Here is a 72089-nt window from a genome sequence, read left to right as displayed (position 1 = left end):
CCAGAAGAATTTTTATTTTGAAGAGAAATTATTCTGGTAACTGTACTCTTGCTTATTCCTATAAATCTCAATATAGTTACAGTGCTTTTAGCAGTTCATCAAGAAATTCTAATGCATGCTAAAAATAAATAAATTTACAGATGTTTTTAGACTTTTTTTTTCAGATGAGGTCTTGCTTAGTTGCCCAGGTTGGAGAACAGTGGTGCAACTCTAGCTCACTGCAGCCTCAAACTCCTGACTTCAATCCATCTTCCCATTTCTGCCTCCTGACTAGTTGAGACTACAGGCATGAGCCATGACACCTGGCTAATTTTATTTGTATTTATTTATAATTTTTGTAGAGATGGGATCTTGTTATGTTGCCCAAGTTTATCTTGAACTCTTGGCCTCAAACAATTCTCCCACCTTGGCCTTCCAAAGTGCTGGGATTACAAGTGTCAGTCACCATGCCCAGCAGCAACACATATTATTATGAGCATCTGTACCTGTAATTTGCATTGTCTTGATGAATTTTCAGTGAAATTTTTATAAACAAGTAGTGTACTCAAGAGGCTATATCCCAAAGGACCCCAAATCTCATAAATATCACCTTCCTATACAGTGACAGCTCTTTGGAATTTGTCATTATTGTTGATGTACATTCATCCACAGGTAATAATTTCCCTTTTCTATTGATACAGGAATGTTTGTTTCTCATTTTTGTATTAGAAGTTAAGGTATAGTTTTTTAAAGGAAATAATCATTTGTTGAACATCCACTTGTTTCTATGATCGATACTTGGTATTATCATGTACATCATCTTATTCAACACAAGAATCATGTGAAGTATTTTTTTAAACAAATAACGTAATGAAGGGTTGAAGAGTTTATGTAAAATTTCCAAGATTCCATAGATTGCTGGTGACAAAGCTGAATCTAATCCCAGGGCCATATGTTTCTGAAGCTCATGGCATTTCTGTCCAACACATCGCTTCCATGCTGTAATGGCACGTATAACTGACTCTGAATTTCTGTTATACACATCTATCTTTTCTAAAATTTTAAACATTCATTCCTTCTTCCTCAAAACTGTGAAGTCACTCCAGGTCAGCTGAGTTGCTTGCCTTTTCCCCCTTCCTCACAATCTTCACAACTTTGGGATTAGTTTTCACTCTTCCTTCTGCTCTTTCAGCAAAGAAAATCCTAGTGAAATCTGACTCCTTATCTATTGGGCACTCAGAACTGTTCAGCTGAAAACAAAAACACAACTCCCTAGGTGCTGGGCACTGAAGGAGACTATCACCTGCCTCACAGAATTGTCATTATCTCTCAGCTGCATCTTTATGTGAATTACTGCACTGCAAAATTACCCTTTCAAGAGTAAATGTATTATTTATATATTAGCATAATTTTAAAACCTTTTTTTTAACATGTAATGAACCAAATATACTTTCTGATAGTCTATAGTCTTCTTTAGAAATTATAGAAAAGATGTATAATATGTGAAATAAAGATAGTAAATGAATTAGAAGAAGTCCAAGGATATGGTTCTTCATTTTAGCTCAGTTTCCAGAAAGGCATTTGATCTGAAGTTAGTTACTTAACTTTTTTAGATCTTAGTTTATAGTTTTATAAAATCGGAGAAATGGAGTGGATTATTTCTAGGACCTTTTTTTTTTGAGACTGAGTCTTGCTCTGTTGCCCAGGCTGGAGTGCAGTGGTGGGATCTCAGCTCACTGCAAGCTCCGCCTCCCGGGTTCAAGCCATTCTCCTGCCTCAGCCTCCCGAGTAGCTGGGACTACAAGCGCCCACCACCTCGCCTGGCTAGTTTTTTGTATTTTTTAGTAGAGACGGGGTTTCACCGTTTTAGCCAGGATGGTCTCCATCTCCTGACCTCGTGATCCGCCCGTCTCGGCCTCCCAAAGTGCTGGGATTACAGGCTTGAGCCACCGCGCCCGGCCTCTAGGACCTTTTTGAAGCTGGGCATCCTGTAAGAAAGCTCTCCTGCTTTTCTTGCTTTTTCATGATTTTTCTCAAGCAAGTTGGTATGGAGGAATGCTTTCCAGAAGCTGACCTACAGATGTACGTTTTATCAGACAGCAACTATTAAGATAGGGCTGGATATTTGTGTGCTGTAGAAGGCCGGAATCTTCTGTTAGCAACCTGGCCCCAGCTTATGCAGAGTCTTGGGCACAAGTTGTGTCTTTGGAGCCTTCTAGGAGTATCCTGATCATGTCTTCTCCAGATTGGCTCACTATCATGAATCAGTTAGCTTGATCCTGAGATAATCAGGAGCCATCTCATCTCCTCTTTCAAACCTCAGTCTTCTTCTATTTACTTGTCTATAATGTGAGTGCATTACTTCACCTTCTGCCTGGGTCCAGACTTCCTGGATATTTGGTGTACTTTCCCTCAATTGTGAGATCTCTGGGTGGGGACCATAGCCCAATGTTGAGTTACTGACCTCTTCTTGGTCCTATGGATTAGCATGCAGCTAATGTGTTTGACCTCTGTTTGGAATTCAGAATTCTTAATGACTACACATCTTTGATACAAGAGATGATACCTCAAACATCCTTTTGAACAGCCACTGTTTTCCATGAGTCTTGGTCTGTTCTGACATTTATGTCTCCCTTCAATCATGTCTTTATCCTAAGAAGATTGAGTTACTGGATTCTTTATGTATTCTAGTGGCCATCTCTGAGATGTGCTCACAGAACACCTAAATTAAACATCCAATACAAGTTGAGTATGTTAAGTTTAAAAAAAAAAAAAAAAAAAAGATTTTTTTCTGAGTATTCCTGACCTTACATCAGTGAACATTTATATTTTTAAGTCTTACATGAGATATTGTGTGTGAAAGCATTTTCTTCCCAAATTTACATGAGTACCTACATTGTTATATATTTTTATTAAATAGATATTGTAAAAATAAATGTGCAATTATAGCATTTAATCCCATTATAATACTCATTTGTTTTTCTTTCAGTGGGCACTATTCCCAATATAGATGGGGGCTGGAAACAACACCACTGTGGTAGAGTTTACTCTTTTGGGGTTATCTGAGGATACCGCACTATGTGCTATTTTATTTCTTGTGTTTCTAGGAATTTATGTTGTCACCTTAATGGGTAATATCAGCATAATCATGTTGATCAGAAGAAGTCATCATCTTCATACATCCATGTACCTTTTCCTCTGCCATTTGGCCTTTGTAGACATTGGGTACTCCTCATCAGTCACACCTGTCATGCTCATAAGCTTCCTAAGGAAAGAAACCTCACTCCCTGTTGCTGGTTGTGTGGTCCAGCTCTGCTCTGTACTGACGTTTGGTACAGCTGAATGCTTCCTGCTGGCTGTCATGGTCTATGATCGCTATGTGGCCATCTGCTCGCCCCTGCTCTACTCTACCTGCATGTCCCCCAGAGGCTGCATCACCTTAGTGGGCATGTCCTACCTGGGTGGATGTATGAATGCTTGGACATTCATTGGCTGCTTATTAAGACAGTCCTTCTGTGGGCCAAATAAAGTCAATCACTTTTTCTGTGACTATTTACCACTTTTGAAGCTTGCTTGTTCCCATGATTTTACTGTTGAAATAATTCCAGCTATCTCTTCTGGATCTATCATTGTGGCCACTGTGTGTGTCATAGCCATCTCCTACATCTATATCCTCATCACCATCCTGAAGATGCGCTCCACCGAGGGCCGCCACAAGGCCTTCTCCACCTGTACCTCCCACCTCACTGCAGTCACTCTGTTCTATGGGACCATTACATTCATTTATGTGATGACCAAGTCCAGCTACTCAACTGACCAGAACAAGGTGGTGTCTGTGTTCTACACGGTGGTGATTCCCATATTGAACCCCCTGATCTATAGCCTCAGGAACAAGGAGATTAAGGGGGCTCTGAAGAGGGAGCTTAGAATAAAAATATTTTCTTGATGAAACTAGTTTGGAGAATTTGATATATTAATATTCTATATATAATAATAATAAGACACTGAGTGTTTGTGGTCAAAATATATCTGTCCATAGACCATCACCCAGTGTGGAGCTTTTTAGTCAATCATGAGGGTAGATTTTCAGATAGAATAGGAAATTAGAAGTCTATCTTGCTTTACCTTTAATAAAATTGAATTAAATTTATAATTGAGAATGCAAATAATTTCACATGAAAAAATGCTTTATCTGTTGAAAATCCTTTAAAAATTTTATTCTGATTTTTTCAAAAGTTGTTTTCTGCGATAAGTTAAGGCATACCTTTAAATCTTCAGACCCCGGTGTGTGATGTTCCCCTTAATGGGTGCAGCTCACCAACATGGCACATGTTTACATATGTAACAAACCTGCACGTTGTGCACATGTACCCTAGAACATAAAGTATAACAAAAAATAAAAAAAGAAAGAAAACGTTGGGAAAAAAAAACCTTCAGACTGTGGCCATTTTCAACATCACTTTATCCTGAGATACAGGCCTGATAGCTGTAGTTGTTACTGAATACATTGTGAGAGAAAATGACAAAAGAACCATAGTAAAATTGCTGGAGATGTTCTTCTTCCAGAAAGGTTGCCTGCTGAGAGTGAGCTTGGTAGAACCACAACAATCTGGTCTGTGTTTCTATTCTCTGTCTCCAGCATGGTTATAGGGGTCCCAGAGAAGAACCTGTTAGATGCCCCTGACTAGCCTATGAATTTATCTGTCAGATCAAAACAAGTGACTTGTGTGTGAATGAGAAGGGTTTCTGAACTCCTTAGAGACTGAGTGGAAAAAAAATCAGGCAATAACTTCCAAGAGGAGAATCTAGCTTATAGTGTGACATTGTGGCTGTGAGGAACAACCTTTCAGAGTGACTCATTCATGGTCAGATCCTCATCTTACTCAGGAAACTCAAGGGGACTAGACTGCCTCTCCCCTGAAATTATGTCTGCCCCTGGAGAGGCTTAATCAACCTCTGTATGCTGACCACTGCCAGATTTATTTCTCTTTCCTGTCCCCTCTTTAGTGTTTCAGACAACAATCCCAACATTCTGTCAATAGAACTATAGTGTATCAATCATTTCATTCATATATTTTTTATTTTGTACATTCAAAAACTATATTTGAGGCCAAACACAGTGGCTCATGCCTGTAGTCCCAGAACTTTGGGAGGCCGAGGCAGCCGGATCACCTGAGGTCGGGAGTTCAAGACAAGCCTGACCAACATCGAGAAACCCTGTCTCTACTAATGATACAAAAAAAAAAAAAAAAAAAAAAAATTAGCCGGGCGTGGCGACGGGTGCCTATAATCCCAGTACTCAGGAGGCTGAGGCACAAGAATTGCTTGAACCTGGGAGGCGGAGGTTGCAGTGAGCCAAGATGGTGCCGTTGCACTCCAGCCTGAGCAACAAGAGCAAAACTGTCTCAAAAATAAATAAATAAATAAATAAAATCATATTTGGTGATCCTTATTTTATTAAAAAAAATTTTTTTTTGAGACGGAGTCTAGCTCTGTTGCCCAGGCTGGAGGGCAGGGACGTGATCTCGGGTCACTGCAAGCTCCGCCTGCTGGTTCATGCCATTTTCCTGCCTCAGCCTCCCAAGTAGCTGGGACTACAGGCATACACTACCACGCCCAGCTAATTTTTTGTATTTTTTGGTAGAGACGGGGTGTCACCATGTTAGCCAGGATGGTCTCGATCTGGTGACCTCATGATCCGCCCGCCTCGGCCTCCCAAAGTGCTGGGATTACAGGTGTGATTCACTGCAGCCGGCCTATTTGGTGACTCTTATAGGCACTGCCCTAGATGAGGATATAAGTGAGTAATAGCCACAGATGTCTGTCCTGATGGAATCTATCTGCTAACATAGGAGTCAGACAATAAAACTAACAAGTAAGTGATACCTAGTATTAGAAGGGGATGAGTGCTACGGAGAAAGAAAAAGTGGAACAGCATGTGGAAGGTTGATGTGCCAGGGGCAGGGAGGAGTCACTGCAAGTCTCACTGGGAACATAATATCTGAACAACGGCTGCAGAAGGTGAGCACAGTTCATGTTGAATATGGTGTTACCTGTGTAACAGCTCTATGAGTCTAATCTTCACTCACATGCATGTAATTTACTTTTGAGGTTTCTGTTCCAACCATGGCAGAACTGGCCATTTTAATCAATGCCATGGTAAGTACAATTAAAACATGATAAAATGTTAAATATATCTTAAATTTCACATTAGAACTTACACGATAATAAGGAATTGTCTTACCAGAAAGTGTGATAACCTAGAGAAGTAGGCTCAATACTCAAAAATGCTTTTGCTGAGAGAGAATTTGACAAGTCAGAAGATTGTTATTAACCTGAGCTGTGGCTTTAGTGTTCTTTTGGGATGAGAGGGCCACAAATCAAAGCCTATGGCATATCCAGGTAAGAAGTCTGATTTATGCACCTCACATGTATCCTCAGGATAAGGGAAAACCTGAAGTAACCAGGGCTGGCACAGGTTAGCAGCCCTGGAGAGCTTGAGAAGCTCAGTGCTTGAATTTGAATATAACATGGTCAAGGACAGGAGGACCGAATCAGGGTGAACTGAATAAGCAAACAACCTCGTGTCCATCAGGACAGACATCTGTCCTGCTGTCTGTCATGTCAATGATTTCTACTGGTAATTATTCAAATCAATCAATGACCTCATGTCAATGATTCCTAGTGGTAATTATTCAAAATCAATGACCAACACACAGTGAAAAATAATGACCAACACAAAAGGAAACAAGGTACCAAGCATGAAAGCCAGTGGAAGCAACAGGCAACAGAAACAAAACTAAGATTTAACATATGGAGATGAATAATTACAGACTGTATTATTGCTTTGTTTCAAAGTAAAAAGACTATTTGAAATGTGTACAATCACAGAAAACCAAAAATAATGACTAAATGTATGCAATTATTTAGAACATCATACTTGAAAAATTCACAATGCCAGTAGAGTTACACCAGGCATTTCTATTTGGTGAGCATAGTCCTCATTGGTCTTCACATAGAAATCCCAAGTGGCAGCACAGGCAGTGGAGCCATCCTACTTAGAAGCCTCATTACACGAGGCATTTCTATTTGGTGAGCATAGTCCTCATTGGTCTTCACATAGAAATCCCAAGTGGCAGCGCAGGCAGTGGAGCCATCCTACTTAGAAGCCTCATGACCTTAACTGGAATCAATATATTTTACATAGTATTTAGTATAGTGTTTAGTTCCAGGGTCCCTGCAAGGTTTTTAAAGTAATAAGAATCACGGAACTCAAGGAAGTATAAAGTATAAAATAGAGGCCGGGCGCAGTGGCTCACACCTGTAATCCCAGCACTCTGGGAGGCCGAAGTGGTGGGACTACGAGGTCAGAAGATTGAGACCATCCTGGCTAGCATGGTGAAACCCCATCTCTACTAAAAAATGCAAAAAATTAGCCGGGTGTGGTGGCAGGCACCTGTAGTCCCAGCTACTCAGGAGAATGAGGCAGGAGAATGGCGTGAACCTGGGAGGCGGAGCTTGCAGTGAGCCAAGATCATGCCACTGCACTCCAGTCTGGGCAACAGAGTGAGACTCCGTCTCAAAAAAAAAAAAAAAAAAAATAGGATAGAATTTACAATTAATCATTTTTGTCATAAGCAGTGTAGTGTTATATGTAACACACCTGACATTTCAGTTTTATCCCAATTTAGGAGAAATAGGAAGTTCACTCATGGTAAAATTTATCCTTAAAGAAGTCAAATGACATGTCATTGGGGGTCTTAAATGCAATACACTATTTACATAGAATTCTGAACAAATACACAATTTAGAATTCCATACTGAATCATAGGCAAAACTTAAGGACCATGAATAATGTTATTTGGGAAATAGGCCCCTTACTGTGTGTGTCAAGTATGGGGCCCTGAGAGAAATTTATTTAGAAGACAACCTAGGCAATACTATTCAGGACATAGGCATGGGCAAAGACTTCATTACTAGAACACCAAAAGCAACAGCAACAAAAGCCAAATTTGACAAATGCGATCTAATTAAACTAAAGAATTTCTGCACAGCAAAAGAAACTATAATCAGAGTAGAGGGGCAACCTGCAGAATGGAAGAAAACTTTTGCAATCTATCCATCTGACAAAGGGCTAATATCCAGAATCTACAAAGAACTTAAACAAATTTATAAGAAACAAACGACCCCGTCAAAAAGTGAGCAAAGGTTATAAACAGACACTTCTCAAAAGAAGACATTTATGTAGCCAACAAACATATGAAAAAAAGCTCATCATCACTGGTCATTAGAGAAATGCAAATTAAAACCACAATGAGATGCCATCTCATGCCAGTTAGACCGGCGATCATTAAAAAGTCAGGAAACAACACATGCTGGAGAGCATGTGGAGGAATAGGAACGCTTTTGCACTGTTGGTAGGAGTATAAATTAGTTCAACCATTATGGAAGACAGTGTGGTGATTCCTCAAGGATCTAGAACTAGAAATACCATTTGACCCAGCTGTTCCATTACTGGGTATATACCCAAAGGATTATAAATCATTCTACTATAAAGACACATGCACACATACGTTTATTGTGGTGCTATTCACAATAGCAAAGACTTGGAATCAACCCAAATGCTCATGAATGATAGACTGGATAAAGAAAATGTGGCACATATACACCATGGAATACTATGTAGCCATAAAAAAGGATGAGTTCATATCCTTTGCAGGGACATGGATGAGGCTGGAAACCATCATTCTGAGCAAGCTAACACAAGAACAGAAAACCAAACACTGCATGTTCTCACTCATAAATGAGTGTTGAATGATGGGATCACATGGACACAGGGAAGGGAACATCACACACCAGGGGCCTGTCAGGGGGTGGGGGACTAGGGAAGGGATAGCATTAGGAGAAATATCTAATGTAGATGACAGGTTGATGGGTGCAGCAAACCACTATGGCACGTGTTTACCTATGTAAAAAACCTGCACGTTCTGTACATGTACCCCAGAACTTAAAGTATAAAAAAGAATAGAATAAAAATATTATTTTTTCTTGAAAAGAAAACATGACAGCCACGGATTCAGAAAAGACTTTGATAATTTTTATCATCAATTTGTGATTAAAAAGCCTTAGCAAAATTGAAATAGAATAAGTACTTCATCTAGGAAAAACTACTCATGTTTGAAAGCTTTTCCTTCGTGTCTGAGAATAAGAAAGCGATGCCGTTGTTAGCATTTCTATTCTTCACGGTATGGATGACACTAGCCAGGGCACTATAATAAGAAAAGGAAACAGAAGGCATAACAATAGAAGAAAAGAAGTAAAGTGTTATACAAGATGACTATTTATGTAGAAAAGAATGAAGTAAAAATAGATGATCAATACTAGAGATTTTTTAACAATATTGATGGAAAAACAAAATAAGAGCAAATGTTTTATTTCCTTTTAAAATTTTTTAATTTTTATGGGTACATAGTAGGTGTATATATTTATGGGGTACAGGAGATGTTTTGATATAGGCATGTAATGTATAATAATTACATGATAGAGAATGAGGTATGCACCCCCTCAAACACTTGTCCTTTGTATTACAAACAACCCAATTATATTCTTTTAGTTATTTTAAAATGTATAATTAAAATATTATTGGTGTAGTCGCCCTGTTGTGCTAGCAAATGCTAGGTTTTATTCATTAATTCTAACTATTTTTTTGTACTGATTAACCATCTTCACTTCCTCTCCAACCCTCTACTGCCTTTCTCAACCTCTAATAACCATCCTTCTACTCTTTATCTCAATTAGTTCAATTGTTTTGATGTTTATATCACACAAATAAGTGAGAACATGTGAGTGACATTGTCTTTCTGTAGGAAAAAAAGCTCATCATCACTGGATTATTTCACTTAACATGATGTTCTGCAGTTCCATTAACATTGTTGCAAATGACAGGGCCTCATTCTTTTTTATGGCCAAATAGTGCTTCATTGTGTCTACGTACCACATTTTCTTTATCCATTCATCTGCTGATGGACAGTTAGGTTGCTTCCAAATCTTGGCTATTGTGAACATTACTGCAACAAACATGGGAGTGCAGATATCTCTTTGATATACTTATTTCCTTTCTTTGGGGTATATACCCAGCAGTGGGACTGCTGGATCATGTGGTAATTCTATTTTTGAGGAACCTCCACACTGTTCTCCACAGTGCTTGTACTAACTTACATTCCCACCAACAGTGTACGAGGGTTCCCTTTTCTCCACATCCTCACCAGCATTTGTTATTGCCTGTCTTTTGGATAAAAGCCATTTGAACTGTGGTGAAATGATATATCATTGTAGTTTTGATTTGCATTTCTCTGATGACAAACGATGTTGAATAACTTTTCATATGTTTGTTTGCCATTTGTATGTCTTCACTTGAGAAATGTCTATTCAAATCTTTTGCCCATTTTAAAAACTGGATTATTAGATATTTTCGTATAGAGTTGTTTGAACTCCTTATGTATTCTGATTATTAATCCCTTGTCAGAGGGGTAGTTTGCAAATATTTTCTCCCATTCTGTGGGTTGTCTCTTCACTTTGTTTATTGTATTATCTGCTGCACAGAAGCTTTTTAACTTGAGGTGATCCCATTTGCCCATTTTTCTTTGGTTGCCTATGCTTGTGGGGTATTGCTCAAGAAATTTTTGTCCAGACCCATGTTCTGGAGACTTCCTCTGATGTTTTCTTGTAGTGATTTAGCAGTTTGAGGTCTTAGATTTAAGTCTTTGATCCATTTTGATTTTATATTTGTATATATAGAGAAACAGGGGTCAGTTTCATTCTTCTGCTTATGGAAATCCAGTTTTCCCAGCATGATTTATTGAAGAGACTGTCTTTTCCCCGGTGTATGTTCTTTGCACCTTTGTCAAAAATGAGTTTACTGTAGGTGTGTGGATTTGTTTATGGGTTCTCTTTTCTGTTCCATTGGTGTATGCATACATTTTTATGCCAGTATCATGCTGTTTTGTTCACTATAACTGTGTAGTATAATTTGAAGTCAGGTAATGTGATTCCTCCAGTTTTGTTCTTTTTGCCTGTGAGAGTTTTGACTACTTGGGCTCTTTTCTGGTTCCATATAAGTTTTAGGATTCTGTTTTCTATTTCTGTGAAGAATGTCATTGGTATTTTGATGGCGATTGCACTGGATCTGTAAACTGCTTTGAGTAGTACGGACCTTTTAACAGTATTGATTCTTCTAATCCACAAGCATGGACTATCTTTCCATTTTTTGTGTCCTTTTCAATTTATTTCATCAGTGTTTAACAGTTTTCTTTGTAGATATCTGTCACTTCTTTGGTTAATTCCTAGTTATTTAATTTTATTTGTGACTGTTGTAAATGGGATTCTGTTTTTTCTTTTTCATATTGTTTACTGTTGATGGCATATAGAAATGCTACTGATTTTTTAAATGTTGATCTTGTATCCTGCAACTTTACTGAAATTGTTTATCAGCTCTAATAGTTGTTTTGGTGGAGTCATTTGATTTTTCCAAATATAAGATTATATAATCTGCAAACAAGGATAATTTGACTTCTTTCTTTCCAATTTGGATGACCTTTATATTTTCCTCTTGTTTGCTCTAGCTAGGACTACCAGTACTATGTTGAATAACAGTGGTGAAAGTGGCCATCTTTGTAATGTTCTAGGTCTTAAAGGAAAGGCTTTGAGTTTTTACCCATTCAGTATGATACTTGTAGGTCTGTCATATATGGATTTTATTATGTTGAGGTATGCTCCTTCTATATATTTTTTAATGTTTTTATGATGAAGGGATGTTGAATTTTATCAAATGCTTTCTCATCATCAGTTGAAGTGATTATATGGTTTTTGTTCTTCATTTTGTTAACATGATGTACCACATTGGATTTATTTGATATGTTGAACCATCCTTGCATCCCTGTGACAAATCCTACTTAGTCATGATGAATGAATTTTTAAAAATATGTTGTTGAATTTGATTTGCTAGCATTATGTTCAGGATTTTTGCATCAATATTCATCAGGCATATTGGGGTATTGAAGTCTTCAGCTATTATTGTATTGGAGTCTATTTCTCTCTTTAGCTCTAATAATATTTGCTTTATATATCTGGGTGCTCCAGTGTTGGATGCACGTATATTTAATATTGTTATAATCCACTTTCCAGATTGACCTCTTTATCACTATATAGTGACACTTTGTCTCTTGCGGTATTTGTTTTGAAATCTATTTTGTCTGATATAAATATAGTGACTCTTGGTGTTTTTTGGGTTTCCATTGGCATGGAATATTTTTCCATCTCTTTGCTTTCAATCTATGTGTGTTTTTATAGGTAAGGTGTGCTTCTTGGCAGAAACAGATCAGTGGGTCTTGTTCTTTCATACATTCAGTCAGCCTACGCCTTTTGATTGGAGAGTTTAGTCCACTACATTCAATGTTATTATTGATAAGTAAGGCCTTGCTCTTGCCATTATGTTATTTGTTTTCTGGTTGTTTTGTGGTCCTCTCTTCCTTCTTTTCTGTCTTCCTGTCTTCCTTTTAATGAAGGTGATTATCTCTGGTGATATAATTTATTCTCTTGCTTTTTTTGTGTATCTATCATATGTTTTTTGGTTTGAAGTTGCCATGAGGCTTGCAATTACCCATTATTTTAAGCTCATAATAATTTAATGCTGTTTTCATAAACACATAAACAAACAGAAAGAAAACTAATAAACAGTTTAGCTTCATCTTCCCTGATATTTAATTTTTTGATGTTTTTATTTATACTTTATTGTATTGTCTATGTCTTGAAAAGTTGTTGCAGTTATTATTTTTCATTGGTTCATCATTTTGTTTTTCTACTAAGGTATGAGTAGTTTACATACCATTGTTACAGTGTTATAATATTCTGTGTTTTTCTGTGTATTTTCCAGTGAGTTTAGTACCTTCAGGTGATTGTTTAGTGCTCATGTATATCTTTTTATTTCTGCTTGAAGTACTCGCTTTAGCATTTCTTGTAGTACAGGTCTGCTGTTGATGAAATCCCTCAGCTATTGTTTGCTGGGAAAGTCTTTATTTCTTCTTCATGTTTGAAGGATGTTTTCACCAGATATTCTACTGTAGGGTAACTTTTTTTTTTTTTACTTCAGCACTTCACATATGTCATGCTGCTCTCTCCTAGCCTTTTCCACTGAAAAGTCTGTTGCCAGATGTATTAGAGCTCCATTGTATGTTTTTTTTTTTTTTTTTTTTTTTTTTTTTTTTTTTTTTTTTTTTTTTTTCCCCCTCTTGATGCTTTTTGCATCCTTTATCCCTGACCTTTGGTTGTTTCATTATTAAATGTCTTGAGGTAGTCTTCTTTGCATTAAATCTGCTTGGTGTTCTATAATCTTCTTGTACTTGAATGATTATATCTTTCTCTAGTTTTGGAAAGTTCTCTGTTATTATCCCTTTGAATAAACTTTCTTCCCGTAGCTGTTTCTCTACCCCCTCTTTAAGGCGAATAACTCTTAGATTTGTCCTTTTGAGGCTATTTTGTATATTCTATAAGGATGCCACAATTACTTTTGCACCAACCTAATATCTCCTCTGACTGCGTATTTTCTTTTTTTATTTTTATTTTTTATTTTTTTATTATACTTTAAGTTCTAGGGTACATGTGCACAACATGCAGGTTTGTTGCATATGTATACGAGTGCCATGTTGGTGTGCTGCACCCATCAACTCGTCATTTACATTAGGTATTTCTCCTAATGCTATCCCTCCCTGCTGCCCCCACCCCACAACAGGCCCCTGTGTCTGATGTTCCCCGCCCTGTTTCCAAGTGTTCTCATTGTTCAATTCCCACCTATGAGTGAGAACAAGCGGTGTTTGGTTTTCTGTCCTTGCGATAGTTTGCTCAGGATGATGGTTTCCAGCCTCATCCATGTCCCTGCAAAGGACATGAACTCATTCTTTTTTATGGCTGCATAGTATTCCATGGTGTATATGTGCCACATTTTCTTAATCCAGTGTATCATTGATGGACATTTGGGTTGGTTGCAAGTCTTTGCTATTGTGAATAGTGTCACAATAAACATACGTGTGCATGTTTCTTTATAGTAGCATGACTTTGGGTATATACCCAGTAGTGGAATAGCTGGGTCAAATGGTATTTCTAGTTCTAGATCCTTGAGGAATCACCACACTGTCTTCCACAATGGTTGAAATAATTTACACTCCCTCCAATAGTGTAAAAGCATTCCTATTTCTCCACATTCTCTCCAGCACCTGTTTGTTCCTGACTTTTTGATGATCGTCATTCTAACTGGTGTGAGATGGTATCTCATTGTGGTTTTGATTTGCATTTCTCTGATGACCAATGATGATGAGCATTTCTTCATGTGTCTGTTGGCTGCATAAATTTCTTCTTTTGAAAAGTGTCTGTTCATATCCTTTGCCAACTTTTTGATGGGGTTGTTTTTTTCTTGTAAATTTGTTTAAGTTCTTTGTAGATTCTGGATATTAGCCCTTTGTCAGATGGGTAGATTGCAAAAATTTTCTCCCATTCTGTAGGTTGCCTGTTCACTCTGATGGTAGTTTCTTTTGCTGTGCAGAAGCTCTTTAGTTTAATTAGATCCCACTTGTCTATTTTGGCTTTTGTTCCCATTGTTTTTGGTGTTTTAGTCATGAAGTCCTTGCCCATGCCTATCTCCTGAATGGTATTGGCTAGATTTTCTTCTAGGGTTTTTATGGTTTTAGGTCTAATATTTAAGTCTTTAATCCATCTCGAATTAATTTTTGTATAAGGTGTAAGGAAGGAATCCAGTTTCAGCTTTCTATATATCGCTAGCCAGTTTTCCCAGCACCATTTATTAAATAGGGAATCCTTTCCCCATTTCTTGTTTTTGTCAGGTTTGTCAAAGATCAGATAGCTGTAGATGTGTGGTGTTATTTCTGAGGCATCTGTTCTGTTCCATTGGTCTAAATCTCTGTTTTTGTACCAGTACTATGCTGTTTTGGTTACTGTAGCCTTGTAGTATAGTTTGAAGTCAGGTAGCGTGATGCCTCCAGCTTTGTTCTTTTTGCTTAGGATTGTCCTGGCAATGCAGGCTCCTTTTTGGTTCTATATAAACTGTAAAATATTTTTTTTCCAATTCTGTGAAGAAAGTCATTGGTAGCTTGATGGGGATGGCATTGCATCTATAAATGACCTTGGGCAGTATGGACATTTTCATGATATTGATTCTTCCTATCCATGAGCATGGAATATTCTTCCATTTGTTTGTGTACTCTTTTATTTCTTTGAGCAGTGGTTTGTAGTTCTCCTTGAAGAGGTCCTTCACATCCTTTGTAAGTTGGATTCCTAGGTATTTTATTCTCTTTGAAGCATTCATGATTTGGCTGTCTCTTTGTCTATTATTGGTGTATAGGAATGCTTGTAATTTTTGCATATTGATTTTGTATGCTGAGACTGCTGAAGTTGCTTATCAGCTTAAGGAGATTTTGGGCTGAGATGATGGGGTTTTCTAAATGTACAATCATGTCATCTGCAAACAGGGACATTTTGACTTCCTCTTTCCCTAATTGAATACCCTTTATGTCTTTCTCTTGCCTGACTGCCTTGGCCAGAACTTCCAGCACTATGTTGAATAGGAGTGGTGAGAGAGGGCATCCCTGTCTTGTGCCAGTTTTCAAAGGGAATGCTTCCAGGTTTTGCTCATTCAGTATGATATTGGCTGTGGGTTTGTCATAAATAGCTCTTATTATTTTGAGATACATTCCATCAATACCTAGTTTATTAGGGTTTTTAGCATGAAGAGACTTTGAATTTTGTCGAAGGTCTTTTCTGCATCTATTGAGATAATCATGTGGTTTTTGTCTTTGATTCTGTTTATGTGATGGATTACGTATATTGACTTGCGTATGTTGAACCAGCCTTGCATCCCAGGGATGAAGCTGACTTGATAGTGGTGGATAAGCTTTTTGATGTGCTCCTGGATTCAGTTTGCCAGTATTTTATTGAGGATTTTCGCATCAATGTTCATCAGGGATATTGGTCTAAAGTTCTCTTTTTTTGTTGTGTCTCTGCCAGGCTTTGGTATCAGAATGATGCTGGCCTCATAAAATGAGTTAGGAAGGATTCCCTCTTTTTCTATTGATTGGAATAGTTTCAGAAGGAATGGTACCAGCTCCTCTTTGTACCTCTGGTAGAATTTGGCTGTGAATCCATCTGGTCCTGGACTTCTTTTGGTTGGTAGGCTATTAATTATTGCCTCAATTTCAGAGCCTGTTATTGGTCTATCAAGGGAGTCAACTTCTTCCTGGTTTAGTCTTGGGAGGGTGTATGTGTCCAGGAATTTATCCATTTCTTCTAGATTTTCTAGTTTATTTGTATAGAGGTGTTTGTAGTATTGTCTGATGGTAGTTTGTATTTCTGTGGGATAAGTGGTGATATCCCCTTTATCATTTTTTATTGCATCTATTTGATTCTTCTCTCTTTTCTTCTTTATTAGTCTTGCTAGTGGTCTATCAATTTTGTTGATCTTTTCAAAAAACCAGCCCCTGGATTTACTGATTTTTTTGAAGGTTTTTTTTTTGTGTGTCTCTGTCTTCTTCAGTTCTGCTCTCATCTTAGTTATTTCTTGCCTTCTGCTAGCTTTTGAATTTGTTTCCTCTTGCTTCTCTAGTTATTTTAATTGTGAAACATCTTTCCTGCTTTCTCTTGTGGGCATTTAGTGCTATAAATTTCCCTCTACACACTGCTTTAAATGTGTCCCAGAGAGTCTGGTACGTTGTGTCTTTGTTCTCATCGATTTCAAAGGACATCTTTACTTCTTCCTTCATTTCGTTATCTACCCAGTAGTCATTCAGGAGCAGGTTGTTCAGTTTCCATGTAGTTGTGCAGTTGTGAGTGAGATTCTTAGTCCTGAGTTCTATTTGATTGCCCTGTGGTCTGAGAGACAATTTGTTGTGATTTCTATTCTTTTACATTTGCTGAGGAGTGTTTTACTTCCAACTATGTGGTCAATTTTGGAATAAGTGTGACGTGGTGCTGAGAATAATGTATATTCTGTGGAGAGTTCTGTAGAAGTCTATTAGGTCCGCTTGGTCTAGAACTGAGTTCAAGTCCTGGATATCCTTGTTAACCTTCTGTCTCGTTGATCTGTCTAATATTGACAGTGGGGTGTTAAAACCTTCCAGTATTATTGTGTGGAAATTTAAGTCTCTTTGTAAGTCTCTAAGGACTTGTTTATGAGTCTTGGTGCCTGTATTGGGTGCATACATATTTAGGATAGTTAACTTTTCTTGTTGAATTGATCCCTTTACCATTATGTAATGGTCTTCTTTGTCTCTTTTGATCTTTGTTGGTTTAAAGTCTGTTTTATCAGAGACTAGGATTGCAACCCCTGCTTTGTTTTTTGTTTTCCGTTTGCTTGGTAGGTCTTCCTCCATCCCTTTATTTTGAGCCTAGTGTGTCTCTGCATGTGAAATGCTTCTCCTGAATACAGTACACTGATAGGTCTTGACTCTTTATCCAATTTGCCAGTCTGTGTCTTTTAACTGGGGCATTTAGCCCTTTTACATTTAAGGTTAATATAGTTATATGTGAACTTGATCCTGTCATTATGATGTTAGCTGGTTATTTTGCCAGTTAGTTGAGGAGTTTCTTCCTAGCATCGATGGTCTTTACAGTTTGGTATTTTTTTTCAGTGACTGGTACCAGTTGTTCCTTTCCATGTTTAGTACTTCTTCAGGAGCTCTTGTAAGGCAGGTCTGGTGGTGACAAAATCTCTCAGCATTTGCTTGTTGGTAAAGGATTTTATTTCTCCTTCACTTGTGAAGCTTAGTTTAACTGGATATGAAATTCTGGGTTGAAAATTATTTTCTTTAAGAATGTTGAATATTGGCCCCCACTCTCTTCTGGCTTCTAGAATTTCTGCTGAGAGATCCACTGTTAGTCTAATACGCTTCCCTTTGTGAGTAACCTGACCTTTCTCTCTGGCTGCCCTTAACATTTTTTCCTTCATTTCAACCTTGGTGAATCTGACAATTGGGGTTGCTCTTCTCGAGGAGTATCTTTGTGGTGTTCTCTGTATTTCCTGAATTTGAATGTTGGCCTGCCTTGCTAGGTTGGGGAAGTTCTCCTGGATAATATCCTGAAGAGTGTTTTCCAACTTGGTTCCATTCTCCTCATCACTTTCAGGTACACCAATTAGATGTAGATTTGGTCTTTTCACATAGTCCCGTATTTCTTGGAGGCTTGGTTCATTTCTTTTTACTCTTTTTTCTCTAAACTTTTCTCTCACTTCATTTCATTAATTTGATCTTCAATCACAGATACCCTTTCTTCCACTTGATTGAATCAGCTACTGAAGCTTGTGCATGTGTCATGTAGTTCTCGTGCCATGGTTTTCAGCTCCATCAGGTCATTTAAGGTCTTCTCTATACTGTTTACTCTAGTTAGCCATTTGTCTAATCTTTTTTAGAGGTTTTTAGCTTCCTTGTGATGGATTTGAGCATCTTTCTTTAGCTCAGAGAAGTTTGTTAATACTGACCTTCTGAATCCTACTTCTGTCAACTCATCAAAGTCATTCTTCATCCAGCTTTGTTCCATTGCTGGTGAGGAGCAGCAATCCTTTGGAGAAGAGGCGCTCTGGCTTTTAGAATTTTCAGCTTTTCTGCTTTGGTTTCTCTCCATCTTTGTGGTTCTATCTACCTTTAGTCTTTGATGATGGTGACCTACAGATGGGGTTTTGGTGTGGATGTCCTTTATGTTGATGTTGATGCTATTCCTTTCTGTTTGTTTGTTTTCCTTCTAACAGTCAGGTCCCTCAGCCGCAGGTCTGTTGGAGTTTGCTGGAGGTCCGCTCCAGACTCTGTTTGCCTGGGTATCACCAGAGGAGGCTGCAGAACAGCAGATATTGCTGCCCGATCCTTCCTCTGGAAGCTTCATCTCAGAGGGGCACCCAGCTGTATGAGGTGTCAGTCGGCCCCTACTGGGAGGTGTCTCCCAGTTAGGCTAAATGGGGGTCAGCAACCCACTTGAGGAGGCAGTCTCTCCGTTCTCAGAGCTCAAACTCCGTGCTGGGAGAACCACTGCTCTCTTCAGGGCTGTCAGACAGGAACATTTAAGTCTGCAGAAGTTTCTGCTGACTTTTGTTCAGCTATGCCCCGTAAGGGCAGTCATTAGATTTTAAATCTTCAAAATATTTTTTTTTGACTCCATGTCTCACATCCAGGGCACACAGGTGCAATGGGTGGGCTTCCAAGGCCTTGGGCAACTCACCCCTGTGGATTTGCAGGATTCATCCCCTTCCATTGCTTTCATGGGCTGGTGTTGAGTGCCTGTGGCATTTCCAGGTACAGGCTACAAGCTGTTGGTGAATCTACCATTCTGGAATCTGGAGGGTGGTGGCCCTCTTCTGACAGCTTCATTAGGTAGTGCCCCAGAGGGGATTCTGTGTGGGGGCTCCAACCCTACATTTTCCTTCTGCATTGTCCTAGTAGAGTTTCTCAATGAGAACTCCAACCCTGCAGCAGACTTCTGCCTTGATACCCAGGTGTTTCCATACATCCTCTGAAATCTAGGCAGAGGCTCTTGAGCCTTAATTCTTTCACTCTGTGCAGCCACAGGCTTAAGACCACGTAGATGCCACCAAGACTTATGTCATGTTTCCTCTGAAGCAGCAGCCTGAGCTGTACCTGAGCTCCTTTGAGCTATGGCTGGAGCTGGAGTGGCTGGGATGGAGGGAGCGGTGTCCTGAGGCAGCACAGTGCAGCAAGTTCCTGGGTCTGGCCCAGGAAATAATTCAGTCCTCCTAAACCTCTATGCCTGTGATGAAGGGGCTGCTGTGAAGGTCTCTGAAATGCCTTTGAGGCCTTTACCCATTGTCTCGGTTATTAGCCATTGGCTGCTTTTTACTTATGTAAATTGCTGCTTGAATTCCTTCCCTGAAAATCGGCTTTTCTTTTCTACCACAGGTCGCAAATTTTCCAAACTTATATGCTCTACTTCCCTTTAAATGTGTAAGTTCCAACTTCAGGTTATTTCTTTGCTCATGCATATGACCATAGCCGGGCTACATCTTGAATGCGTTTCTGCTTGGAAATGTCTTCCTCCAGATACCTTAAATCATCACTCTCAATTTCAAAGTTCCATAGATCCCTTGATCAGGGGAACAATGCAGCCATGTTCTTTGCTAAGATATAACAAAAGTGATTTTGCTCCAGTTCCCAATAAGTTTCTCATCTCTGTCTGAGATCTCAGATGCCCGGCCATCTCTATACAAATCCCTACCAGCATTTTGGTCACAACAATTCAACAAGTCTCCAGGAAGTTTGAATATTTCCCTCATCTTCCTGTCTTCTTCTGAGCCCTCCATACTCTTCCAACCTCTTCCTGTTGCCCAGTTCCAAAGCTGCTTTCATATTGTCAGGTATCTTTATAGCAATGTCCCACTCTTCGGTACCAATTTTCTGTATTAGTTCATTCTCAAATTGCTGTAAAGAAATACCTGAGACTGGGTAATTTATAAAGAAGGGAGATTTAATTGACTCACAGTTCTGCAGGCTATACAGGAAACATTGTGGCTTCTCCTCCTAGGGAGGCCTCAGGAAGCTTCCAATCACGGTGAAAGGTGAAGGGGAAGAAGACATGTCTTACATGGCAGGAGCAGAAGCAAGAGAGAGAGAGAGTGGGGAGTTGCCACACACTTTTGTGTTAAACAACCAGATCTCAAGAGGACTCACTCACTACCACAAGAACACCACCAGGAGATGGTGCTAAACCATTCATGGGAAACTTCCCCCATGATCACATCACCTCCCACCAGTTCCATCTTCAACTCTGGAGATTAAAATTTGACATGAGATTTGGTGGGGACACAGATCCAAGCCCATATCAGGTACATTTCAGGTGTTCTCTTTTAGCTATCTTGAAAAATGCAATGCATAGTTTTAACTATAATCACCCCACTTTGCTTTCTGAACTTATTAGAAGTTATTCCTTATGGGGTGGGCACAGTGGCTCACGCCTGTAATCCCAGCACTTTCGGAGGCCAAGGCAGGTGGACCACTGAAGACCAGGAGTTCGAGACCAGCCTAGCCAACATGATGAAACCCCATCTCTACTAAAAATGCAAAAATTTACTACTCTGGAGGCTGAGGCATGAGAATTGCTTGAACGTGGGAGGTTGCAGTGAGCCAAGATCTCATGACTGCACTTCAGCCTGGGTGACAGAGGGAGACTGTGTCAAAAACAACAACAACAACAACGAAACCCAAAAACTTGTTCCTTCTATCTAACTGTATGCTTGTACCTATTAACCGACCTCTCTTTATCTACCCTCCCTCACCACTATACACCCTCTCCAGGCGGGTACCTATCATTCTACTCTTTACCTCTATGAAATAAACTTTTTTGGCTTGACATATGAGTGAGAACATGCAATATGCTTCCGGTTTTTTTTTTTTTTTTTTGAGACAGAGTCTCACGTTGTCACCCAGGCTGGAGTGCAGTGGTGCGATCTCTGCTCACTGCAAGCTCTGCCTCCTGGGTTCATGCAATTCTCCTGCCTCAGCCTCCTGGTAGCTGGGACTACAGGTGCCCACCACCACACCCGGCTAATTTTTTTTGTATTTTTAGTAGAGATGGGGTTTCACCACATTAGCCAGCATGGTCTCGATCTCCTGACTTTGTGATCCGCCTGCCTCAGCCTCCCAAAGTGCTGGGATTACAGGTGTGAGCCACCGCATCCGGCCTGCAATATGTTTCTTTCTGTGCTTGGCTTATTTTACTTAACCTAATGATCTAGTTGCAAGTTGTTGCAAATGACATAATTTCATTGTTTTTTTAATGTCCAAATGCTAATCCATCATATATATGTACACCATATTTTCCTTTTCCATTCATCCATTGATGGGCACTTAGGTTGATTCCTTATCTTTGTTATTGTGAGTAATTCTGTAACAAACATAAGAGTTTATGTATCCCTTTGTTATATTGATTATTTTTCCCTTGAATAGACACCCAGTAGTGGGATTGCTGAATCACATGGTAGTACTATTTTTAGTTTTTTGAAAAAGTCTCTGTACTGTTTTTCCATAGTGGCTGTATCAGTTTACATTCCCATCAAGTGTATAAGAGTTGTCTTTTCTCTATATCTTCACCAACACCTGTTATTTTTGTTTTTTTAGTAATAGCCATTAGAATGGCTTAAATTTGCATTTCTCTGATGATTAGGAATGTTGGACATGTTTTTCATACACCTGTCAGTCATCTATATGTCTTAGTTTGAGAAATGTCTTTTCATGTTTTTTGTTTATTTTTAATGGGATTATTATTATTAATTATTATTATTTTTACTGTTGAGTTGTTTGAGTTCCTCGTATATTCTGGATATTAGTCCCTTGTTGGATGAATAGTTTGCAAATATTTACTCCCATTCAGGAGGTTGTTCCTTCACTCTGTTGACTGTTTATTTTCCTGTACCAAAGGTTTTTAGTTTAATATTGTCTCATTTGTCTATTTCTGTTTTCATTTCCTGTGGTTTTGAGGTCTTTACTATAAAATGTTTGCCTATACCAGTGTCTGAATAGTTTTCGCCATGTTTTCTTTCAGTAGTTTTAGTGTCAGGTGTTGTTTAAGTCTTTAATCAATCTTGTGTTGATTTTTGTATATAGTAAGAGTGTGGGGTTCAGTTTCATTCTTCCACATTTTAATCACATGGAGCACTATTAATTTAAAAGGTGTCCTTTCCTTCATGTATGTTCTTAAGGACTTCATTGAAGATCAGTTGTCTGTAAATGTGTGCATTTATTTCTGGGTTATCTATTTTGTTACATTGGTTTATGTGTCTGTTTTTATGCTAATACTATGTTGTTTTGGTTATTAAAGCCTTATAATAGATTTACAGATCAGGTAGTATGATGCCTCCAGGTTTGTTCTTTTTGCTCAGAATTGCTTTGGCTATTCTGTCTCTTTTTTTGGTTTCATATGAATTTTAGGATTTTTTTTTTCTATTTCTATGAAAGTGACATTGATAGTTTGACAGCGGTTACATTGAATATGCAGATTCCTTTAGGCAGTAGGATTATTTTAAAAAAATTAATTCTTTCATAACATGAGCATAAAATTTCTTTCCATTTATTTCTGTTCTCTTCAATTTCTTTTACCAGTATTTTATTTTGTAGTATTCCTTGTAGAGATTTTTTATCTCTTTTATTGAAGAAATACTCATTTATTTACATATAACTGTGTTTAGTTTTGAAAACATATCTGAATATTTTATTATTTGTAATTTTATCACCTAAATAAACAATCCTTCATTTTCATATAAATTTCCTTTAAACAAGAAAAAATTGATCATGGCTATGTTTTTAAAAAGCCTGTTTAAATGTTTATGATCTTGGGCTGTGCTTAATTATTAATACATAGTAAGTCACACTCTTTCTTCTGGTTTCTGGTGGAGGGCAAGGCATTAGCCAACATACTGAAATAATTCTGGATGTAACCTTGTAGTACCCAATATGTATTGGCTTTAAATATGTGCATGTATTAAACGTGTATTCTTCTATCTTCAGTGTTTTATTTGCTCAACTAGTTAATGACTTATTTTATTTTTCCAACTTTTGTTTTAGGTTCAGGAGGTACATGTGTGGGTTTTTAATATGGGTAAATTGCACATCATAGAGATTTTGGTATAAAGATAATTTCATCATCCAGGTAATGAGCTTAGTACCCCAATAGTAGTTCCTTAGTTTTCGCCTTCCAACAACCCTGCATCTCAAGTAGGCCACAGTGTCTATTGTTCCCTTCTTTGTGTTCATGTGTACTGAATGTTTAGCTCCTGCTTATAAGTGAGAACATGTACTATTTCATTTCCTGTTCCTGTGGTTAATTTGCTGAGGATAATGGCCTCCAGCTCCATCCATGTTGTTACAAAGGACATGATCTCATATTGTTTTTTAATGGCTGCATGGTATTCCATGGTGTACATGTACCACGTTTTCTTTATTTATCCCACTATTGTTGGGCATTTAGGTTGATTCCATGTCTTTGCTATTGTGAACGGTGCTAAATGAACATGCACATGCATGTGTCTTTGTGGTAGAATTATTTATTTTCTTTGGGTATGTATCAAATTGTATATGGGATTACTGAATTGACTGGTAGTTCTAAGTCCTTTGAGAAATTTACAAACTGCTTTTAATAGTGGATGAACAAATTTACCTTCCTACCAACAGTGTGTTAGTATTCCTTTTCTCCACAGCCTCACCAGCATCTGTTATTTTTTGAATGTTTAACAATAGCCATTCTAACTGATTTGAGATGGTTTCTCATTATGGTTTGATTTGCATTTCTCTAATAATTGGTGATGTTAGCATTTTTTCATTTGCATGTTGGCCATGTGTATGTCTTCTTTTAAAAAGTATTTATTCATGTCCTTTGCCCACCTTTTTATGGGGTTGTTTTCTTCTTGTAAATTTGTTTAAATTCCTTATAGATGCTGGATTTTAGACCTTCATTGGATGTATAGTTTGCAAATATTTTCTCCCATACTGTAGGTTGTCTGTTTACTCTGTTAATAGTTTCATTTGCTGTGCAGAAGCTCTTTAGTTTAATTAGATCCTGCTTATCAATTTTTGTTTTTGCAGTAATTCGTTTTGGTGTCTTCATCATGAAATCTTCACCAGGGTCTATGTCCAGAATGGTATTGCCTAGGTTTTCAACAAGGTTTTTATAGTTTTAGTTTTACATTTAAGTCTTTAATCCATCTTCAGTTGATTTTTGTATGTGGTGAAAAGAAAGGGTCTGGTTTCAGGCTTCTGTGTGTGGTTATTCCAGCACCATTTATTGAATAGTGAGTCCTTTCTCCTTTGCTTGTTTTTGTCAACTTTGTCAAAAATCAGATGGTTATAGGTGTATGGCTTTATTTCCCGGTTCTCTATTCTGTCCCTTTGGTCTATGTGTCTGTTTTTGAATTAGTACCATGCTCTTTTGGTTACTGTAGCCTCAGTATAGTTTGAAGTCAAATAGTGTGATGGCTTTAGCTTTTTTCTTTTTGCTTAGGATTACTTTATATATTTGGGTTCTTTTTTGGTTTCATGTAAATTTTAGAATAGTTTTTTTTTCTAATTCTGTGAAAAATGTCATTGGGAGTTTGATAGGAATAGCATTGAATTGTAAATTGCTTATGGCAGTATGGTCATTTTAACAATACTGATTGTTCCTATCCATGAGGATAAAATGTTTTTCTATTTGATTGTATTATTTCTGATTTATTTCTAGGTATTTTTGGTAGCTATTGTAAATGAACTACCTTCTTGATTTTTTTTTTCCAATTTCATTATCGGTATATAGAAATGGTATTAATTTTTTGTATGTTGATTTTTTGTCCCACAACTTTACTAAATGTATTTCATCAGTTCTAAGAGTTTTTTTGGTGACATCTTTTGGTTTTTTAAAATAGAAAATCATGTGGTTTGCAAAGACAGGCAATTTGACTTTCTCTTTTCCAATTTGGATGGTTATTTCTTTCTCTCACCTGATTGCTTTGGCTAGGATTTCCAGTACTATGTTGAATAGTAGAGCTGAATGTGGGCGTCCTTTTCTGTTCCAGTTCTTAGAGAAATGGTTTTCCATTTTTCCCCATTCAGTATGATGTTAGCTGTGAGTTTGTCATATATGGTCTTATTTTGAGGTATGTTCATTCTATGGGTAGTTTGTTGAGAGTTTTAATCATAAAGGGAAGTTAATTTTTTCACATTTTTCTGCATTATTGAGATGACTATATAATTTTTGTTCTTTACTCCATTTGAGGACTGAAACAAAGGTTCAAAACCCCCCTGACAGACTAATGGACCCTTGATATGGTTTGGCTATATCCCCACCCAAATCTCATCTTGAACCCTAGTTCCCATAATCCCTACATGTTGTAGGAGGGTCCTAGTTGGAGGTAATTGAATCATGAGGGTGGTTACCCCTATGCTGCTGTTCTCATGATAGTGAGTGAGTTCTCACAAGATCTGATGGTTTTATAGGGGGCTTTTCCCCCTTTTGCTTGGCACTTCTTGCTGCCGCCATGTGAAGAAGGACATGTTTGCTTCTCCTTCTGCCATGATTGTAAGTTTCCTGAGGGCTCCTCAGCCAGGCTGAACTGTGAGTCAATTAAACCTCTTTCCTTTATAAATTATGAAGTCTTGAGTATGTCTTTATTAGCATAAAATTAGTGTGAAAATGGACTAATACAACCCACTAGGCTAAAATACCCCCAAACCTTTAAGTTTCTGGCCATGGTGAGACAGATTGGTGATATCCCACTCTTGGCTTCCCCTTACTTATTATTACCAGATTTTCTCAAAAGCCAGCTTGTCAGAACAAAAGACAGTAAAACATCTCCACTTATTTCATTTGACCACCTGACACCACTCCTGTTTTCATGGTTCTGGCATGGCAGTTCTCCTTGTCTACAAAGCATTCCTTTCTGATAAATGACTGCTGGCTGTGGACTGGTTTTGACCAGTTTACTGAGTATGCACAGAGAGGTGGCTCTGTGCCCTATGTTTCACCTTTTTTAGGTGAAATTTGAAAATTTGGTCACTTTATGGGATCTCATATGTCACAAGGGATTTAGTTATTCTTTTTTATTTTTAGTTTTGCTGACTGGGTTATTTCAAAAGACCTGTCTTCACGTTCTGATTTTTTTTTTTTCTTGCTGGATCTAGCCTATTGTTGAAACTTTCAAATGCCTTGTGTATTTCATTCAATTAATTCTTCTATTCCAGGATTTCTGTTTGGTTCTGTTTTATATCTATCTGTGGTAAATTTCTCATTTGTGTTCTGAATTGTCTTTCTGATTTCTCTGTATTGTTTTCCAGAGTTCTCTTGTATGTCACTGAGCTTCTTTAGCATCAAATTTTTGAATTCTTTCTTCTGAGATTTCATGAATTTCTTTTTGATTAGGATCTGTTGCTGGAGAATTATTGTGTTCCTTTGGAAGTGTCACATTTCCTTGCTTTTTCTTCTTCCTATGTCCTTACTTTGATACCTGCACATCTGATGTAACAGTTGCTTTATACATTTTTTTAAAATTTGTTTTTGGAGACAAGGACATTTTCCTGAAGACATATCTATGGTGCTGGTTGGGTATTGCACTTTAGCTTTGATTCTGGGTGCATTTAATAGTGTAGTCTCTGTATTATTTCTTTGGCTGTAAACAGTGTCAGTGATGTCTGTAATTTCCTCAATGACTCAGGGTGTAGTTGTTAGTGAAGGTTTTGATGAAGTTTTGCTGGAAACTGGAACACCAGGTAGGCCAGTCTTCAGACACCAGTGGTGGCAGCAGTGGGCTGAGTGTGCCTGTCTTTGGGCCCTAAAGGACCAGCATTAGTGGGTTGAGGCAGGCCAATTATTGGGCCTCCAGGTGGCTTGCTCTAGTGTTGGGAATATCAGTGGAGGGTTGGCAGGTTGGGTGGGTTCTTGAGTCCCTAAGGAGTGGGTGTTGGTTGGGCAATGGCAATAGCAGTGGTGGAACAGCACTTTGGGACCCAGGTGGTCCCCACTGGTGTTAACAGTGGCTGAAATGGGTTGGGCAGGCTGTTCCCCAGACCCACAGGAGGCATATGTAGGTAGGTGCTAGCTGTGGTGGCAGTGGCAGGTGAGTGGGTCCAACTTTAGACTCTAGGAGAAGTGCTCAGATGCCACCAGTGGTGCACTGGACTGGGAGAGTCCCAGGCTCCGGGGTGATGTGCTCAGGTACTGGGGGTGGGGGCAACCAGGTCTGCCTGTGTCCTCAGGCCTCTTGTTGGTGTTAAACACATTGGCTATGGTGTGCAGTAGTAGGGTAAGCCCAAGGCCTCTGACAGAATGCTCAGGTGGAGGAGGCAGTGGGTGTGCTACTGCAGAGGGTGGAGTTGCTTTTCCTGGGGGTAGCCATGGGCAGGCAGCTGGGGGTGTGGGCTTTTAGTGTACCTCAGCCCATAGCAGTCTACACCTACAGCAGTTGCAGGCAGCAGAACTCGTCCTCAGGGTATATGAGAATGTGCAACCATTCCTCTGCAGGGGTGGGGCAAAATCGCTGCTGGTGGCTGCCATATTGGCCCAGGTTGCAGGGCAAGATGCAGTCTTGTGTGGGCTAGGCTCTCAAAATGGCGTCTTGTTGTTGTGCCCAGGACTTCAGGGCTTGCGGGACCCAGCATGACCTCTCTTTCTGAAGCAATGCCTTTGTGTGGTTTCCAGGGACTCCCTGTGTTATTCTTGGGGCCTACAAGGGTCATGCAGCTCTCCATTGGCTAGGATTATAGGATTTCATGGTGGGAATGTGGACCACTGGGAATCTCTCACTTACATTTTCCCTGCATTAGGAAGTCTCTCCTGGCTCTTCACTGATCGTGGCTAAGCAGATTGCCTTGCTCCCTGCCTTCTCTTGCTTTAGGTGTTTGTTGCCACTTCTCTGTTGAATTCCAGTGTTATCTCTTGGATGATCTATTCAAAGAGTGATTATCTCTTCACTATTTTGGTTCTTTTAATTAAAGGAGGTAAGAGATGCTTCTAATCAGCCATATTGGCCCCTGTTTTGTTGCACTTTTGACTGATAGAATTTCTAAGCACAGGCATCAGATAAAAATTTAACATTAATGACTTGGATGGTCAGATGACAGAACTTGGGACCAAAAAGCAGTTGGAAATTTAATGGGTACCTACATGCAAGGGAACTAACTGCAGAGAGGCTGAACCCTATTCTCCAAACTGATAATAAACTGCCCAAATTATTAAATTATTGACAAATTCACAATCATGGAAGAGTTCCCCTAGGCACTGGGTTAAAAGAACAGCAGCTGGAAGCCAAATGAATTGAACAAATATATCATGTGCTGCAAAACAAATGGAAAAGAGTTTACTATATACTTTATAGTATAAATATAGAGAAGACAGCTATCTACCACAACATAAAACCAACAACCATTAGAAGAATATAACAGATTTCAGAGTCACCATAATTATTATTTATAATGTCCTATTTTTGAACAAAGTCTCTAAAAAATGCAAAGAAGCAGTAAAGTATAAGCCATGTCAATGAAAAATGGTGGTCAATTGAGACTGACTCCAAATAATTATTGGATTTAGGCGACAACGACTTCAAAGAAGGTATTATAATATGTTCAAAGGCTTAAAAATGCATAAACAAACCCACATAAAATCTAATCAGAAAAATAGAAACTATATAAAAAAGGACAAGCTCTATAGCTGAAAAAATACAGTCACTGTAATGGTAAAATAACTAGATGGGTTTAAAAGTAGTTTACAGACGGCAAGCAGGAAAAAATTAATTAAGTATATAATGCCTGTTCAAATGTTTCATCTATTTTTAAAATTGGGCTATTTTACTTCTTATTTATTTATAAGAGTTCTTTGTACATTCTTGTTCAAGAGTTGGCAAGATCTTAAAGGCCAGAGAGAAATATCTTGGGCTCATTGGCCAAACAATCTGTCATAACTACTCATCTCTGTCACTATAATACACAAGCAATCATATATAATATGTAAACAAATGGGCATGGTTGTATTTCAATAAAACTTTATTTAAACAAACAGATGGTCAGCCAACGTTTGTAATTTTCTGATCCCTTTTCTGAACATAAGGCCTAAGTGAGATATATATACTGCAAATATTATATCCTTTTCTGTGTTTGTTTGCTGTCACTTAAAGAACAAATGTTTTAAATTTTGATGAAGTCTAATCAGTCAGCACAGGCTGCCATAACAAAATACTTAGACTGGGGGCTTAAACAATAGACATTTATTTTCTTATAATTCGGCAGAAACAGGATGCCAGCATGGTCAGTTTCTGAGGTCTCTTCTTTAGGGTTCTGATCTCATCAGGCCAGGGCCCCATCCCCATGACCTTCTATATCCACAGTTACCTCCCCAAAGCCTCATCTTCACATACCAACACATTGGAAGTTAAGGCTCCAACACATAAAATTTAGGGGGCACAAAAATTCAATTCATAACCAACATATAATGTTTTTTGCCTCTCTTATGGTTTGTGGTTCTTGTGTAATGCCTAAGAAATCTTATTTCCCAAATGCAAAAATTTTCTCCTATGTTTACATCTAGAAATTTTGTTTTGTTTTTGCATTTATATCTATGGTACATTTTGAGTTAATTTTCTTTACGATGTGAGTTAAGGGTGGCTGTTATATTTTTCATGTGTATATGCAGTTGTTCCGGTAACATTTGTTGCAGACTCTTTCTATCCTTAGAATTTATTTTAACATTTGTCTAACATCAATTGATCATTTATACTTGTGTCTATTTTTACACCATTTTTTTCTGCTCCTTTGAATTATGTGTCTAACCTTTCACCAATATAACAGTGTTGACTACTGTCGGCTTATGAAAAGTCTTGAAATCATGTCTTGCAAATATTAAAACTTTTTCCTTCCATTCCAAATGGTTTTATTTATTCCAGCTAGTAGTCATATCTATGTAAATCTTAAATGTAGTTTATCAATCCCTACAAAAGTTTCATGGACTATATAGGTCATTTTTTTGAGAATTAATATTTTATTTTTTGTCAATTTATTTGTTTATTCATGTGTGTGTGTATATATATATATATATACATATATATATATATATATATATATTTTTTTTTTTGAGACAGAAATCTTGCTCTGTTTCTCAGGCTGGAGTGCAGTGGCATGATCTTGGCTCACTGCAACTTCCGTTTTTCAGGTTCAAGAGATTCTCATACCTCAGCCTCTGGAGTAGCTGGAGCTACAAGTGTGTGAGCCACCAAGCCCAGTCAATTTTTGTATATTTAGTAGAGATGGGGTTTCATCATGTTGGCCAGGCTAATCTGGAACTCCTGCCCTCAAGTGATCCACCTGCCTCGGTCTCCCAAAGTGCTGGGATTACAGGAGTGAGTCACCATGACTGGCCCATTTATATATTTTTAAAACTTTTATTTTAGCTTCAGCTACATGTGCATGTTTGTTATATAGGTAAACTCATGTCTCGGGGGTTTTTTGTACACATTGTTTTGTCACCCCAGTACTAAGCCTCGTACCCAATAGTTTTTTTTTCTGCTTCTCTTCCTCCTTCCACCTTAACATAGCCCCCAGTGTCTATTGTCCTCCTTTTTTGCATCCATGTGTTCTCATCATTTAGCTTCTGCTTATAAGTGAGAACATGCAACATTTGGTTTTCTGTTCTTGTGTTAGTTTGCTAAGGATAATGGCCTCCAGCTCCATCCATGTTTCTGCAAAGGACATGATCTTGTTCTTTTTTAGAACTGCATAGTATTTCATGGTGTATATGTACCACATTTGCTTTATCCAGTCTACCATTGATGGGCATTTAGGTTGATTCCATGTGTATTAGTCTGTTCTCATGTTCTCATACTGCTAAGAAAGACATACCTGAGACTGGGTAATTTATAAAGGAAAGAGGTTTTTTTTTTTTTTTTTTTTTTTTTTTGAGATGGAGTCTCGCTCTGTCGCCCAGGCTGGAGTGCAGTGGCACAATCTCCACTCACTGCAAGCTCCGCCTCCCAGGTTCACACCATTCTCCTGCCTCAGCCTCCCGAGTAGCTGGGACTACAGGCACCCGCCACCAGGCCTAGCTAATTTTTTGTATTTTTAGTAGAGACGGGGTTTCACTGTGTTAGCCAAGATGGTCTCAATCAGGAAAGAGGTTTAACTGACTCATAATTCCACATGGTTGGGGAGGCCTCACAATCATGGTGGAAGCAAAGGAAGAGCAAAGTCACATCTTAGAAGGTGGCAGGCAAGAGAGAATGACAGCCAAGCAAAAGTGGAAACCCCTTGTAAAACCATCATATCCTATGAGACTTATTCACTACCAAGAGAAAAATATGGGGAAACCACTCCCATGATTTAATTATCTCCCACTGGGACCCTCCCACAAAACAGAATTATGGGAGCTACAATTCAAGATGTGATTTGGATGAGGACAGAGTCAAACCGTATCACCATGTCCTTGCTATTGTGAATAGTGCTGCAATAAATACACATGGGGATGTGTCTTTATGATAGAATAGTTTATATTCCTTTGGGTATGTATTAGTCCATTTTCATACTGCTCTGAAGACATACCCAAGACTGAGTAATTTGTAAAGAAAACTGTGAGATTAGTAAACTAACAGTTCCACATGGCTGGGGAGGCCTCCTAGTCATGGCAGAAGGCAAAGGAGGAGCAAAGGCATGTCTTACATGGTGGCAGGCAAGAGCACGTGTGCAGAGGAGCCTCCCTTTATAAAATGATCAGATCTAGTGAGACTTATTCACTATCACAAGAACTTCATGGGAAAAACCTGCCCCATGATTCAATGACCTCCCACAAGATCCCTCCCATGACATATGGAGATTATGGGAGCTACAATTCAGGATGAGATTTAGGTGGGACACAGCCAAACCATATCAAGGTATATACCCAAGAATGGGATTTCTGGGTCAAATGGTAGTTCTGTTTTACCTCTTTGAGGAATTACCACACTGCTTTCCACAATGGCTGAACTAATTTACACTCCCACCAACAGTGTATACGCGTTCCCTTTTCTCTGCAACCTCACCAGCATCTGTTTTTTTTTTTTTTTTTTTTTTTTTTTTTTGACTTCTTAATGATTGCCATCCTGACTGGTATGAGATGGTATCTCATGGTGGGTTTGATTTGCATTTCTCTAATGATCAATGATATTGAGCTTTTATTTCATATACTTGTATGTCTTCTTTTGAAAAGTGTCTGTTCACGTCCTTTGCTTTTGTGGGCTTTTTGTTTTTGTCCTGTAAGTTTGCGTAAGTTTCTTATAGATTCTGGATATTAGACCTTTGTTGGATGCATAGTTTGCAAATATTTTCTCCCATTCTGTAGGTTGTCTGTTTACTCTGTTGATAGTTTCTTCTTTTGTTGTGCAGAAGCTCTTTAGTTTAATTGGATCCCATTTGTCAATTTTTGCTCTTATTGTATTTGCTTTTGGTGTTTCCATCATGAGTCTCTGCCAGCTCCTATGTCCAGAATGGTGTTGCCTAGGTTATATTCCAGGGTTTTTATAGTTTTGCATGTAAGTCTTTAGTTCGTCTTGAGTTTTTTTTAATGTAGTGTAAGAAAGGGGTCCAGTTTCAATCTTCTGCATATCGTTAGCCAGTTATCCCAGCACCATTTATTGAATAGACAGTCCTTTCCCCATTGCTTGTTTTTGTTAGCTTTGTCAAAGATTAGATGGTTGTGTGTGTGACCTTATTTGTGGATTGTCTATTCTGTTCCATTGGTCAATGTGTCACTTTTGTACCAGTTCCATGCTGTTTTGGCTACTGTAGTCTTGTAGTATAAAGCTGAGTATTATAACGTGATGCCTCTGGCTTTGTTCTTTTTGTTTAGGATTGCCTTGGCTATTTGGGCTCTTTTTTGATTACATATGAATTAATTTTTTTTCTAGTTCTGGGAAGACTATCATTGGTAGTTTAATAGGAATAACAAATTGCTTTGGGCAGCATGGCCAATTTAATAATACTGATTTTTTCCTATCCATGAGCATGCGATGTTTTTGCATTTGTTTGTGTCATCTCTGATTTCTTTGAGTAGTGCTTTGTAATTCTCATTGTAGAAATCTTTCACCTCCCTGGTTAGCTATATTCCTAGGTATTTTATGCTTTTTGTTAATGGGAATGCCTTTCGGATTTGGTTCTCAGCTTGGCTGTTGTTAGTGTATAGGAATGCTAGTGGTTTTTGTATGTTGATTCTGTGACCCTGCTGAAGTTATTTATCAGATTAAGGAGCTTTTGGGCTGAGACACTGGGGTTTTCTAGATACAGAATCATGTCATCTGCAAACAGGAATGGTTTGACTTCCTTTCTTCCTATTTGAATGTCCTGTATTTATTTCTTTTGCTTCATTGCTCTTGCTGGGACTTCCAATACTGTGTTGAATAGGAGTGGTGAGAGAGAGCATCCTTGTTTGTGCCAGTTTTCAAGGGGAATGCTTCCAGCTTTTGCCCATTCTGTATGATGTTGGCTGTGAGCTTCATAGTTGGCTGTTTTCATTTTGAGGTCGCTATTTATCTGTTCAGAGATTCCATTTCTTCCTGATTCAGTCTTGGGAGAATGTATGTGTCCAGGAATTTATCCATTTTTTTCCCAGGTTGTCTAGTTTGTGGGCATACAGGTGTTTATAGAAGTCTCTGATGATTATTTGTATTTCTCTGGGGTCAGTAGTAATATTTCCTTTGTTGTTCCTAATTGTGTTTATTTGAATGTTCTCTAACACTACAAAATCCTTAGAAAATGAATATTTGTTGAATGAATGAAGCTGTTTACTGTTTTATATTTGCAGTTTAGTATTCTTTAACCTGAAGTATCAAAGTAAACTTAGAACCAATATTTGACTATGATATAATGCATTATATTATACTCCCATTAATTATCAAATGAAAGTGCACCACCCCCTAGACAAAATGAAAAAAATAGATCATCTGAGAATTGACAAACTCTTAAAGATTATGTGTGTTTTTGTGAGTTGAACTGCTCAATATTCACTTGAGAAATGTGATAATGATTCCTGCTGCTTCAAATTCACATTTGAATCTCTAGAATCTTCAGAGATTTATCCCCAAAGGCAAAAAATAATATAGTGTGGCTACTATAAAATGACAAGGAATTGACATTTATAAGTGTAAGATGAATAAATTTTTTGTTTGTTTGTTTTGAGACGGAGTCTCACCCTGTCGCCCAGGTTGGAGTGCAGTGACGCGATCTCAGCTCACTGCACCCTCCGCTTCCTGGGTTCAAGCGCTTCTCCTGCCTCAGCCTCCTGAGTAGCTGGGAGTACTGGTGTGCACCATTGAGCCCAGCTAGTTTTTGTATTTTTAGAGATGGGGTTTCACCATGTTGGCCAGGCTGGTCTCGAACTCCTGACCTCATGATCTGCCCACCTTGGCCTCCAAAAGCACTGGGATTACAGGCTTGAGCCACTGCGCCTGGCCAGATGATTAAATTTTTATTTCACAGGGTAAGACTTTGGATTTGTGGGCAAATCTGGTGTAATGAATTTCATTTTTTCAATTTGAGAACACTTTATTCTCTAAAGTTGTGTGTGTACTCACAAGTCACAATTAAGAAACAAGACAGATGTAATCTTGCAATTAGTTAGCAAGTAACTTTAGCTGAATTAAATTAAGTTTCTGCAGTCAATTTAGTGTGAATTAACAGGCATAATTCAATTTACCAAGACTCTTCATTTATCCACCCATAAGAACAGATAGTCACATGGTCTTTTACTGCTGTCTAAACTTGGCACTCAGCCATAATGCTAATATAAATTAACTAACTGTGAGTCTCACTTTGTCACCCAGGCTGGAGTACAATGGTGTGATGTTGGTTTACTGCAACCTCTGCCTTCCAGTTTCAAGTGATTCTCCTGCCTCAGCCTCCAGAGTAGCTGGGATTACGGGCATGCACCACTATGCCCAGATACTTTTTGTATTTTTAGTAGAGATGGGGTTTCACCATGTTGGCCAGGCTGACTTTGAACTCTTGACTTCAAGTGATCCACCCATCTCAGCGTCCCAAAGTGCTAGGATTACAGATGTGAGCCACCATGCCCAGCCCAAGACTCTTTTTTTTTGGAGACAGGGTCTCCCTCTCTCACCAAGGCTAGAGTGTAGTGGTGCAATCATGGCCCACTGCATCCTTGACCTCCCAGGCTCTGGTGATCCTCCCACCTCAGCCTCCTAAGTAACTGAGACTACAGGTGCACACCACCAAGTCCAGCTAATTTTTAGAGATGAGGTTTTGCCATATTGCACAGGTTGGTCTCAAATTTCTGGACTGAAGTGATCTGTCCACCTCAGCCTCTCAAAGTGTTGGGATTACAGATGTGAGCCACCATGCCTGGCCCAACTAGACACTTCAGAGAAAGATAAGGCTGTAAGACCAGAAAGCTTGGAGATGAGGGTCAAGCTGGCCATCAGCAGAGTGTCCTTGGTAAACTTCTTATATTTCTAGGCTGAAACTTTGTTCTTCTGTATATTATGTCTGAAATAATATGATTTGATTCTATAATACTTCAATTTGTTAACACTGTTATATTAGGAAATGATTTGGTTTGACTAAATATCTTAATTATGTTCTGAATATTAATCATACAACATTTTGCATAGTGGTTAAATTGATATTTCAACCTACTTGATATAATAATATTTTAACTGGAAATAATAAAAGTAATCAATGTATACTAGGTGACTTCATTCATAAGCACAACTTGAAATTCCTATTTCTTCCTTGTCCTATGAAGAAAATCATATGTCTCTTTTAAAAAACTAGTGTTGTTTAAGTGGTAAACATTATAAACTATGTAACTAGCTAGGCATCTCTTTTATACATCAGTTGTACATTTCAGAGAACTGAAATGTTAATCTGTTATCTACTGATTTTCAAGTGTACTAGATTTCCTGGTAAATATTCTCCAACTATGCTATAAATGTAATGGTTATACAATTTTATATGAATTACATTATACAATTTTATACAAATTACATTAATAACATAGTTATTATGGAAATTGACTGGATTCAAACTGCATGGGATTCAGATCCGGACTCTACCACTTGCTATGTAACCTTAGGAAAGTTACTTAACATTTTCAAACTTAGTTTCCCTATCTATAAAATGGTAATAATAAAAGTGCTTAATATTATTTTATGGAAATTAAAATAGATATGTCTGTATATATAATGTATATAATATAATAATACATGTTATATATTATATACATATAGATGCAATTCTTAACTCTGAGCCAGTATTTTGATAGGCATTCGGTAAATGTTAGCTAATATTTAAGTGTTCATTAATCTTACATTAATATATTTTAATCATTTTTGTTATATGTACCATACCTTTTATTATTCTTGTAAGTCTTATGTTTTAAAATCTTTCTCTTTAAAGCAACTTTAAGTATATTTCATTAAAAATACAAATTGAAAAGTATATACATTATTTGAAGCAATTTTTTGGTGTTTCTTCTAAAACAGATTTTAAAATATAGAAAGACTCATTACCCACAAATATATAAACAATGAAACTCTAAGGTAAAAGAAAAAGTCTAAACTTTCCTTGAATGATACATCTGTTCATATTAACCTTCATGTATATATTAATGAAGATGAAGCCATCAAATTTATAACATTTTAATGTGCTGTTCTCATCATGGGTTCATTTAGTCAGCAGCTACTCCATCTCATGGATTCCCTGAAGAACGGGAACCGCACTGCTCTGACAGGGTTCATCCTATTGGGCTTAACAGATGATCCAATCCTTCGAGTCACCCTCTTCATTATCATCCTATGCATCTACCTGGTAACCATATCTGGCAATCTCGGCATAATTATTCTTATCAGAATCTCTTCTCATCTCCATCATCCTATGTACATTTTTCTGAGTCACTTGGCTTTTGCTGACATGGCCTATTCATCTTCTGTCACACCTAACATGCTTGTAAACTTCCTGGTGGAGAGAAATACAATCTCCTACCTTGGATGTGCCATCCAGCTTGGTTCAGCGGCTTTCTTTGCGACAGTCGCATGCTTCCTTTTGGCTGCCATGGCCTATGACCACTTTGTGGCAATTTGCAGCCCACTGCTTTATTCAACCAAAATGTTCACACAAGTCAGTGTTCAGCTATTCTTAGTAGCTTACATGGTTGGTTTTCTCATTGCTGTCTCCTATACTACTTCCTTCTATTCTTTACTTTTCTGTGGACCAAATCGAGTAAATCATTTTTTCTGTGATTTTGCTCCCTTACTTGAACTCTCTTGTTCTGGTATCAGTGTCTCCACAGTTGTTCTCTCATTTTCTTCTGGCTCCATCATTATGGTCACTATGTGTGTCATAGCCATCTCCTACATCTATATCCTCATCACCATCCTGAAGATGCGCTCCACCGAGGGCCGCCACAAGGCCTTCTCCACCTGCACCTCCCACCTCACTGCAGTCACTCTGTTCTATGGGACCATTACATTCATTTATGTGATGCCCAATTCCAGCTACTCAACTGACCAGAACAAGGTGGTGTCTGTGTTCTACATGGTGGTGATTCCCATGTTGAACCCCCTGATCTACAGCCTCAGGAACAAGGAGATTAAGGGGGCTCTGAAGAGAGAGCTTGGTAGAAAAATATTATCTTAATGATGACTATTTTTTGTAGAATTTAATATAATGATATCCCATAGATATAATAATAAAAGGAAATTGAGTGCCTGTCGTTAAAATATATGTTTATATGTAGTTAACTAGTACAGAGCTTTTTAGTATATGCAGCTACTGGATTTTCAGACACTAAGTAGTAAATCAGAGGTCCATAGTTAGTTACCTTTAATAATATTAAGTTAAATGTATAATTAACAAAAACAAAATGACAGAATACTTAATATGCTGGAAATTTAAAAAAATGTTATTCACATTTATTTTTCAAAAGTAGTTATTTGCTGTAAGTTGAGGTTACTATACTTTAAAATCATTAAGACTGTGTCCATTTTCAACAGCAGCTTATCCTGAAATGTGTGTGATAACTAGAGTTATGACTAATTCCATTCTGTGAGGAAATGACAAACTGGAACCAGAAAATAAAATTGCTAGGAACATTTTTCTTGCAGTAAGGTTATCTGTTAAGGATGGGCTTTGTGGACCCATAAAATTCTAAACTGTGTTCTTGACCTCTGAATTTGGCCTTGGATATGTGAAGTCTCTAGAAAAGTAAAGGGGAGATGCCCCTGAGTTACCTGTGGAATCCTCCGTCAGGTCAAAAGAGGTGACTTCCTCTGCAGGGATCATCAGTGTTCCTGAACTCCTTAAGGATTGAGGGGAATAAACTCTTGGAGTGATTTGTTCATAGTTAGATCCACAGCCTGCTAAGGATACTTAAGGGAAGTGGACCATTCCATCCCAAATAATCTTAATTTCCCTGTATATGCCAATGACTACCACATTTGTTTCTCTTTCCTCATCCTCTCTTTGGCTCCTAACTTGCTGTCCTGCTGTAATATGCACCTTCATTGAATCAATGTATTATTATTGTTTTTTTGAGACAGGTTCTCACTTTGTTGCCCAGGCTGGAGTGCAGTGGTGCAGTCTCAGCTCACTGCAGCTTTGAGCATTTGGGCTCAAGTGATCCTCCCATCTCAACCTCCTGAGTAACTGGAACCACAGGCATGGGCCATCATGCCTAATTTTTAAATTTTTTTTGTAGAGACAGGGTCTCCTTATGTTGAGCAGGCTGGTTAAACGCCTGGACTTAAGCAATCCTCCTGCTTTGGCCTCCCAGAGTGCTGGAATTACAGGTGTGAGCCACTGTGCCCGGCCCGAATCAATTTACTGATTCAGAAGCCTTATAGTGATTTATTTTTTTTCTTTTCTACACTCCTACACTGCATTACAAATTCTTACACATTCTGAGTCCAATATTTACTTACAGCTTCTCTTCATCTTCATTGTCAGCACTTCGATTTCAAGTTACCACGTCTTACATTTATTTTACAATAGTAGCCCTGGATATCTAATTATTATGTGTCAACTTGGCTTGGCTATGGTGCCCAGTTGTTTGGCCAAACATCAGGATAGATATTGCTGCAAAGGTATTTTTTAGATGCGATTAACACTTAAATCAGTAGCTTTGACTGAAGCAGATTACCCTCTGTAATATGAATGGATCTTTTCTAATCAGTTGAAGGCCTTAAGAGAAAAGAATGAGGATCCTTCAAAGAGAAAGAAATTCTGCCTCTAGACTGCCTTTGGATTCAAGACTGCAGTATCACCTCTTGCTGGAATTTCCAATCTGCTCATCTCCTTTGTGTATTGAGGATTTGCTAGCTACCAAAATAATCACATAAGGGTAATTCTTAATTTCTCTCTCTCTCTCTCTCTCTCTCTCTCTCTCTCACACACACACACACACACACACAGACACAAACACACACACGCCCTTCACATACACAGACACATACACACTCACACATGTATACACACATCCTATTGAATCTGTTTCTCTGAAGAACCTTGACTAATAAACCCTAGCCAGCTTTCTACTTTGTTTCTCACTCTCTTCCAATCCTCAATACGCTAACCATAAATTTAAATAGATTAGTTCAGATCCTGAATATGGCCTTTTTTTTTTTTTTCATCTCTCACCACTCTTCCTCTTGGCCCTAAGCACAAAACTCTAAAAACTAATTATTTGGTCTTGTTTGGTCTTATTTCAAATCCTTAAACGTGTATTTTCTTTGATGCCTCAAGACCCTCTTATGTGCAGTACCTCTAACTGAAACGCATTTCCCCTCTCACCTGGGTAATGCTTACTTATGCTATACATATCAACCTAAATTTTATTTCCCCTCATGTAGGAAGCCCTCTTGGGGCTCCAGATCAAATCAGGTACGATATTTTTCCCCTTTTCCCATGTATCTGATTTTCACACAGTTCCTGGAAAAATAAAAACTCCTCCCGAGCTATATATAACTGTGAGACAGTAAAAATAGAGCTAGCATGTGTATTGTGGGTGTTCCAGAGGGACAGGAGGATTAAAGAGGGACTGAGCAAGTATTCAAAGAAACAATAGCAATAAACTTCCTAAATTTTGTGAAAGACATATAGAGCACAGATTCGGGAAGTTGAGAAGCCTCAAATAGGATACACCCAAGGAAATCCATGCTAATTAAACTTTTGAAAACTAAAAACAGAAAAGCCATTAAAGAACTAGAGAGAAAGAATTTATTCTTATAGTGGAAAACCATTTAGAAAAGACAGAGAGTTTCTCATCTGATACCATAAAAACAAATGGGGGTGGAATATTTTTCTTTTTTTGCATTTTTATTGTATATATTTAAGATGTACAACATGATGTTTTGGTATACAAGTACGTAGTGAAATGATAAATATATTCAAGCAGACTAACGTGTCTATTACCTTACATAGTTATGTGTGTGTGTGTGTGTATGTGTGTGTGTGTGTGGTAGAAGCACCTAAAATGTACTCTCTTAGCATACTTTTAGTATACAATACCCTAACTATAGTCCACATACTATATAGCTGTAGACTTAATTCATCCTACTTAGCTGGAACTTTGTACCTTTTGACCTAGATCTCCGACTTCCCCCACACTTTGCTCCAGTCTACTATTTTTTTCTATCTACTGAACATTTTTTTTCCTACATATAAGTGAGATTATGCAGTATGTTTCTCTATCTTCATTTCACTTAGCATAGCATCATCCAGATTCATCCATGTTGTCGTAAACGAGAGAATCTCCTTGTTTTCTTTTAAGGCTGCGTCATATTCCACTGTGTATATGTACCACAATTTCTTTATCTATTTACCCATCGATGGGCACTTAGGTTATTTCTGTATCTTGGCTATTTTGAATAATGTTGAATGAACATGGGAGTGCAGATATCTCTTTGTCATCCTGATTTCATGTCTTTTGTGAATATACCTAGAAGAAAGATTGCTGAACTATATGGTAGTTCTATTTTAAAATTTTGGAGGAAACTCCACATTGTTTTCATTATAGCTATACCAATTTATCTTCCACCGACAGTGTACAATGGTTCCCTTTTCTTCACACCCTAACCAACACTTGTTACTACTTGTCTTTTTGGTGGTAGCCATACTTTCAGCTGTGAGAAGATATTTCATTGTGTTTTGATTTGCATTTTGCTGAAGGTTAATATTGAACACCTTTTCAAATACATGTTTCAAATATATATTGGGCATTTGCATATTTTCTTTTTGAAAATATCTATTCAGGACTTTTGCCTATTTTTTAAGCCCAGTTATTTGTGCTTTTTGTTGCTATTAAGTTGTGTGAATTATATATTTTAGATCTTAACCCCTTATAATATACATGTTTTGCAAATAGTTTCTCCCAATTCTGTCTTTTCATTTTGTATTCATTGCTGTGCAGATTTTTAGTTTGAAGTAGTCCCAATTTTTTATTTTTGCTTTTGTTGTCTGTGCTTTTGGTGTCAAATCTAAAATTAATTGAGAAAACCAACATCAAGGAGCTTTTTCCCTATGCTTTTCTCTAGGAGTTGTGTAGTTTTAGGTATTTTGTTTAGGTCTTTAATCTATTTTGAGTTGATTTTGTGTATGGTATAAGTAAGCATCCAATATTATCCTTTTGCATATGCATACGCGGTTTTTCCAAAACCATTTATTAAAGACTCTATTCTTTCCCCATTGTGCATTCTTGGTGCCCTTGTGGAAAATTAATTGACTATATATGTTGATTTATTTCTTGTCTTTCCATTTTGTTCCATTGGTCTGTGTGTATGCCAGTACCATACTGTTTTGATCACTTTAACTTTGTAATATAATTTGAAATCAGTAAAAGTGATGTTTCTAGCTTTGTCTTCTTTGCCTAATATTGCTTGAGTTATTTGAACTTTTTTGAGGTTCATAAGAATTTTACGACTTTTTTTCAATTTTTCTAAAAAGATCATTGTAATTTTGACAAATTTTGTTATGTCTATAGTTTGCTTTGGATGGTATCTATATCTGTCAATCCATGAACAAGGATATTTATTTGTTTCTTCTTCAATTTTTTACATCCATTTTAAAATAATTTTTCAGGTATAGATTTTTTACCTTCTTGGATATATTTATTCTTAAGTATTTTATTCTTTTGGTGCTATTTAATATTATAAATGGGATTGTTTTCTTAATTTATTTTCACATAGACCTTTGTTCATATAAAGAAGTACAACTGACTTTTCTATGTTGATTTAGCATCCTGTAACTTTATTTGATTCATTTATTAGTTCTAATGTGTGTGTATGTGTGTGTGTGTGTGTTTGCATGTAGTCTTTAGGATTTCATACAGATATGATAACGTTATCTGCATACAGATACATTGCATCTTTCTGATTTGGATGGCTTTTATTTTTCTTTCATGACTAATTTATTTGGCTAGGGCTTCCAGTACTATGTTGATTAGAAATGGTGAGAGTGTGCATCCTTGTCTTGTTGCTGATTTTAGAGAAAAATATTTCAGCCTTTCACTACTGAGTATGATGCTAGCTGTGGGCTTGTCATACATGACCTTCATTATGTTGAGGTATATTTTTTGATACATATTTTTTTGAGAGTTTTATCATGAAAGGATGTTGAATGTTGTCAGATACTTATCCAGCATTTATTGAGGTGATCATGTGATTCTAATCCTACATTCTGTTAATGTGGTGTATCATATTTATTGTTTTCATATGTTGAACCACCTTTACATCACAGGGATAAATCCCACTTGATCATCATGTGTAATGTGTTGTTGAATTTGTTTACTAGTATTTTATGGAAAATTTTTGCATCTGTATTTATCAGGGATTCGTCTGTAATTTTTTCTTGTAGTGTCTTTGTCCATCCTTGATATCATGGTAATGCTGACTTCACAGAATAATTTTCAAAGTGTTGCTTTCTCTTCAGTGTTTGGGAAGAATTTGAAAAGATTGGCATTAATTATTCTTAAATGTTTGGTAAAATTCATGATCCATTTTATCCTGGATCTTTCTTTCACAGAAGATAGTTCATTACTGATTCAAATTCCAAACTCCTTATTGGTCTGTTCAGATTTTATTTTTATGTTAGACATACGTAAAAAATATAACACCTATGTTTCTAGGAATTTATCCATTTATTCCAGGTTATTCAATTACTGGCACATAATTTTTCACAGTAGTCTCTTTGTATTTCTGTGGTATCAGGTGTAACGTATTCTCTTTTAGTTTGGATTTTATTTACTTATGTCTTCTCTTTTATTTTCTTAGTCTAAGGGTTAGCCAATTTGGTTAATTTTTACTCAAAAAATCTCTCAATTTGTTGGTCTATTTTTTTTCTATTTTGTTTTATTCATTTCGGCTCTGATATTTGTTATTTCCTTTTTTTAAAGCACACTTTGGGCTTAATTTGTTTTTCCTTTTCTGGTTCCTTGAGGTGTAACATTAAGTTGTTATTTGCAACTTCTTCATCTGACTAATATGGATAATATTAATATGGGTTTAATATCCAGAGTCTACAAGGAACTTAAGTAAATTTACAAGAAAGAAATGAACCACCCCATTAAGAAGTGGGCAAAGGACATGAACAGACACTTCTCAAAAGAAGACACTTATGCAGCCAACAAACATATGAAAAAAAGCCCAACATCACTAATAATTAGAGAAATGTAAATCAAAACCACAATGAGATACCATCTCATGCCTGTCAGAATGGCAATTATTAAAAAGTCAGGAAACAACAGATATTGGCAAGGCTGTGGAGGGATAGGAATGTTTTTATACTGTTGGTGGGAATGTAAATTAGTTCAACCATTGTGGAAGACAGTGTGGTGATTCCTCAAAGACCTAGAACCAGAAATGCCATTTGACCCAGCTATCCCATTACTGGGTAAAGACCCAAAGGAATATAAATCATTCTGTTATAAAGATACATGCATGTGTTTGTTCTTTGCAGCACTATTCACCATAGCAAAGACATGGAACCAACCCAAATGCTCATCAATGATAGACTTGATGAAGAAAATGTGGTACATATACACCAAGGAGTACCATGCAGCCATAAAAAGGAACAAACTAATGTCCTTTGCAGGGACATGGATAGAGTTGGAAGTCATTATCCTCAGCAAACTAACACAGGAACAGAAAACCAAATGTTTTCACTCATAAGTGGGAGCTGAACAATGAGAAAACATGGACACAGAGAAGAGAACAAAACACATCTGGGGCCTGTCAGGGATGAGGGCGGGGGGAGGGAGAGCATCAAGAAAAATAGCTAATGCATGCCGGGTTTAATCCTAGGTAATGGGTTAATAGGTGCAACAAACCACCATGCAAACGTTTACTTATGTAACAAACCTGCGCATCCTGCACATGTACCCCGAAACTTAATAAAATAAAGTAAAATTTAAAAGTTGTTATTTGAGATCTTTCTTTTTTTAATGTAGACATTTACCACCGTAATCCTTCTTCTTAGAACTACTTTTGATTTATTTAGTAAATTTTTAGATATTATGTTTCCACCTTCATTTGTCATAAGATATATTTTTATTTCCCATTTGCTTTCTTCTTTGACTATTGATTGTTCAAGAAAGTGATATTAATTTCCACATATTTGTGATTTTTACAATTTATTTCCTGTCATTGATTTCTAGCTTCTTAACATTGTGGTCATAAAAGGTGCTTGACATGATTTTAATATTTTAACATTTGTTAAGACTTGTTTTCTTGCTTTACATATGATCTATCCTAGAGAATGTTTCATATGCATTTGAGAGGAATGTGTTTTCTGTTGCCGTGGGATGCAATATTCTGTATATGCCTGTTAGGTTCATTTGGCCTAAAATCCAACGTCCTTTTATTTCTTTGTGTCTGAATAACTTATCTGTTACTGAAAGAAAAATATTGAAGTCCCCTGGTAGTATTGTACTGCTGACTTTCTTCCTTCAGATTACTTAATAATTGCTTTATGTATTGAGGAGCCCTGACCTAGGGTGCCTATGTATTAATTATTGCTTTTTCTCTTGGTAAATTGCCATATTTATCATATAATTATCTTCATTGCCTTTTGTGACAGTTTTTGACTTAAAGTCTATCTTATCTGATATAAGTATAGCTATTGCTGCTGTCTTTTGGTTTCCGCTTGTGTGATATATCTTTTTCCATCCTTTCACTTTCAGTCTATGTTTTCTTTAAAGCTGAACTGAGTGTCCTATAGGCAGGATACAGTGCCTGTGCATTTGAATACATTCAGTCACTTTATATCTTTTCTTTGGATAATATAGTTCATATACATTTAAAGTAATCTGATAGGTATTTACGATTGCCACTTTGTTAACTACTTTTGTAAATTTTGTTTTCTGGTTTACAGATTTTTTTTCTTTCTTCCTTTCTTGCTGTCTCCCTTTGTGGTTTGATGATTTTCTGTATGCCTTGATTCTTTTCTCTTTATCTTTTGTGTATCTACTATAGATTTTTGCCTTGTGGTTACCATGAGGCATATATACAACATATAGTTACAGCATTTTATTTTGAGATGATAATAACTTCTACCACGTAAAAGCTTGGCACTTTTGCTTCGTCTCTCATATTTAAATGTTTTTGATGATAAAATTTACATCTTTTTATGTTGTATATGCGTTTACAAATTTTTGCCGTTGCAGTTATTTTTATTGCTTTTGCCTTCTAACTTTTAAAATAGACTTCTGTTTTACCAACTATAATTACAGCGTGAATATTATGAATTTGACTACATGTCCATGGTTACCAGCAAATTTTATGCTTTCACGTGTTTTCATGTTATTAATTAGTGTCCTTTCTTTTTTGTTGTTGTTGTTGTTGTTGTTTTTTTTTAGTTTCACTTGACGTTCTGGGATACAAGTGCAGAATGTGTAGGTTTGTTACATAGGTATGTGTGTGCCATGGTGGTTTGCTGCAGCTATCAGCCCATCATCTAGGTTTTAAGCCCCCACATGTATTAGCTATTTGTCCTAATGCTCTCCCTCCCCTCAACCCCCACTTCCCGACTGGCCCCAGTGTGTGTTGTTCCCCTCCCTGTGTCCATATGTTCTCATTGTTCAACTCCTACTTATGAGTGAGAACATGCAGTATTTGGTTTTCTGTTCCTGTGTTGGGGCAGCGCTCCTTTCGCGGGGGCACTAGCTGTGGGGGGTCTATTTCTGCAAATCCCTGATTTGGCAAAGGATGAATAAACATAAACTGACACACAGATATTCTGCTCTGCCAGTACAGCTGAGGGTCCCAGCCGCTTACAGGCTTCCTGCTGAGTCCTGTAAACAGCTGTGACTCGGCCCTGATCAGCTAGTCAGACTGGCATTTATTCAGTAGGATTAACTGACAAAAACTTGAATCACCACCATTGGAGGGCAATTGACATTGTGGACTTCCCAATTAAAAGCACTTAAGCACTGGAGGTACATCAAAGGTTAGTCTTAAGATGATATGAGTAAACAAGCTAGCTAGGTAAACTACTCTACCTTTCTTTATTACTATTTTAATTTGTTTAACTAAAGGTAAAGGGATCAGGCCACCTTCAGCTGAAGGTGGAGGTTATGCAAACTTCTAACAGAAGTTATAACCGAAGTTATGTAAACTTCTAGGCCTTCCAAGAAGATTTGTGTCTATTTCTATAAGTATCTCTAATATTTTTCCCATCAGCCTGATTTAACCCCAACACTGTTAGTTTGCTGAGGATGATGGCTTCCAGCTTCATCCATGTCCCTGCAAAGGACATTATCTCATTCCTTTTTATGGCTGCATAGTATTCCATGTGGTATATGTACCACATTTTCTTTATCCAGTCTAGCATTGATGGGCATTTTGGTTGGTTCCATGCCTTTGCTATTGTAAATAGTGCTCCAATAAACATATGTGTGCATGTCTTTATAGTAGAATAATTTATATTCCTTTGGGTATATACCCAGTAATGGGATTGCTGGGTTGAATGATATTTCTGGCTCTAGATCCTTGAGGAATTGCCACACTGTCTTCCACAGTGGTTGAACTAGTTTACATTCTCACCAACAGTGTAAAAGCATTCCTATTTCTCCACAGCCTTGCCAGCAACTATTGTTTCTTGACTTTTTAATAATCACCATTCTAACTGGCATGAGATGGTATCTCATTGTGGTTTTGATTTGCATTTCTCTAATAATCAGTCGAGCTTTTTTTGGTATCTTTGTTTGGCCACATAAATGTCTTCTTTCAAGAAGTGTTTGTTTATGTCCTTTGTCCACTTTTTGATGGGGTTGCCTGGTTTTTTTTTTTCTTGTAAATTTAAGTTCCTTGTGGATTCTGGATATTAGACCTTTGTGAGATAGGTAGATTACAAAATTTTTTCCCCATTCTGTAAGTTGCCTGTTCACTCTGATGATAGTTTCTTTTACTGCGCAGAAACTCTTTAATTAGATCCCATTTGTCAATTTTGGCTTTTGTTGCATTGCTTTTGGCATTTTCATCATGAAGTCTTTGCCCATGCCTATATCCTGAAAAGTATTGCCTAGGTTTTCTTCTAGGGTTTTTATGGTTTTGCGTTTTACATTTAAGTCTTTAATCCATCTTGAGTTAATTTGTATAAGGTGGAAGAAAGGGGTCCAGTTTTTATCTTCTGCATATGGCTAGCCAGTTTTCCCAGCACCATGTATTAAATAGGGAATCCTTTACTCATTGCTTATTTATGTCTGGTTAGATGAAGATCAGATGGTCATAGATGTGTGGTATTATTTTTGAGGTCTCTGTTCTTTTCCACTGGCCTATATGTCTGTTTTGGTACCAGTGTGTCCGAAATTGGTGAGTTCTTGGTCTCGCTGACTTCAAGAATGAAGCCACGGACCCTCACGGTGAGTGTTACAGTTCTTAAAGATGGTGTGTCTGGAGTTTGTTCCTTTTGATGTTGGACGTGTTCGGAGTTTCCTCCTTCTGGGGGGTTCATGGTCTCCCTGACTTCAGGAGTGAAGCTACAGACCTTTGTGGTGAGTGTTACTGTTCATAAAGGCAGTGTGTCCGGAGTTGTTTGTTCCTCCCAGTGGGTTCTTGGTCTCGCTGACTTCAGGAGTGAAGCTGCAGGCCTTCGTGGCGAGTGTTACAGCTCATAAAGGTAGTGCGGACCCAAAGAGTGAGCAGCAACAAGATTTATTGAGAAGAGCAAAACAACAAAGCTTCCACAGCCTGGAGGGGGACCCCAGCGTTGCCACTGCTGGCTCCAGTAGCCTGCTTTTATCCCCTTATCTGGCCCGACCCACATCCTGCTGATTGGTCCATTTTACAGAGAGCTGATTGGTGCATTTTACAGAGAACTGATTGGTCTGTTTTGGCAGAGTGCTGATTGGTGCATTTACAAACCTTTAGCTAGACACAGAGTGCTGATTGGTGCATTTACAATCCTTTAGCTAGACAGAAAATTTGTCCAAGTCCCCACCCCTCTCTGAAGCCCAGCTAGTTTCACCTCTCACTGGCACTCACGGGGGGACTTTGTGGCACCTAGCCTGGGAACTCAGACAACCCAGAAGGAGCTCATCCCAGACAACCAAGAGGAAAAGAGGGGAAGCGAGAAAGAGATGGAGACCTGCTACTGTGGACAATGACCCTGTGAAGAGGGAACAATGGTCCATGCAGGGGACCCAGCCTCCAATCAAGTCCAGCAGGCACCAGCTGGCTGCACTGAGTGTGGGCCTACCGAGCCCCTGAGTGCTGTGCACAGCCCTGGCTCCCGCTTGCGCCTCTCCCTACATACCTCCTGGCAAGCAGAGGGAGCTAGCTCTGGCCTCGGCCAGCCCCTGAGAGGGGCCTCCACAGCACAGCGTCAGGCTGAAGGGCTCCTCCAGCACGGCCAGAGCGGATGCCAAGGCCGAGGAGGCACGGAGAGCGAGTGAGGGCTGCTAGCACATTGTCACCTCTCACCAGTACCATGTTGTTTTGGTTACTATAGCCTTGTAGTATAATTTGACATTAGGTAGTGTGATGCTTCCAGCTTTGTTCTCTTTGCTTGGGATTTTCTCAGCTATACAGTCTCTTTTTTGGTTCCATATGAAATTTAAAGTAGTTTTGTCTAATTTTGTGAAGAATGTCAATGGTAGTTTGATCAGAATAGCATGGAATCTAAATTACTGTAAGCAGTATAACCATTTTCACAACATTGATTCTTCCTATCCATGAGCATGGAATGTTTTTCCATTTTTTGTGTCCTCTCTTATCTCTTTGATCAGTGTTTATAGTTCTCCTGGAAAGGGTCCTTCACATCCCTTGTTATCTGTATACCTAGGTATTTTATTCTCTTATTCTCTTTGTAACAATTGTGAATGGGAGTTCATTCATAATTTGGCTCTCTACTTGTCTATTGTTGGTGTATAGGAATGCTTGTGATTTTTGCACATTGATTTTATACCTGAGACTTTACTGAAGTTGCTTATCAGCTTATGGAGTTTTTGGGCTGAGATGTTTGGGTTTTCTAAATATAGAATCATGTCGTCTGCAAACAGACAATTTGACTTCCTGTCTCCTATTTGAATACAATTTATTGCTCTCTCTTGACTGATGGTCCTGGCCAAAACTTTCAATACTATGTTGAATAGGAGTGGTGAGAGAGGACATCCTTGTCCTGTGCTGGTTTTCAAAGGGAATGCTTCCAGCTTTTGCCCATTCAGTGTGATATTGGCTGTGGGTTTGTTGTAAATAGCTCTTATTATTTTGAAATATGTTCCATCAATACCTAGTTTATTGTGATTTTTTAACATGAAGGAATGTTGAATTTTATCAAAGGCCTTTTCTGCGTCTTTTGAGATGATCATGCGGTTTTTGTCATTGATTCTATTTATGTGATGGATTACATTTATTAAATTGCATATGTCGAACCAGCCTTATATCCCAGGGATGAAGCCAACTTGATCTTGGTGGATAACCTTTTTGATGTGCTTTCAGATTCTGTTTGCCAGTATTTTATTGAAGGTTTTTGCATTGATATTCATTAGGGATATTGATCTGAAGTTTTCCTTTATGTTATATCTCTCCTGGGTTTTGGTACCAGGATGATGCTGGCCTCATAAAATGAGTTAAAGAGGAGTCCCTCCTTTTCGATTGTTTGGAATAGTTTCAGACGGAATGGTACCAGCTCCTCTTTGTATCTCTGGTAGAACTTGGCTGTGAATCCGTCTGGTCCTGGGATTTTTTTGTTAGTAGGCTATTAATTACTGCCTCAATTTCAGAACTTGTTATTGGTCTATTTAGGGATTCAACTTCTTCATGTTTTAGCCTTGGGAGGGTGTATGTGTCCAGGAATTTATCCATTTTTTTCTAGATTTCCTAGTTTATTTGCATAGAGGTGTTTATAGTATTCTCTGATGGTAGTTTATATTTCTGTGTGATCAGTGGTGATAAAGGTCCCTTTATCATTTTTATCGTGTCTATTTGATTTGATTTCTCTCTCTTTCCTTCTTTGTTAGTCTAGCTAGCAGTCTATCTATTTTGTTAATCTTTTCAAAAAACCAGCTCCTTGAATCATTTATTTTTTTGTAGGGTTTTTTGTGTTTCTATCTCCAGTTGTGCTCTGGTCTGAGTTAGTTCTTATCTTCTGCTAGATTTTGGATTTGTTTGCTCTTGCTTCTCTAGCTCTTGTTGTTGTTGTTGTTATTGTTGTTTGGAGACGGAGTTTAGCTCTAGTTGCCCTGACAACAAGATCAAATCAGTGAATCAGTGTACGTGGAATATCCATCACCTTAAATATTTGTCTTTTCTCTATGCTAGAACCATTTGAATTCCCTTCTAGACATTTGAAATCTACAATAGCTTATTGTAAATTACAGCCACCTTACTGCCCTACTGACCTATCAGTAGATCTTCTTTCTTTCTTTCTTTTTTTTTTCTGAGACGGAGTCTCACTCTGTCACCCAGGCTGGAGTGCAGTGACACCATCTCGGCACACTCCAACCTCTGCCTCCCGGGGTCCAGCAATTCTTCTGCTTTAGCCTCCCGAGTGCCTGTGAATACAGGTGTGCACCACCATGCCTGGCTAATTTTTGTATTTTTTGTAGAGATGGGGTGTTGCCATATTGGCCAGGCTGTCTTGAACTCCTGACTTCGTGATCCGCCTGCCTCGGCCTCCCAAAATGCTGGGATTACAGGCATGAGCCACCGCACCCGGCCTTTTTTTTTTTTTGATAGAGTCTTGCTCTGTTGTCCAGGCTGGGGTGCAATGGCGCAATCTCAGCTCACTGCAACCTCCGCCTCCCAGGTTCAAGCGATTCTCCTGCTTCAGCCTCTCAAGTAGCTGGGATTGGAGGTGCCTGCCACTATGCCCAGCTAATTTTTGTATGTTTGGTAGAGATGAGTTTCACTGTGTTGGTCAGGCTTGTCTCGAACTCCTGACCTCAGGTGATCCCCACCTCGGCCTCCCAAAGTGCTGGGATTACAGGCATGAGCCACCATGCTTAGCTGCTTCTCTAGCTCTTTTAATGGTGATGTTAGTGTGTCAATTTGAGATCTTTCTAGCTTTCTAATGTGGGCATTTAGTGCTATAAATTTCCCTCTTAACACTGCTTTAGCTGTGTCCCAGAGATTCTAGTACGTTGTGCTAGAATTTAGTGCTATAAATTTCCCTCTTAACAGTGCTTTAGCTGTGTCCCAGAGATTCTAGTATGTTGTCTCTTTGTTCTCATTGGTTTCAAAGAACTTCCTGATTTCTGCCTTAATTTTATTATTTACCCAGGGGTCATTCAGGAGCAGGTTGTTCAATGTCCATGTAGTTGTGTGGTTTTGAGTGAGTTTCTTAATCCTGAGTTCTAATTTGATTGCACTGTGGTCTGAGAGACTGTTGGTTATTGTTTCTGTTATTTTGCATTTGTTGAGGAGTGTTTTATATGTGGTTGATTTTAGAATAAGTGCCATGTGGCACTGAGAAGAATGTATATTCTGTTGATTTGGAGTGGAATGCTCTGTAGATGTCTATTAGGTACACTTGATCCAGAGCTGAGTTCAAGTCCTGAATATCCTGGCTAATTTTCTGTCTTGTTGTTCTGTCTAATATTGACAATGGGGTGTTTATGAATCTGGGTGCTCCTGTATTGGGTGCATCTATATTTAGAATAGCTAGCTCTCCTTGTTGAATTTATCTCTTTACCATTATGTAACGCTCTTCTTTGTCTTTTTTGATCTTTGTTGGTTTAAAGTCTGTTTTGTCAGAGACTAGGATTTCAGCCCCTGCTTTTTTTTTTCTTTCTTTCCAGTTGCTTGATAAATTTTCCTCCATCCTTTTATTTTGAGTCTATGTGTGTCTTTACAAGTGAGGTTGGTCTCCTGAATACAGCACACTGAAGGGTCTTGACTCTATTCAATTTGCCAGTCTGTGTTTTCTAATTGGGGTGTTTAGCCCATTTATGTTTAAGGTTAGTATTGTTGTATGTGAATTTGAACCTGTCATCATGATGCTATCTGGTTATTTTGCACACTAGTTGATGCAGTTTCTCCATAGTGTCATTGGTCTTTACATTTTGGTATGTTTTTGCAGAGGCTGGTACCAGTTTTTCCTTTCCATGTTTAGTTCTTCCTTCAGGAGCTCTTGCAAGGCAGGCCTGGTGGTGACAAAATCCCTCAGCATTTGCTTGTTTGGAAAGTATTTTATTTCTCATTTGCTTATGAAGATTAGTTTTGCTGGATATGAAATTATGGGTTGAAAATTCTTTTCTTTAAGAATGTTGACTATTGGGCCCCACTCTCTTCTGGCTTGTAGGGTTTCTGCTGAGAGGTCTGCTGTTAGTCTGATGGGCTTCCCTTTGTAGAAGACCTGGCCCTTCTGGTGTCCTTATCATTTTTTTCTTCATTTTGACCTTGGAGAATCTCATGATTATGTGTCTTGGGGTTCGTCTCCTCATGAAGTATCTTAGTGGTGTTCTCCATGTTTCCGGAATTTGAATGTTGGCCTGTGTTGCTAGGTTGGAGAAGTTCTCCTGGATAATATCATGAGGTGTGTTTTCCAAATTTATTCCATTCTCTCTGTCTCTTTCAGGTACTCCAATCAATTGTATGTTCAGTCTTTTTATATAGTTCCATATTTCTTGGAGGTTTTGCTCATTACTTTTCATTCCTTTTTCTCTAATCTTGTCTGCATGCTTTATTTCAGCAAGATGGTCTTAAATTCTGATATCCTTTATTTCTGCTTAGTCCATTCAGCTATTGATACTTGTGTATGATTCACAAAGTTCTCATGCTGTGTTTCAGTCACTTGTGTTCCACTCTAAACTGATTATTCTAGTTAGCATCTCCTATAACCTTTTATCAAGGCTCTTAGCTTCTTTGCATTGGGTTGGAACATCCTCCCTTAGCTCAGCAGACTTTGTTATTGCCACCTTCTGAGCCTACTTCTGTCAATTCATCCATCTCATCCTCTGTCCAGTTCCACATGCTTGCTGAAGAGGTGTTGCAATCATTTGGGGGAGAAGAGGCACTCTGGTCTTTTGGGTTTTCCAGATTTTTTTGTTGATTCTTTCTCATCTTCATGAGTTTGACTAGTAACGACTTTTGAGGCTGCCAACCCTTGGATGGGGTTTTTGTGGGGACTTTTTGTTTTGTTGATGCTATTGTTGCTTTCTGTTTGTTTTTCTTGCAATGGTCAGGTCCTTCTTCTGTAGGGCTGCTGTGGTTTGCTGGGAGGTCACTTCAGGCCCTATTCATTTGGTTCATTCCTGTGCCTCGAGATGTCACTTGAGGAGGCTGGAGAACAGCAAAGATGGGTGCCTGCTCCTTCCTCTTAGATCTCTGACCTCGATGGGCACCAAGCTAATGCCAGCAGGAATGCTTCTGTATAGGGTGTATGACAACCCCCGTTGGAGGGTTCAGTTCACCCAGTTCACCCAGTTCACCCAGTTCACCCTGTTCAGTGGCACAGGGAGCAGGACCCATTTAACAAAGCACTTTGTCCCTTGGTGGAGGTGGTATACTTTGCTGGGGGAAAACCCACTCATCTGGGCTGCCTGGATTCCTCAGAACTAGCAGGAGGAAAGTCGAAGTCTGCTTGTTCATGGAGACTGCAGCCACCCTTCTTCCTAGGGGCTCAGGCCCAGGGATATCAGAATTCTGTCCCTGAGCCCCTGGCTAGAGTTGTTTGAGTTCCTGCAGGGAGGCCATACCCAGTGAGGAGGGATGGGTCAGGGTCAGGCCAGAAAAGGCACTCTGTGCACAGTCTGCCACAGCTGGTGTGTTGGGCTGTGGGGGATACATCTTGAGATCAAGCTATCCAGCCTCCCTGGCTCCAGCTGGGAAAAAGTGCAGCCTGGAGCTATAGAGATGGCTGCTGCCCTTCCACCGCCCTGGGAGCTTAGTGTGTTAGGCAGCTATTAGTCCCAGTGTTGGCTGTTGCCTCTCCCCTAAGGAGCTCAAATGGCTTAGACAGCAAGCAACCACAACTGTGGTGCCGGTTGCCCCTCCCCCCAGGAGCTTGGCAGGCTTAAGCAGATTCTAACCTAGTGGCTGTTGAGAATCCACAAGGCTCTGTTGTTGGGACCCTAGAGCCCGGTGGAATGGGCCCATAAGTGGGATCTTCCAATTCATGGGTTGCACAGTTCCATGGAAAATGCATGTTTTCCCACGTTGGGTAGCATGCTCACTCACTGCCTCCCTTGGCTAGGGGGTTGGGATTCCCCTGCCCCATGTGGCTGTCAGGTGGGCCGCTGCACCACACTGCTCTTTCTTCCATTCCATGGGTTACACCAACTATGTAGTCAGTTCTGATGACAGAACCTGGATACCTTGGTTGTTGCTGCACGATTCGCATGCTGTTATGGTTCTTTTTGATGGGAGTCTCTGATCTAGGCTGCTTCTAGTCGGCCATCTTGGCCCTGCCCCGTATAAATAGTGCCCTTTCATTTCAACTTGAAGAATTCTCTTTAGGACGTTTGATGAGGTAAGTCCAGTGGTGATTAGGCTTTTGTTTGTATGAGGAAGTCTTTATCTCACTTTCATTTTTGAAGGACAGCTTTGCTAGGTAAGTATTCTTGGTTGCAGTACTTTTTCTTTTATTACTTTGAATGTAATATCCCACTGTCTCTTGTCCTACAAGGTTTCCGCAAAAAAAAATCTGTTTAGAGCCTAATGGAGTTTTTCTTGTACATGAAATCCTCCTTTCTTTTTCTGATTTTAATGTTCTTTCTGTGTATTTGATTTTCAGTGCTTTGATTATAATGTGTCTTAGTGAAGTCTTCTTTAAGTTGAATATGTTTGGGGACTTTTGAGCTTCATGTATCTAGATGTCCATGTCTCTCCTTAGATTTAGGAAGTTTCCAGTCATTACTTCTTTTGACAAGCTTTTTGCTGCTTTCTCTCTACCTTCTCTTAATTAGACTACCATAATGTCAACATTAGTTTTCTTGATAGTGCCCCGTAAATCCCATAGGTTTTCTTCATTCTTTCTCATTCTTTTGTCTTATCTGACTGGATAATTTCAAGTAACTTGTTTTTTGAGCTGGCTGATTATTACTTGTGTTTAAGTGTGCTATTGAAGCTCTCTATTGCTTTTGTTTTCTTTGTCATTATATTCTTTAGCTCTAAAATTTCTGGTTATTAAAAATGTGTTCTATCTCTTTAACAAAATTCTAATTGTGTTTTTGTGTCATTTTCCTGGCTTGGTTAAATCATTTGTCTGTATTATTTTATATCTCACTGAGTTTCTTTGGAGCAATTATTTTGAATTCCTTTTTAGGAAGTTTGTAGATCTCTATTTCTTTGAGGCTAATTACTGGAAGTTTATTGTATTCCTTTGATAATGTCATATTTCCATGATTTTTGATGATCTTTGGGGCCTTGTATAGGTTCCGCACATTTAAATAAACAGTCATGTCTTTCAGGTTTTATGGACTGCTTTTGGTAAGGAAATACTTTCAACTGTGTGAGTGAGGTATTCTGGAGCATGCTGTGGCAATGGCTCTAGTTGCACAGGGTGCCAAGTGCAGGAGCATGTGGTGGTCTTGGTCTGCCGGTACATGGTGTCTCATTGACTCAGGCAGCTAGGGTCCATAACATTGAGGATTGGTGACAAGTGCTGGTGGAAACTGTGGTAGCTGTGAGGTCTGTTGGGTTTGCCAGTAATGCCTATGTGTCCAACAGCAAAGCACCAGGGTATGCAGCAGTTGAGGCTGGATCCATCACTTTGCATAGGTGTTGTTCCTGGGGCTGGCTGCAGGTACATTTGTGACCGTAGAGGTTAGCTGCAGGCTTATGTACAATGGCATGGGCTGGGCAAAAGGTAGGAGTAAGGATGACTTCGACATCCAAACTCAGCAACTGATAGAACTACTAGGCATAATCATCAAGGATATAGAAGAACTCATAAACATCATCAACCAACAAAGTCTAATTGGCATGAATAAAACTCTCCTCCCAACAAAAACAGGATATATGTGAGATCCAGATAAAGCAGCACTGAGAAGAAAATTCACAGCACTAAATGATATATTACTAAAGAGGAAAGAACTGAAATCAGTAACCAAAGTTCCTATCTCAAGAAGTTTGAGAAAGAACGATATTCACCAAAACCAAAAGAAAGAAAGAAAGACTAAAGATAACGGCAGATATTAATGAAATGATATTCCAATGCAAATTGGAAAGGTGAAATTTGGAAAATAAAAAATAAAACTCTTCCTATTTGCAGACAAAATAATTGTCTATGTAGAAACTCTCAGTAAATGTAAAATAATCTCCTAGATGAAGAGATGAGTTCACCAAAGTTAAAGATACAAAATAAACACACAACAATTAACTAAATTTCTATATAATAACAATGAACATTTAAGAATTTAAGTTAAAAATACATTGAATTTACAATTGCTCCCAAGAAAATAAAATAATTTGGAATAAATCAAAGCAAGTAGATAAACTATATGTTGTAAATTACTAATTGCTGATAAAGGATATCATAGAAAAGCTAAATAAATGCGGAAACATATTTCTCTTGATCTCAGATTTCTCATCTAAAAAACAGCTGTGGGAAGTCAATGAAAGGTTGTCTGTTAAGTGAATCCCCCCACTGGTGCTCCCTACTCACCTTGCATGCTGAACCCATGTTTGTGAAATGGATAGCTTAGTATATTAAAGGTATTAATTCTCCCCCAATTCACCTAGGTGTTTAATGTAATTCCTAATAAACCTCAAAAATTTTTGTAGATATAGGTAAGATCATTCTAAAACAGTTGATAAGGCATAGGTCCCAAAATATCTAAAGCAGTCTTGAAAGGGAAGAATGAAGTGGAAGGTATCACTCTACATGGTATTAAGCCTTATCATCGGAGTGCAGTAATCATGATAGTGTGGTATTGGCAGAAGAATACATGCATAAATGAAAGAAGCAGAATAAAAAACCCAGAAAAGACCTACTCTAATATGCCTAACTGACTTTTTTAAACGTGCAAAAGAAACTCAATGAAAGAAGCATAGTCTTTATAGAAAAAGGTTCTGAAGCAATTGGACATTCATGTGGGGAAGGGGACAACTTCAGTCTGAACCACACCTCTTAAACAAAAGTCAAATTAAAATAGATCATGAAATTAAATGTAAAATATACAACTATGAACTTTTAGAAAAAAATGGAGAAAATCTTCAAGATTTTTGGGCTAGTCAAAAAGCTTATAGAATTGATAATGGAACTATAATCCATGAAGAGAAAGATTTAGAAATTAGACTTCATCAAAATTAAAAACTTTTGTTCTGAGAAGACCTTAAGAGGATGAAAAAACAATCTACACTAGGAGACAATGTTTGCAAACCACATATCCAAGAAAGAACTAGTAAAGTCTCTCAACAAAGAAAAGCCCAGGACCAGATGGATTCACTGCCAAATTCTACCAAACATACAATGAAGAACTAGTGATGATCCTTCTGGAATTCTTCCAAAAAATAAAGGAGGTGGGAATTTTCCATAACGCATTCTACAAGGCTAATATCACCTTGATACCAAAAACCAGACAATAACACAGCAAAAAAGAAAACTACAGGCCAATACTCCTGATGACTATAGATGTAAAAATTTTCAACAAACCACTAGCAAACCATATCCAACAGCATATCAAAAAATAATACACCATGATGAAGTGGATTTTATACCAGGAATGCAAGGGTGATTCAACATATGCAAATCAATATATGTGACACATCACATAAGCACAATTAAGGAAAAAACCCATAGGATCATCTCAATAGAATGATCCTATGTGGCATCATTTTATCATGTGGCATCCCTCCATGATAAAAATCCTCAAAAATCTAGGCATGAATCCAATTATTGGGTATTCCCAAAGGAATATAAATTGGTCTACCATAAAGGCACATGCATGTGTATGTTCATCACAGTGCTATTCACAATAGCAAAGACATGAAGTCAACCTAAATGACCATCAATGGTAGACTGCATAAAGAAAACGTGGTACATATACACCATGGAATGCTATGCAGCCATGAAAAGGAATGAGATCAAGTCCGTTGCAGCAATTTGAATGGAGCGGGAGACCATTATCCCAAGTGAACTAACAAAGGAACAGAAAACCAAATACTGCATGTTCTCATAACTGAGAGTGAAACATTGAGTACACATGGACACAAAGAAGGAAACAACAGACAGCAGACACTGGAACCTACTTGAGGGTGAAGGGTGGGAGGAGGAAAAGAATAAAAAAACTACCTATTGAATATTATGCTTACTACCTAGGTGATGAGACAATCTGTACACCAAATTCCTGTGACACACAATTTACCCATGTAACAAACCTGCACATGTACCTCTGAGACTGAAACAAAAGTTAAAAAAAAATCTGGTAAAAAATGGGCCAAAGACCTGAATAAACATACCTCATTAAAGAAGAGATGGCAAGTAAGCATATGAACAGATACTCCACATTAGACTCATTAGACTTTAACACCCCACTGTCAATATTAGACAGATCAATGAGACTGAAAATTAACAAGGATATCCAGGATATGAACTCAGCTCTGGACCAAGCAGACCTAATAGACATTTACAGAACTCTCCACCCCAAATCAACAGAATATACATTCTTCTCAGCACCACATTGCACTTATTTTAAAATTGACCACATAATTGGAAGTAAAACACTCCTCAGCAAATGTAAAAGAACAGAAATTATAACAAACTGTCTCTCAGACCACAGTGCAATCAAATTAGAACTCAGGATTAAGAATCTCACTCAAAACCACACAACTACATGGAAACTGAACAACCTGCTCCTGAATGACTATTGGGTAAATAGTGAAATGAAGGCAGAAATAAAGATGTTCTTTGAAACTAATGAGAACAAAGATACAATGTAGCAGAATCTCTGGGATACATTTAAAGCACTGTGTTGAGGGAAATTTATGGCATGAAATGCCATCAAGGGAAAGCAGGAAAGATCTAAAATTGACACCCTAACATCATAATTAAAAGAACTAGAGAAGCAAGAGCAAACAAATTCAAAAGCTAGCAGAAGGCAAGATATAACTAAGATCAGAGCAGAACTGAAAGAGATAGAGACATAAAAAAAACTCTTCAAAAAAATCAATGAATCAAGGAGCTGGTGTTTTGAAAAGATCTACAAAATACATAGACTGCTAGCAAGACTAACAAAGAAGGAAAGAGAGAAGAATCAAATAGATGCAATAAAAAATGATAAAGGGGATATCATCACCGATCACACAGAAATACAAAATACAATCAGAGAATACTATAAACACCTCTAAACATGGCGGAAATACAAGAAAAGAGAATTTTAGGCCAATATCCCTGATGAACATTGATGCAAAACTCCTCAGTAAAATACAGGCAAACCAAATTCAGCAGCACATCAAAAAGCTTATCCATGACTATCAGGTCGGCTTCATCCCTGGAATGCAAGGCTGGTTCAACATACACAAGTCAGTAAACATAATCCATCACATAAACAGAACCAATGACAAAAACGACAGATTATCTCAATAGATGCAGAAAGGGCATTTGACAAAATTCAACAGCCTTTCATGCAAACAACTCTCAATAAATTAGGTATCGATGGAACGTATCTCAAAATAATAAGAGCTATTTATGACAAGCCCACAGCCAATATCATACTGAATGGGCAAAAACTGAAAGTATTTCCTTTGAAAACCGGCACAAGACAAGGATGCCCTCTCTCACCACTCCTATTAGGTACAGTATTGGAAGTTCTGGCCAGGGCAATCAGGCAAGATAAAGCAATAAAGGGTATTCAGATAGGAAGAGAGGAAGTCAAATTGTCTCTGCCAATGACATGATTGTATATTAAGAAAACCCCATCATCTCAGCCCAAAATCTCCTTAAGCTGATAAGCAACTTCAGCAAAGTCTCAGGATACAAAATCAATGTGTAAAAATCACAAGCATTCCTATACACCAATAACAGACAAACAGAGACCCATATCATGAGTGAACTCCCATTCACAATTGCTACTAAGAGAATAAAATACCTAGGAATACAACTTACTTTGTAATTCTCTTCAAGTAGAACTATAAACCACTCCTAAAGGAAATAAGAGAGGACACAAACAAATGGAAAAACATTCCATGCTAATGGATAGGAAGAATCAATATCATGCAAATGACATTACAGCCCAAAGTAGTTTATAGATTCAATGCTATCCCCATCACTGACTTTCTTCACAGAACTGGAAAAAACGACTTTAAACTTCATATGGAACCAAAAAAGAGCCTGCACAGCCAAGACAATCCTCAGCAAAAAGAACAAAGCTGGAGGCATCACGCTACCTGACTTCAAACTTTACTACAAGGCTACCGTAACCAAAATAGCATGATACTGGTACCAAAACAGAGATATAGACCAATGGACCAGAACAAAGGCCCAAAAATAACACCACACGTCTACCACCATCTGATCTTTGACAAACCTGACACACACAAGTAATGGGGAAAAGATTCCCTATTTAATAAATGATGTTGGGAAAACTGACTAGCCATCCACAGAAAACTGAAACTGGACCCCTTCCTTATACCTTATACAAAAATCAACTCAAGATGGATCAAAGACTTAAATGTAAGACCTAGGACCATAAAAACCCTAGAAGAAAACCTGGGCAATACCATTTAGGACATAGGTATGGGCAAAGGCTACATGTCTAAAACACCAAAAGCAATGGCAACAAAAGCCAAAATTGACAAATGGAATCTAATTAAAGAGCTTCTGCACAGAACAAGAAACTATCATCAGAGTGAATAGGCAACCTACAGAATGGAAGAAAACTTTTGCAATCTATCCATCTGACAAAGGGCTAATATCCGCAATCTACAAAGAACTTAAACAAATTTACAAGAAAAAAGCAAAGAACCTCATCAAAAAATGGGCAAAGGATATGAACAGACACTTCTCAAAAGAAGATATTTATGCAGCCAACAGACACGAAAAAATGTTCATCATCACTGATCATTAGAGAAATGGAAATAAAACCACAATGAGATATTATCTCACACCAGTTAGAATGGCAATAATTAAAAAGGAAACAAACTAAAAAGTCAGGAAACAACAGATGCTCGAGAGGTGGAAAAACAGGAACACTTTTACACTGTTGGTAGGAGTATGTATTAGTTCAACCATTGTGGAAGACAGTGTGGTGATTCCTCAACGATCTAGGACTAGAAATACCTCTTGAGCCAGCAATCCCATTAATGGGTATATACCCAAAGGATTGTAAATCATTCTACTACAGAGACACATGCACACATACGTTTACTGTGGCACTATTCACAATAGCAAAGACTTGGAGCCAACCCAAATGCTCATCAATGATAGACTGGATAAAGAAAATGTGGCACATATACACCATGGAATACTATGCAGTCATAAAAAAGGATGAGTTCACGTCCTTTGCAGGGACGTGGATGAAGCTGGAAACCATCATTCTCAGCAAACTATCACAAGATCAGAGAAGCAAACACTGCATGTTCTCACTCATAAGTGGGAATTGAACAATGAGAACACATGGACACAGGGAGGGGGACGTCACACACCAGGGCCTGTGGGGGGTGGTGGACTAGGGAAGGGATAACATTAGGAGAAATACCGAATGTAAGTGATGGGTTGATGGGTGCAGCAAACCACCATGGCACGTTTATACCTATGTAACAAAACTACATGTTCTGTACATGTTACCCAGAACTTAAAGTATACTTTTAAAAAAAGAAAAAAAAGAAAAGATATTCCATATTATGTCTTTAAGGAATTGATAATTACAACAACAATGAGATATACATCTATTAGAATGGCCAATATCCAGGACACTGACAACATTAAATGCTGCTGAGGATATGGAACAACAGGAACTCTCATTCATTGTTGATGGGAATGCAAAAACTAAATGTGCTCTTAGTATACATTGCAGCAATTGCACTCTGTGGTATCTACCCAATGAGAAAAATACTTATGTTCATATACAAATCTGGACATGAAAACTTATAGCAGCTTTATTTATAGTTGCCAAAAGTTGGATGCTACCAAGATGTCCTTCAGTAGGTGAATGGATGAATAAACTGGTACATCCGACAGTGGCTTATTCAGTGCTAACAAGAAATGAGATATCAAGCCATGAAAACAATGGAGGAAACATAAATGCGTATTGCTAAGTAAAAGAAGCTAATCTGAAAAGGCTACATAGTATGACTCTAACTATATGGCTTTCTAGAAAAGGCAAAAGTATGGAGACACAAAAAAGATCAGTGATTGCCAAAGGTTATGGAGAAAGGAGGGACAAATAGGTAGAGCAGAGAGGATTTTTAGGGCAGTGAAACTACTCTGTATAATCCTACAATCGTGTGTACTTGTCACTATACATTATACATTATACTTATTACCCATGATGACCATGTGTTGTTTTAAACTACTAAGATTGTCACAATTCATTACACAGTGAGAGAAACCAATACAAGAAAAAACATGACCAAGAGAAAAAATCTATAAAAACAGATTGCACAGTTATTATCTATTAAATGAAAAAGAAAAATGTTGATGAAAATATGAATCCACATAAAAAGTCAAATGGAAATTTTAGAACTGAAAAATGAAATAAAGTGCTAAATGTGGGCTTAACTCCATAGTAGATGAGCAGAATAAAGCATTAGTAAACTAGTAGATAGGTCAATAGAAAATATTAAGGCTGACACTTGTAGAGAAAAGAGGATGGCAAACACAAGACACAGGAACAGGGTGAAATAGTGTAACTTGCATGTAATAGGAATCTCTGAGGAGAAGATGAGAGAAAAAGGGACATAAATAATGAAATCAATTCATAAGTCAATAAGCCTTACAAATGTATAATTGTATAAATTTAAAAAGTCCTTGGCACATAATAGCAAAATACATGAAAAACATTTTTAAAGGAAAATCTAAAAAGCAGCTGAAGGGAATAAAACAACACATAACCATTGTCACTTCAATGGTAATAGTAATACTAATTTAACCAAGGAAATTATGGAATTCAAAAGACAATGTAATAACATTCTTAAATGGTGAAAGAAATTATTGCTAATTTGGGTTACATATGTAGTAAAAATATCCTTATAAAGTTGAAATTTTAAAAATTAGAATAAATAAAAACTTAAGAGAATTTACTATCAGTAGACCTGAACTAAAAGAAAATCATAGAAAGTATTTTAGACAGATGGAACCTGTACCATAAAAAAAACATGAAAATACAATAAATGACAAATAAAGAAAATGATGAATGTGTGAGTAAATGCAAGTGGCTATTGACAGTACAACACAATAAATATAAATAGGGTCAAATATATATTTTTCATTAAAATGCATAAAAGAATAACAAAACAGACAAAGGCAGGGGAAGTTAATGAACCTAGAATTTTAAAATGTTATATATTTACTCATTTATTATCTCCAGTTCTCTTCTTTCTCTGTGTAGATGCATATTTCCTTCTTATATTACTTGCCTGTTGCCTGAAGGACATCATTTCACTTATTGGAATGTTGGTCTACTGGTGATTAATATTTTTTAGCTTCTGTTTCTCTGGAAAGCCTTCATGTGACATACACTTTAAAAATATTAGGTTTATGCAAAAATAATTGTGAGTTTTGCCATTACTTTTAATGATAAAAAACCGCAATTACTTTTGCACCAACGTAATATGTTTTTGTAGAAGGTACTGAGAGTGGACACAGGGAAAAGACAGAAGCTGGGTTGAAAGGAGAGAAAGCTGGCAAATCTGAATAGGTTTACCTTGCACTGGGACTTGTTTCTGGCCCCAACACCTCTGGGGGAACGGCTGAGTTGAACTGGCAAGGAACAACCCAGTCTTGACACAGGCCTCTGGAATACTGGCAGCAGGAGACCCCATGACCACTATGGACACTTGAGTTGGCAGGGAGAGCTGCTTATAGAAGTGGTAGGGGCAGCCAGCTGATATGGAGCCGAGACGGCTTGGGTGCGCTAGGGGCCCACATCGTAACTCTTACACTGGTGGACTGTGCCTGACCAGTGGAAAGCTCCAGGTGGGCAGCCCCCACAGCCACTCACCAGCCCACCCTCTCCCTCCCCACATTGCAGCTTCTCCTGGGCCACAGCAACTTGTCACATTACTTTGCTGGTGTGTGTGTGCATAGGTGAGGTTTCCCTTCCTTGCCCTGCCAATGCATTTCCCCAGTGACTGCCATTGCACTTGGAGCTTTGGCAGCCACAGCCAGCAAGCCCTGTCCCCACTAGCACCCTGCTCTTGTATCAACACTGCCTTGGGAGTGTAATTAGGCATAGAGAACAGCGGATGCTCCCCTGCCCTGAGTGACCACCCCTGCCTGTGGTGCACAGAAAGCACGAATAGACCTGCATCTGCTAGTGCCCCACCCCTGTGTCAACACCACCACCAGCATGACTGCATGCACTGTCACCAGCATGGACCCCCATCCCCAAGAGCTGCATGGCTGCCACCACTATGGTGAATGCCCCTACAAAGGCAGAGACCCTGGCACCCCCTAGCACACTGTCATAGCCAATAAGCATGCACCCTGCCATGCTGCCACTGCTGCTGCTGCTGCTGGCATGTGCAAATGAGGATAGATCCTGATGTCACTGCACTAAGAAATAATTTGGCTGACACCACCCATTGAGTGTAGTGACCAGTGGTCTGGGAGTACCTTCCCCCACAGTGAAGTTGATCCCTAAGCTTAAGGAGCCAGAGAACAAAGTCAGGGTCCAATACATATCTCCTGGAGCTGAAGCATGCAGTCAAGGATTTGGGAGCTGAGCCATAGCCTCCTAAAATCTTCCAGGAATGAAGCCACTTAGCTGAATCCACCTTATAACACCATCAAACCCTCAAGGTCATCAAATAGAATAAAAGAAAAAAACCCATCCGAAGGTCAGCAATTTCAAGGATTGAAGAAACATTATCCCACAAAGATGAGAAAAAAAAAAAAATACAAAAACTGACAACTCAAAAAGCCAGAGGGCCTTCTTTCCCCCAAATGACCAAACCTCCTTTCCAGCAAGGGCTATGAACTGGGCTGAGATGGCTGAAATGACAGAAATAGAATACAGAATATGGATAGGAATGAAGGTCATTCAGATGCAGGAGTACATTGAAACTCAATCCAAGGAAGCTAAGAATCACAATAAAATTACGCAAAAGCTGTTGGACAAAACAGCCGGTATAGAAAAGAATATAACCAACCTGATAGAGCTAAAAACACACTACAAGAATTTTATGATGTAATAACTGTATTAATAGCAGAAATAGACCAAGTGGATAAAAGAATCTCAGAGCTTGAAGACTGGCTTTCTGAAATAAGACTGTCAGACAAGAATAGAGAAAGAAGAATGAAAAGAAATGAATGAAACCTCCAAGAAATATGGGATCATGTAAAGAGACCAAATCTGTGACTCAATGGTGTCCCTGAAAGAGATGAGGAGGGTGTAAGCAACTTGGAAAACATATTTCAGGATATCATCCATGAGAACTTCCCCAATGTAGCTAGAGAGGCCAATGTTTAAATCCAGGAAATACAGAGAACCCCAGTAAAATACTTGTCAGAAATATCATCCCCAAGACACATAATCATTAGATTCTCCACGGTTGAAATGAAAGAAAAAAAAAGTTAAATGCTTCTAGAGTGAAAGGTCAGGTCATCTACAAAAGGAAGCCCATTAGACTAACAGCAGAACTCTCAGCAGAAACCCTATAAGACAGAAGAAATTGAGAGTCTATATTCAATATTCTTAAAGCAAAGAAATTCCAACCCAGAATTTCATATCTGGCCAAAGTAAGCTTCAAAAGTGAAGGAGAAATAAGATCCTTTTCAGACAAGCAAATGTTGAGGGAATTAATTGCCGTTAGATCTGCCTCACAAGAGCTCCTGAAGGAAGTGCTAAATATGGAAAAGGACTGTTACCAGTCACTTCAAAAGCACACTTAAGTACAAAGACCAGTGACACTTTATAGTTGTCACTGCTTTATAGCAACCACACAAACAAGTTGGCATAATAACATCTTACATAATGGTGGCAGGATCAAATTCACACATAACAATACTAACCCTGAATGTAAATGGGCTAAATTCCCCAGTTAAAAGGCACAGAGTGGCAAGCTCGATAAAAAATCAAGACCCAGCTGGGTGCAGTGGTTCATGCCTGTAATCCCAGCACTTTAGGAGCCCAAGGTGGGTGGAGTTCACAAGGTTAAGATATTGAAACCATCCTGGCCAACATGGTGAAACCCCGTCTCCACTAAAAATACAAAAAATTAGCTGGGCATGGTGGTGTGTGCCACTGCACTCTAGCCTAGCAACAGAGCAAGACTCCATCTCAAAACAAACAAACAAACAAACAAAACCCCAAGACCCTTTGGTATGCTGTCTTCAAGAGACCCATCTGACACCCATAAGCTCAAAACAAAGAAATGGAGAAAAATCTACCACAGAAATAAAAAAAAGAAAAGAAAAAAAAAAAAAAAAAAAAAAGAAAAAAGCAGGGGTTACAATCCTAATTACAGAATAAATAAACTTTAAACCAACAAGGATCAGAAGAGACAAAGAAGGGCATTACACAATGGTAAAGGTTCAATTTTAAAAGATTTAACTATCCTAAATATATATGCACCAACACAGGAGTGCCCAGATTCATAAAGGAAGTTCTTAGAGACTTTCAAACAGACTTAGATTCCACACAACAATAGTGTAGTCTTCACCACCTCACTGACAGTATTAAACAGATCATCAAGGCAAAAAATTAACAAAGATATTCAGAACCTGAACTCAGCACTGCATCAAATGGTCCTGAGAAACATCTATAGAACCCTCCACCTCAAAACAACAGAATATACACGCTTCTCATCATCACCAGGTGCATACTCTAAAATTGATCACATAATCAGATATAAAACACTCCTTAGCAAATGCAAAACAACTGAAATCATAACAACCAATCTTTTGAACCACAGCACAAGAAAAATAGATTTCAAGACTAAGAAAATAACTCAAAACCATACAATTACATGGAAATTGAATAACCTGCTCCTGAATGACTTTTGGGCAAATAATGAAATTAAGGAAGAAATAAGGAAGTTCTTAGAAACTAACGAGAACAAAGATACGACATAACAGAATCTCTGGTACACAGCTAAGGTGGTGTTAAGAGGGATATTCATAGCACTAAATGCCCACATCAAAAAGCTAGAAAGATCTCAAATTAACAACCTAATATCACAACTAAAAGAACTAGAGAACCAAGAGAAAATCAGCCTCAAAGCTAGCAGAGGATAAAAAGTAAAATTAGAGCTGAAGTGAAGGGGGTTGAGACACCAAAAAAAAAAAAAAAAAAAAAAATTCAAAAGATCAACAAATCTAGGAGCTGAGTTTTTCAAAAAATTGATAAAATAGATAGACTGCTAGCTAGGCTAATAAAGAAGAAAAGAGAGAAGATTCAAATAAAAACAATCAGAAATGATAAGGGGGATATTACCACTGACCCCACAGAAATACAAACAGCCAACAGAGAATATTAGAAACACCTCTATGCACAGAAACTAGAAAAGCTGGAAGAAATGGATAAATTCCTGGACACATAGAGCCACCCAAGACTGAACCAGGAAGAAATTGAATCCCTGAACGGATCAATAAAGAGTTCTGAAATTGAAGCAGTGATAAATAGCCTACCAACCAAAGAAGCCCAGGACAAGTAAGATTCACAGCCAAATTCTACCAGATGTACAAGGAAGAACTGATACCATCCCTGCTGAAACTATTCCAAAATATTGAACTACGTTTTGAGTAGCAGGGTATTGTGCTTTGTTTCTATTTGCATAGTTTTCTCCCCACTGTCTGACATCCTTAGCTAAGAAGACTGTTTTGTCTACAGAGATGAAATTAATGCCCTGGTGGCATTGCTTCTGGTCTCCAATGCAAGCCAACTTTCCATTCCAATAGTTTTTGTCTAAATGTCTGCACAAAGATTCCATCAGGATTCTTGGGAGTATAACTGTTGTTAGTATCATTTATTTATGCTTCCTTCTAACCCCTTGCATGCAAAATTAGTTATCCTTTTCCCTATATTTCCAAAGCAGTTCCTACATGCCTTGATTGTGCTACTGATCATACTGTGTGATAAATCCCATCTGGGTTGAGGTTTGTTTTGTTTTGTTTTGTGTTTTGGAGAGGAGGGACTCAACTTAGGTTGGTTGATGGGCTGACTAAAATCAACGACCAAAAGAATGATGGACTTTCTCTTAACATGCCTTACAGAGCACCAGCCACCGCCAATGTCCAAAAAGACCAATAATTCAATTTAGCATTGAAGAAAAATTGAGTAGGATGCAGATATACTGACATAACACAGCTCTGGGGATGAGGAACCTACTCCTTCTTACAGGCATATCTCAGAGATATATGGGTTTAATTCCAGGCAAAAACAATAAAGTGAATATCACAATAAGGCAAGTCACATGAATTTGGGGGTTTTCCAGTGCATATAAAAGTTATGTTTGCACTATACTGCATTCTTTTAAGTGTGAGCCCTTAGTGAGTCTTTTTTCTGATGGAAGGTTTTGCCTTGATGTTGATGGCTGCTAACTGATCAATGTGGTTGTTGGTGAAGGTTGGGGTAGCTGTGACACTTTCTGAAAGTAAGACAAGGAAGTTTGCCATATTGATCAGTTCTTCCTTTCATGAAATACTTCTCTGTAGCATGTGATGCTATTCGATAGCATTTTACCCACAGTAGAACTTTGAAAATTGAAGTCAATCTTCTCAAACCCTGCCACTGCTTTATCTACTGAGTTGATGTAATATTCTAAATCTTTTGTTGTCATTTCAACAATGTTTGCAGCATCTTCACTAGGAGTAGATTCTATCTCAAGAAACTACTTTCTTTGCTCATCCAAAAGAAGCAAGTCCTCATCTAAACCCAGGTTTCTTGGTTTCAAAGGTCACACCTAGTGTTCTTCAAGCTATCTAAGTGAAGAAACATTTTTTCCTCAAGCTTTCAGGGAATCACTAATGTTTAGAATTACAATAAAGCTAGAATTACTAAAATGTTTAATGAGAAAAACAAAAACATGCAAGTATAAACCCAATGTTTATTATTAGAGTCTACACACTTAAAATTACTCTTTCAAATTTCTCATGAGATTGCAGCGATTCAGTCACATCTTCAAGCTCCACTTTTTTAAAAAAAATTAACCAAGCATTTATTACAAACAACTGTGAAGAATTGTGGTACTTGCAAAACTTTTAAAAAGAGGGAGGCGGGGAATGAAGGTCTTTATTTTTGCATGTTGTCTCTTGATGCTCAAGAAGCAATATGAGACTCACCGGTTCATTATTTTTTTCAGCACAAATACCCCTGAACTTAAAAGGTAAACTTAGAAGAAAATTTCAAATAAATGTTATGTTTAAGAGAAGGAACGTGTACAACACAACTATTACCAGAAAAACAAGTTTATTTTAGCTAACTTTTAAATAAAATAATTGCTTATTCACTCAGTCACATGCTTGTTATGAAGAGTAAGCATTTAGAATGAAACGAAACTCCACTTCTCTTACTATTTCCACAACATCTTCAGTTACTTCTTCCACTCAAGTCTTGAATCCCTCAAAGTCATTCATGAGGGTTAGAATCAACATCTTCCAAATTCCTGTTAATGTTGATATTTTGACCTCTTCGCTGAATCACACATGTTTTTAATGACATCTGGAATTGTGAATCCTTTCCATAAGGTTTTCAGTTTACTTTGCTTAGATTCATCAGAGGAATCACTTCCTATGACAGCTGTAGCTTTACAAAATATATTTTTGAAATAAGACTTGAAAGTCAAAATTAGTCCTTGATTCATGGGCTGCAGAATGGATGTTGTGCTAGTAGGCATGAAAACAACATTAATCTCCTCTTACATCCCCTTGAGAGCTCTTGGGTTACTAGGTACATTGTCCATGAATAGTAATATTTTGAAAGGATTTTTTTCTGAGCAGTAGATTTCAACAGTGATCTTAAAATATTCAGTAAACCATTCTGTAAACAGATGTGCTGTCATTCAGGCTTTGTTGTTCTACTTATAATGCACAGGAAAAGAAAAGTAGATTTAGAATAATTATTAAGGGCCATAGGATTTCCAGAATGACAAATGTTCATTGGCTTCAACTTAAAGTCACTAGCTGCATTAGCTCCTAATAAGAGAGTCAGCATATCCTTTGAAGACAGACATTGACTTCTCTCTAGATATGAAAGTCCTAGATGACATCTTCCAATATAACTCTGCTTTATCTACATTAAACATCTGTTGTTCAATGTAGCCACCTGCACCAATAATCTTAATGAGATCTTCTAGATAAATTTCTGCAGCTTCTATTCATCAGCACTTGGTGTTTTATGTTACACTTGACTTGTATCTTGGCTTTTTTTATAGACAGTGTCTCACTATGTTGCCCATGCTGGTCTTTAACTCCTAGGCTCAGGTGATCTTCCCGCCTCAGCCTCGCAAGCAGCCAATACTACAGGTGTATGCCACTGTGCCTGTCTCCCACATTGCATTTTTATGTTGTGAAGTCAGTTTCTTTCCTCCAGCCTCATGAACCAACCTCTGGTAGCTTCAAATTTTTCTTCTGCAGCTTCCTCATCTCTTTTAGACTTCACAGAATTGAAGAGAGTTAGGGCCTTGCTCTGGATTAGGCTTTGGTTTAAGGGAATGTTGTGGCTGGTTTAATCATCTATCCAGATCACTAAAACTTTCTCCATATCAGCAGTAAAGCTATTCTGCTTTCTTACCATTCAGGTGTTCACTGTAGTAGCACTTTAAATTTCCTTCTAAGAATTTTTCCGTTACATTCACACAATAGCTAACTGGTACAAGAGACCTAGCTTTCAGACTATCTCAGCTTTCAGTGTGCCTTCCTAAGTTTAATCATTTATAGCTTTTGATTTAAAGTGAGAGATGTGTAATCTTCCTTTCACTTGAATGCTTAGAGGCCATTTCAGGCTTATTAATTTCAATATCATTGTGTCTCAGGGATTAGACAGGCCTGAGGAGAGGAAAGAAGACAGGGAAATGGCTGGTTAGTGGAGCA

At 38.1% G+C, this 72089-nt stretch overlaps 2 protein-coding genes across 2 annotated transcripts; both read left to right on the top strand.

Annotated features, from left to right (window-relative positions):
- Positions 1–2989: 2989 nt before the first annotated feature.
- Positions 2990–3925, top strand: LOC104678187 (olfactory receptor 5P3). Its single transcript, XM_010383421.1, has one exon. The coding sequence runs from the start codon at positions 2990–2992 to the stop codon at positions 3923–3925; it is 936 nt and encodes a 311-aa protein (XP_010381723.1).
- Positions 3926–37220: 33295 nt separating this feature from the next.
- LOC104678186 (olfactory receptor 5P2) lies at positions 37221–38165 on the top strand. Its single transcript, XM_010383420.2, has one exon. It carries the CDS (start codon positions 37221–37223, stop codon positions 38163–38165), a length of 945 nt encoding a protein of 314 aa, XP_010381722.2.
- The last annotated feature ends 33924 nt before the right edge of the window (positions 38166–72089 follow it).

The sequence above is a fragment of the Rhinopithecus roxellana genome, chromosome 15 (assembly GCF_007565055.1).
Source record: "Rhinopithecus roxellana isolate Shanxi Qingling chromosome 15, ASM756505v1, whole genome shotgun sequence".
Classification (NCBI taxonomy): Eukaryota; Metazoa; Chordata; class Mammalia; order Primates; family Cercopithecidae; genus Rhinopithecus; species Rhinopithecus roxellana.
This window is presented reverse-complemented; position numbering and strand designations above follow the sequence as displayed.

Excerpts from the sequence above, each read along its gene's own strand:
- LOC104678186 (XM_010383420.2), top strand. The coding sequence starts at position 37,221 with ATGGATTCCCTGAAGAACGGGAACCGCACTGCTCTGACAGGGTTCATC.
- LOC104678187 (XM_010383421.1), top strand. The coding sequence starts at position 2,990 with ATGGGGGCTGGAAACAACACCACTGTGGTAGAGTTTACTCTTTTGGGG.